Source organism: Solanum verrucosum, unplaced genomic scaffold (genome assembly GCF_900185275.1).
Source record: "Solanum verrucosum unplaced genomic scaffold, falcon-dt-bn FXZP01000790.1, whole genome shotgun sequence".
NCBI lineage: Eukaryota > Viridiplantae > Streptophyta > Magnoliopsida > Solanales > Solanaceae > Solanum > Solanum verrucosum.
Genome location: NW_026020307.1, coordinates 1 through 57,559, shown reverse-complemented (window position 1 = coordinate 57,559; position 57,559 = coordinate 1). Strand labels below are relative to the sequence as shown.

Sequence of the window (57,559 nt, the reverse complement as noted above, 5' to 3'; positions counted from 1 at the left end):
CTACCATGCAAAGCATAAAATCGATTGTTCCTTGGGGCACCACTTTGAGAAGCACCTCTACCCAAAGGAGTAGTGTTAGCACTTCGGACCTTGTTGCAGATCTTGGGACATTCAAACCTCTTATGACCCACTTCTCCACATTCAAAGCAAGCACCCGAACCCTTCATGCAAGGACCACCATGCTTCCTCCCACACTTAGGGCATAAATCCATAGAACCCACTTCACCTGCCCCTTGAGGTCTAGGAACATTGATAGCAAATCCCCGGTTGACATGAGGGTTTCCTCGGCCTTGATGAAATCTAGCACCCTTAGGGAACCTATTCTCCAATCGGGCCGTCTTGGCCTCGTGCCCCCTTTTCTTCCTCAATTTCTCCTCCTCCATTTGCTCGGCATAAGTCATCAACCGAGACAAATCCATATCTCCAATGAGCATAGCGGACCGACACTCCTCACTAACCAAGTCGGATACACCCATCACAAATTTGTTCATCCTCGACCTAGAGTCGGCCACCAAGTGAGGTGCATACTTGGAGAGTTGGACAAATTTGAGGGCATACTCCCTCACACTCATAGCTCCTTGCTTCAAGTTCATGAACTCCACCAACTTTTCCTCCCTAAGCTCAAGAGGGAAGAAACTATTAAGGAAAGCAAGTTTAAACTCCTCCCACACTACCACATAGCCATTACCTTTCTCACCCTTCCATTGATCAAACAAAATTTGAGCAACCCCCTTGAGTTGGTAGGCCGCCAATTCCGCCTTCTCACAAGCACCAACATCCATAATGGTCAAGATTTTGCATACCTCATCGATGAACTCTTGCGGGTCCTCATCCACCTTTGAACCATGAAAGACCGAAGGGTTCATCCTCATGAAATCTCTCACCCTTTCCCCCGGGGTGGTAGTTCGAGGAGCTTGGGCTCCTTGTTGCACTTGGTTAGCTACCACTTGTGCAAGCATGGTGAGTGCATCACGGAGCTCACCATTGGTGGGTGGCTCTTCCGGTGATCGGGCCCGTCTTCCCCTCATGTTTGGCATGATGATCTAGCAATCCAAAGAACAAGCGTTAGGGAGGAATCACCTTATCGCACTCTAAGCACGACATAGAACATGAAGAAGGGAAACATTTCCTAAAACATTTTGTAGCCTCCCATTCATAGTCGTGGCGCGCTTCACAACCATGATTAGGACTCTACTCAACGCGGTGTGTTGGACTCCGAGGATTTAACAACCTAGTGCTCTGATACCAAGCTTGTCACGACCCAAGACTAGGGCCTAGACGTGACATGGCGAATGAGGAACCCGAAGGAACCCCAAACAAGCCTCTCAAACTTGTCATCACACTTCATCGGTCGCGGAAGTACAATCAACATTAATTAACGAGAAATAGGGACTGAGGGCAAACCATTTCAAAAAGACATCATAGAACAAGAGTCAAGCTCATTTACAAAATACTTGTCCAACGCACACCTCTACATACATAGATAGGACGGGGGCCATGACATACTACCGACTCCCCTCATAGTCAAAATACAATTGCAAGTTAAAGTCTCAAAATATAGGAGTAGGAAACATAACATAGCCCTCGAATCATTGAGGACTCACCAACAAACTCGGATAAGCACCGTACTAGCCATGTGAATGGAGAGAAGGATCAAGAGTAGCTCCGGTCCCTACATGGTGACATCATGTAGGCAAAATATGTGTTAGTACTTGGAATGTACTAAGTATGCGGGGTGCAACACAACAATAGACAAGGACACAATCGAAATACAAGAAATAGTTTCATAGGCATTATGAATAACAATATGAGGATGCATGATCAAAGTGAAGTCAAAACATGTTTAAGTAAATCTATACTAATAGTAGATATCATATGTGTATGCATGATCCAACCAATCTATAACCCCAACTTAGGATGGGGGATGCCGTTCACACCCGGACACCCTGGTGGCAAGGTATAAACCCCTCACATGGTTGATGTTGGTCACACCCCAAGCATCCTAGGTGGTGAGATATAAACCTCTCACATGGTTGATGTTGGTCACACCCCAAGCATCCTAGGTGGTGAGATATAAACCTCTCACATGGTTGTCCGGTTCTTTTCCCCCGGACCGGGCATGGTCATGCAACACTTTATATAGGAAATTCCCATTAGGCTCTAATGCAATCTCACGTATGGAATGAACATATACACAAGCTTAGTTTGTCATCAACACATCTCTGGATTGCCATACATCTCATAACTCAAGCTTTAAAGCATCGATTCATCAATTCTCCATAGTTGGACATTTTGTCAAACACCTTGAAGGCATGTAATGGAATCAAAGAGCATGGAAAATATGGTAGTAATTATGCAGCCAAACCAGTGAACAACCTACAACAACACCTTTTAACACCCACAATACCACATAAAAATCTCCACATCCACTCCAAATTTAGATTCAAGTTCTAGAGTCACAACATGCTCAAAAACAATCACTTTTCATGTTTAAAATTCAATGTGCAGGAAATTATTACAAGAAACAAGACTAATTTATGAATCTTAACTTAAACCATGAATTAGTGAGTAGAATAGAGTTTAGGCACTATGGGTGGAAGGACCCATGAGTTCAACACCACATACCTTGAGTTCTTATGAAGGTCTTGAGAGTGTCTTCAATGGAAGCTTGGAACTTGGAGCAAGAGTCTCTTCAATCTTGAGGAAGGTTTTGGATTAGGGTTCCTGAGAGAACTTGAGAGAAAATGTGTCTAAGTATGGGAGAGGTGTTTTGGGAAAATGTTTTAGAGATGGAAATTGAACTAATGGTATATAGGAAATAACATATGCCCTTTGGAAAAATGGTCCAACACTTAGAAAAAAAATGAGGCGGGTGAACAGTAAAAACGCTCACTGGAAATTGCATTTCCTGCCGGACAGATTTTACGAAAATGGGCATAACTTCTTCGTCTGAACTCCGAATGAGGTGAAACGAAGTGCGTTAGGTAGCTAACTCCAAGGGCTTTCCATGGATATGTTATTGGCCACCCAATAATTTGTGTGCTAGGAGATATGACCCTCCAAAGTAGACCCTCGAAAAAGGCTTCAATTGGAAATTTCGGATTTTGATACGGTTGCTCTAAAATTTGGGTTAGACCCATTTCCCACTCAATTTGACCCCCTAAACAAGAATATGAAGTCGGATTTTCGAAAAATGAAACGGATTTTTTTTTATATAGCTAAACAAGTTTCCGGTAACTTCCGAAGCACATTTTTAAAAACTTTTTGGGTCATTTCAACAACAATACGAATTAACAATAATGAGACAGGTTCTTGGAATGTGATTGATTATAGGCTAATATAGACATATGGGTAATTGCAACTATTATAAAATAGCTAGATATTAGTGAGTAGTCTAGGCTAAAGTGGAGGTAAATTTTCTCTCGAACAATTTACCCCCAATCAAGTGATTTCTCTCGAACATCAACAAGCATATAAAATAAGAGCAGCCCACACCTTAATCCATTCACTCTCTCTAGCTGAATGTGTGGGATTGGGTTTAGGATTCACTCTCTCGAGCTAAACCCAGGTCAACCCAATACTCACAAATCATCAATCAAAAATTTTAGTTCTAAAACCTCTCTCTCGAGCAAGCCAAAAATACAAACAAAGAATTGTATTTGCAAATACAATTCTTAAATTAAAGCACAATTACTGATTAAATTCACTTCTAAATAGCCTTTAAACTAACAATTAGCAATACCCATAAACTAAATCAGCTTATAATCACACCCCAAGAATTGGGGTTTTAGCTAGACATTATAAAAAGATAAAAACCATTACCCAATTGATTATCCATCAACTTGGTAAGTGTAATTACGTCCTTACAATGCTCCAATTTGATGAACTTCAATGACCCACTTCCAATTTCTCAAAAGTGAATTTCTTCAATCCCTCAAAGCTAAGCAAAACTAGAAGAAACTGTCTCCAGGTGGTCAAAACATAACAATAATGTCTCAAGATAGATAAAAGATACTAAAATAAATGTTCAAAAATGTATTTATAGTCGCCGAAAAAAAGCTATGACAGCTCATTTGGAAAAGTAAGTCAAGCTCGGCGAGCCGCCCTTTGGTCTCTTCCATCGCCATTCTGCCTTGGCATTCAGTATCCTCAAGGTATGTAACTTTGGGCGATCTATCACTGCATCGCGAAACTACTCGATGATCTACCGACTACTCTTTTCTCTCGCTGATTTAGTTTCTTCCCTCAGTGCTTGGCACACTAGAACTTTAGGCGGTCAGATGAGCCACTCGGCGACATGCCGAGTGCTCTTGGCGATCCTCAGTCTCGCCCATCTTCATTTCTTCAGCCTGTTTTGTTCCTTTTTGCTTGTTAGTGTCCTTGATTTGTTCCTCAATCCATATTCCTGAAAATAAAGGGTTTTACATCAGTTATTGGCACAAAATAAGCATTTGAAGACATTAAATCTATATAAACAAAGCCCTAAATGAGTCCAAATCTCAGCGACTGCATCGTGGAACTACTCGGCGATCCACCGACTACTACTTTCTATCGCCGACTTGGTTTCTCCCCTCAAGGGTTGGCACACTGGAACTTTAGGCGGTCAGATGTGCCACTCAGCGACATGCCTAGTGCTCTTGGCGATCCTCTGGCTCACCCATCTTTATTTCTTCAGCCTGTTTTGTTCTTTTTTTCTTGTTAGTGTCCTTGCTTTCTTCCTCAATCCATATTCCTGAAAATAAAGGGTTTTACATTAGTTATTGGCACAAAATAAGCATTTGAGGACACTAAATCTATATAAACAAAGCCCTAAATGAGTCAAAATCTTAGACTCATCACCAACTCGTGTTGGATTCTCTTGGTCATGACATGATGTCCTTAGATTTAGGACATAGACTATTCTACTTATTTATTTTGATTTCTTTAATACTCTTAGACTTGGTATTTTTAGAGTAGATGACTTTTAGGTTTTTGTAAATGATACTTAATAAGATTTAATCTTTTTCATAATGTTTAGTACTTTGTAAGTTGAATAATGAGTATAAATTGGGGTTGGATTCATTGGTTCGTCCACCTAGGAGGTTAAGTTACTTGTTTTGGGTCGTGACAAACTTGGTATCAGAGCATTAGATTCAGTGATCTCATCACACAAGGACAAGTCTAGTAGAGTCTTGTAGAATGGTATGGGGACGCCTTTACTTTTCTTCGAGAGGCTATAGGACTTTAGGAAAACTCATTTCCTTCTTTGTTTTGTGCTATTACTTGAATCCAATTGGTATCGAGGTGATACAAATTGGTATCGAGGTGATACAAATTGGTATCTGACCTTCTTCACTCTATTTCGTAGATGGTTAGTACTAGAGTAGTAGAAGTGGAAACACCAACGCCAGCAAGAGAGGATGTGTCCTTAGGAATAGATATGTTTCCCTGATTGACTACAGAGCAGATAATGACTAGTGACCAGCATAATCTTTTTATTAAGTTCTTACAGTTGAAATTCCCATTCTTCATGGGTAATGAATATGAAGATGTTTAGGATTTCCTTATTGATTGTCATGTGCTACTTCATAAGATGAATATAGTGGAGAGGCTTGGTGTTGATTTTATGACATACTAGTTTTAGGGAGACGTCAATATGTGGTGGCGGTCTCATAATGAGTGCCAACAAGTAAAGGCACTACCTATGACTTGGGAAGCATTTTCTAGCTTCTTCATGGAGAAGTTTATATTCGGTACTTTGAGGGATAGGAGTAGATAGGGTGAAGCAAGATGACTTTGCCAAGGTGACAACATTAAAGAAGTTTTGTAAGGGACGGTTAGATAATGAACACCATTACATTATGAAATATAGTTAGTAAAGTTATCATAACATATATGGGTTTCTTAGCGAATGATGAAATTATGTTGAGGCAATTGAGGGAAGAATCTCTATTATGGTTTCATAGATTGAGTGTATATCAAAAAGGGTCATGATATGACTACTATAACAATATCGATGATTACTTGATTAAATTTATGAAGTGTGTTACTTTTGTTATCGACTTGATCTAAGAAAGAATGCAAATTTCTTAGGCTAGAGACATAACAGATTTGATAATGTTTTGCACCTATTCAATGGGTAGAAATGGGTGAGCTATTTGGGTATGATCTTTTCGATAGGTATGATGTGTTCTAATGATGGATCTATCAAACTTTCACGGCATTGTACTAGTGTTATGTGGAAACATATACGTCAATTGTCAATTGTGAATACTAACTACTTAAGGAGTTATTAGTTTTATGACATCTTTAGATAATGAGATTCGATGTTGCATTCACATTTGAGAAGCAAACTAGTTTGTTACTACGGGCGTTTGAGTTAAACATTGTTCTTAAGGAAGATTTTAGTGGAGGATCTTTTGTACGGAATTAATACATTTAGATTGTGAAGTGTATCTTGAGGATCCTAAAGGAGGACTGGTTATTTTATCTTAAACTCCAAAGGAGCTAGAGTCATAATGAAAAGAAAAAAAATTAGTGGAACGTGGCGTTCGAAAAGAGGTGAGAGTAATAATATTTTCTCTTATTGCAAGTGCTAAGGAGGTATCTTCAGAGGGGTTGAGAATTGAGTTGAGAGACGTGTGGTTTCATCAGTTTTGCTCTAGTCATGGTAGTAGTATCACGGGTTTATTGAATTGGTTAAAAACTATCAAATAAGACTTAAGAAAGGAGTGTACATACGTTCAACTCGAGTGTGATAATAAGTTCTCTTATGGTTTTGAGTTTGTTAATGACTATGGTTGGATTTTTAGCGAAGGATGTGATAAGATCGATGAAGAGGCGATCGATGATAAGTTAAGATATATGAATTCATAAAAATTCTCAATGTATGAGCTATGTTGATAGATAAGGGGATTGAGTTACACCGTTAGATTTACAATTCAAGTTTTTCATTGTATGTCTACATTCGTGGTGGTATGTATTATCAAGGTATGACTTGGTAAGGTAAGAAATGATTGATCGCATTGAGTATTGAGCATTTGGAAGGACTTGTGATAATTTGAGTCGACAATTTGGTTACTTTTGATTGTTAAAGGACCTAAGGGGGGTTTTCACGTAATGTTATGATTTAGAGGCTAAGGTAAAAAAGTCAAGGGTTTTTGGCCAACGAATAAGATTGGTAAGCGAGTCAGCATAAGGAACAAGAGTCAGGTGTATTAAAGAGTTCAAGATATTTTGAATTTTGTGTCATGGGAAAAATTTAAGAAAAGTAATGGAATAAGACCTCTCATATAAATCCTTGGTCTTTACTTGAAGGTTGTATTGATTTTTGCATAAGATTTTAGATATGACTATTAGAGGTGAATTAGTTTGGTACATACTTACTAGTGGTTTATCATCAACTTCTATAAAGATTGAGTTTTGGTTTTTGTGACAAGCAATGTTATGTGTAAGATTATGTGTTGTTATGTGGGGCTAAATTGTTGAAATAATGGTAGGTGACTGATGAATGCACAACAGTATGGACCTACAGTTATACATGGTTATTAAGGATTTCGAGGGGATTGAAACTACTATTTTCAATGGGACTACACACACTGATGTGATGTGTTACATAGACACTTGATAGTAAATAGAGGTTCTGTTCTCATAGTATATAAACTTATTGAGGTGACAAAGAATTTCTTAAGTGTTGGTATGAGTTATATAATTGTTTGAATGGTAGTTGAAACTAGGTATATGAAAGATTGTGTAGAGTCGACATTGTGTGTGATTCAATAGCTCTTTCTCGATGGGAGAGTAATATTAGATTTGGAATTAGTTCTATCAGCCTTGGGTGAGACCCGTATCTATCATGGGATGTTTAAATGGAAAGAGAGGGAGCCATAGTTTAAATTTTTTAGAGGCGACAATTTGTTGCTAAGAAGACATTTATACGAGTGACAGTTTGAGAGTAATGTAAATGGACAATGTAGTTATGATGTTTGTTAGTATTAAGAATGTTGGCTTCAATGGAGTACTGTGAGAAGTATGTAGGGTTTTGATAAATTGAATATATGTATGATTGTAATAAGAACCAGACTGGTTGATTGTTGATGACTAAGAATCAAGGAGATAGAGTCAGATGAATGGAAATGTTTGATATGAGCACCATGTAAGGAGTATCTTGAGTTATTCGACCTTTATTCTGGACATTCTTATGCGACCACCTATTTAGTCCTGGACATGATTTGGAGTATGATTCACTACCTATGCCCATGCATGTTTTCACTTCTATGGGTGGACCCCTAGTGGTGGATCGGGTGTACAAATCCTACGATGTCCTCTTAGTTGGGTCGGATGTTTGGACAAACTTGGTTATTTTAGATATGACATATTTAGTGTTGTCTTGGAGCTGTTGAAGTATTCCGGTGATTCTACATGTACCACCTTACTTATGAGAATTTATAGAAGTGTTACTATGAATATTTACAGTTGTCCAACATTATTAATATTCATCTAGTCATCAAGACCATATTTCTCTTATGTGTGGTTGAAATGTGGGGACCATTGGGTCTAGTTCTACCGTTCTTAAGGTTTATCTACAATTACAACTACTAATTTAGAGTTTCAACAGTGTTGTTAGAGGTTATGTATGCTTGGGTGTATCGCTCGATGGGTGGTTACTTGATCATTTTCTTCTTCGGGTTAGATAATTTTGATTTTCCCTTGATGATTACTTGGTGTCTAAAGATCAATTTTTTTATAACTTAAGCTTGTGGAAAGTTTATGTGGTGAGAAGGAAATATTGATAAGATCTATGATGGTTTGTGTATTCTGAGTGTGTGTTGGTTGGTTCAGGGTTACTTTTGATTGTAGCTAGTATTGATTTAGGATTTTATCATGGTTATGTGAGAAAAGATTCGTGCTAATGGTTGTGTCAAGGTCTTTGAGAACATGTTGCGGATGTGTGTACGGTTAACTTTGGTAGTTATTAGGAATAGTTTTTGTTGTTAGTTGTAGTTATCATTCGAGTATTGAGATGGCCTCATTTGAGGCATTGCATGGGAGGAGGTGTAGGTCTCCAGTTGGTTGGTCTGATGCATTTGAGGTGAGACCTTGGGTATTGATATTTTGAGGGAATAGTTAAAGAAGGTGAAAATCATCCAGGAGAAATTTCTAGTAGCTTAAAGCAAACAGAAGGAGTAAGCAGACAGGAAGGTTAGGAACAAAGTTTATAGAGGGAGAGCAAGTCTTGATGAAGGTTTCACCCATGAAGGGTGTGATGCGGTTTGGGAAGAGAGGTAAGTTTCGTCCGAGGTATATTGGGCCATTTGAAGTTTTTAAGCGCGTGGGGGAGGTGGCCTATGAATTGGTTTTGCCTCAAGGGTTGTCAGGAGTGCACCGGTATTTCATGTGTCCATGCTGGAAAAATACCATGGTGATGGAAACTACATTATTCGTTGGGATTCGGTCCTGCTTGATGAGAATCTGTCTTACGAGGAGGATCCTGTAGCTATTCTAGATAGGAGGTCCGCAAGTTGAGGTCAAAGGAGATTGCATCTATCAAGGTTTAGTGGAAGAATCAGCCTGAAAAGTCCATTTGGGAGAGTGGAGCTGATATGCATGAAAGATATCCACACCTTTTTACCGATTCAGGTACCCTCTTACCTCGCCTTCTTTTGATCGTTCAAGGACGAACAATGGGTAAATTGGTATCTAATGTAACGACTCATTTATAATATAATGACTAAATAATAATATAATGATGAACGATGGGTAAATTGGTATCTAATGTAACCTAAACTTGATTTCTGATAGATTCTAAATGGGTATTTTGGTCTATTCATAATTATAATTATGAAATTAGTGGGGTAGTGTAATAATTAATTTAGTTGGTGGTTAATGGGACAAGTCCATATATAACATAATTTAGGTTAATACCCTAAGCCACTTTAGATCTAATTTTTGTTAAATAAAATAAAATAAAGAGGTAACCTCTTATTGAAAATATCACAGCTTCCACCAAAGTAATAGCAAGATGCATCAGGTAAAAGTTAAATCTATTCTTTATGTATATACGTAGAGGTTACATTATTATTAGTACTATGTTGGCGTTGTGAAAGATCATAAATGAGAGGATTTTAACTACAATTTATTATATATGCAGTGATGTTTTTTCTTTACTTGGGAAAATAATGTTTGGGGGTTAATTATAGGCCAATGATTTGACATTAATTGTTTGAAAATCATTTATAGGAATAGGGGTGTCTCAATTGAATTAGTACTGCAGGTTCTTTTGTTTCTCCCGTGATTTGAGAGGGTACTCCGTAGATTGGGTTATAGTTGTTGCCAATGGTTTCGTAACCAGTGGCTTTAATCTTGAATAGTATTATTTAGTCATTATATTATAAATCAAGTTTTAATATATTAAGATAGGTAATCAAATAATAGGTGTATTGTATTACTTGAATACCATTAAAGTTATGATTAATTGGTTGGTATCAATGTTTAGGAATTTGACTATAGATTTGGGTGAGTTTTTGGGTCTAGGCTAGACATATAGTAATATGGGTGTCAATGAAATCGTTAACTTATGAATATTATATATTGGATAGATTGGAAACATTATGAGGCATTGAGGAAAGGAAAGACATTTGGGGACTAGCTTGCTTGACTTCGGTTCTTCGGTGGAGGTAGGTTATGGTTTATTCTATGTGATATATAGACTCTTAATAGCGATTGATATTCATTGTGTGATATTGTGAATTTCCCTATGTACTTGATTGTGTGGTTGTGTGGTTTGTGATTGGTCTGAAATCCTAACACCGTTAAATTTATAATCTTGAACTCTCTCTATCGAAGTGATGCCTTGAATAAAGAAGGCTCGAATGAAATATTGTTAAAGAAGTGAAAAGAGATGATAAGAATGACAAATAAATTAGTTATATGGTTGGATCGGATGCCACAAGCCGGCATGGTATTATTGGATCGGGGTGTCACGTTTCGACACGGTATTATTGGATCGGGGTGTCACATCCCGACACGGTATTATTGGATCGGGGTGTCACATTCCGACACGGTATTATTGGATCGAGTGTCACGTTCCGACACGGTAATATTAAAGGAAAACATATTGAATTAACTTAATGTACTCAATCTCAAAGAATCCATTTCCCAAATAAGTGTGGTGTGGAGGCATGAGTCTAGTGTGTGTGCTTGATATTGTGATTGATTGCGTACTTGTTTCCATTTTCACTTGTTCTTGTTGTTTGTTGCTTATCACCTTCTAAGTCCTATAGTTGATTTTATACTATTACTTTATGCATATTAGTTACTATTTTGAGTCGGCCGATGATATCTACTCAGTACATGTTGCCCTGTACCGAGCCCTACTTGTGTTTATCATTGTTTTCCTTTTGTGGAGTGGAGTGAGTGTACCGACGACTTTGACTTGCCTCAGCTCTAGGCAGTCAACAGTACATCAGATTTCAGGGTGAGCTTTTCCTTCTAGCTCGTGTTGGATTCTGTTGGTCATGACATGATTTCCTTAGATTTAGGACATACATTATTCTACTTATTTGTTTTGATTTCTTTAATACTCTTAGACTTGATATTTTTAGAGTAGATGTCCTTGATGTGATGACTTTCAGGTTTTGGCAAATGATATTTAATAAGATTTAAGCTTCCGCATAATGGTTAGTAGTTTGTAAGTTGAATAATGAGTATAAATTGGGGTTGGATTCATTGGTTCGCCCACCTAGGAGGTTAAGTGCCCACTCATGACTCGTTTTGGGTCATGACACATCCGCACACCGATTGGCAAGCGGAACGTACTATCAAAACTTTTAAAGATATGTTGAGAGCTTGTGTAATTGACTTCAAGGGTTGTAACGACCCTACCGAAGTCATATAAGCCAATAAATTACGAGATTTTTATGCATATATATATTGTCCTCACATTAAAATATATATATATATATCTAACTTCCGAGTACTCAAACTAGGTGGTTCATGCTTCATACCATCATTCAAAATTAGTGGTAAATTTAATATATTACAAGACTTGGGCTTTCACGCCCCAAAAGAACAAAACACATAGTCATACTTATATTACAACCCCTGGTGACATGATCAAATTCGTCCTCGAAACTTCATGTAATTATACAACACATAGATCATGTACAAGTCCCAAGGTTTATGCAAAATATAGATGTCTATATGCAATTGTGATCTTCCATCCCCAATGGCCAGCTTCATGCCTCCTCTCGATCATTCCCTACGATAGAAACAACTATCGCTAAGCATATAGCTTAGTGGTGCAAAACTATAGTTTTGGAGCCATCCGATTCACAAAACAACTTTCTCAAGTCACGAGCAACATAATTGAACATAATTAATAAATCAAGTAAACAATATATAAAGAGTATCAAGTTCGATATTTAAAGACCCAATTGTCAAGAACGTTCATAGCATCATTTTCCAAGAGATTCAACAACAAGGCTCGCTCAATATGTACATCATGTCCTCACACCAAGCACAAGCAAGTATCAAGAAGGGCTAACGCCCTGTATCAAGAAGGGTCAAAGTCCAATAATCAAGAGAACCAAGAACCATATTAAAAATGGCTTTCTAATTCGTACTTAAAATGGACAACATCCATTCTTAAGACGAACTAAAAATCCAAAGTCAAGATGGCAAATTATCCGAATCAAGAGGCATGCCAAGAGTGACAAAGTCACAGCCACAAGAAGGACAAGGTCCCAACAAGAGTGCTAGGTGATCAAACAATCCGTACAAGTGGGCGAGTTACACAAGCATCTTTAACGTCTCAAAGGATACCAACACAACAATGCAAAGTGACAAGAGGTAACCAAGGTACCAAGATCCAATTTCAAATATACTAGAGGTTAAAAGAGTGCAAGTACAAGTTTATACACAAACCTCGGTGCTTTAGCAAGGAAACAGTCCAACCAATGTATCAAGGTCCTCAACTTGTTCACGAGTATATACAACCTTTAAAATACAATTAAACAACTTCTTTAATCCCTAGAAGCTCAATAATATTGATGTAAAATAGGATCATCATCACAAGTAAAATTAGCCTGCACAAACACAACAATGCTCCCAAGACAGTGATTCTGGCCAGCCTAGTACCTCATGTCGCAACTTAGATTTGAAATGGAAAACAGCAAAACTAGACTTTATAACCTTCATGAAATATGTAGATACATCTCTTAGGGTTGCAAAAAAACAAGAATCACCGAAAAATGTATTGTGTACAACAAGATATAGTCAAAACACTAACAGCTGTTCATACAGAATTTCAAATTCCAGAATCTGGACAAAACTTGTCCTATGTTGCGTCCCATATTTCGAATCCATAACAGCTGAATCAGAGTTTGACATAAACATAAGAGTTGTAGGTCTACGAATTATATTTCCAAATCATATTTACTCACTGTAAACTAAGTTCTAGAACGAGAGATATGCATAAAACACCAAACACTACCCAGCTGAGAAACAGATTTCGTCACTTACCAAAAAGAAGTGTGTGTTCTTGAATTCCAGCCAAAAAGGGCCAAGTTTCTCTTGTGATTTTGAAGAACACTCTGTTTAGATATGTTTCTAAGGTTCTAAGGCTTGAGAAAAATGAAATTACTAAAGGAGGGGTGAAAATATATAGTCAACAAGTGATGTTTATCCCTTGGGCAGCTGTCCTTCAAAGGTGCTGCCCAAATATTTGTGTGCTGCCCAAAATGTATACATATATATCTATATGTATATCCCTTAACTTCCTTTTAAAGTTATACATAATTCTAATTAGGATATTACCTAAACACCCCATCACAAATCCTTAAATTACGATAAGAATTTATGCTAAGCAAGTTGGCAATTATCACAACACTTCAAGTTCCCAAAATGAGACTAAAACATATTCTAGTAATTAAGCAACGGTAAATCGACATGAGACTCTTGGTTAGTATTTAGGGGTGTTACAAGGGTAGTTGGGATGATCATTTGCGCTTTATTGAGTTTGCTTACAATAATAGCTATCATTTCGGCATTGGTTTGGCTCCATTTAAAGTTTTGTATGGTAGCAGGTGTAGATCTCATATTGGCTAGTTTGAAGTGGGTGGAGTTACTTTTATAGGTCCCGAGTTGCTACATGAGACTATGGAGAAAGTTTAATTTATTAGAGAATGGTTGAAAACAACTCAAAGTTGACAAAAGTCCTATGCCGATGTTCGAAGGAGAGACCTTGAGTTTGATGTTCATGATTGGGTCTACTTGAAAATCTCACCTATTAATGGAGTGATGAGGTTTGGCAAGAAAGGGAAACTTAGTCCCGATATATGGCCCCATATCAAATTTGAGGCGTTTTGCTAAAGTTGCTTATGAACTTGATTTGCCTAATGATTTGGAATCGATGCATCAAGTTTTATGTGCATCTCTATTGAAGAAACGGTTGGATATCCGACATCTATAGTTCCCTTGAAAAAAATTTGACTTGCACCAATGACCTTAGAATATTATGATGAATAAAAGAACCAAAATTTTACTTATTTTTGTAACTGTCCAAAAATAGCTGAATATTACGTAAATGCCCCCAAAATGTTTTTAAAATAAAAAAAATACATAAAAATACCAAAAACACATCAAAAAAATTTTACTTGCACCAATGATTTTAGAATATCGTAACGAATATAAGTCATTGGTGCAAGTCAAAAAAAAAAATTAGGCGGTTTTTGTATTCTTCTTGATTTTTTTACCATTTTGGGGCATTTAGGTAATATTCGGTCATTTTCGGACAGTTACGAAAAGAAGTAAAGTTTTTTTCTTTTATTCGTCACAATATTCTAAGGTCATTGGTGCAATTCAAAAAAAAAAGGCAATTTTTGTATTGTTTTATGTATTTTATTTGATTGTTCGGCCATTTTGGGGGATTTACGTAATATTTGGCCATTTTCGAACAGCTACGAAAAGAAGTAAAGTTTCGTTCTTTTATTCTTCACGATATTCTAAGGTCATTGGTGCAAGTCAAAAAAAATTGAGGGATTTTTTTATTGTTTATATATTTTTCTTGATTCCATTTTGAGTTATTTACGTAATCTTCGATCGATTTCTAACAGTTACAAAAAGAAGTAAAGTTTTTTCCTTTTATTCATCGCGATATTCTAAGGTCATTGCTGCAAGTGAAAAAAGTTTTTGAGGCGTTTTTTGTATTGTTTATGTATTTTTCTTGATTTTTTACCATTTTTGGACATTTACGTAATATTCGACCATTTTCGGACAGTTACGAAAAGAAGTAAAGTTTTGTTCTTTTATTCTTCACGAAATTCTAAAGTCTCATTGGTGCAAGTCAAAAAATTTTGAGGTTTTTTTTGTATTGTTTATGTAATTTTCTTGATTTTCAACCACTTTGGGGCATTTACGTAATATTCGGCCACTTTTCGAACAGTAACGAAAATGTGTTAACTTTTTTTATTTTATTCATCACGATATTCTAAGATCATTTGTGCAAGTTGAAATTTTTTTAAGGCATTTTTTTATTTTTTTAATGTATTTTTCTTGATTTTTTGGACATTTTGGCGCATTTATATAATATTCGACCATATTCGGACAGTTATGAAAAGAAGTAAAGTTTTGTCCTTTTATTCGTCACGATATTTTAAGGTCATTGGGTCAAGTCAAATTTTTTTGAGGCGTTGTTTTGTATTATTTATATATTTTTCTTGATTTTTCGGTCATTTTGGGGCATGTACGTAATATTCTGCCACTTTCGGACTGTGACAAAAAGAATTAAAGTTTTGATTTCTTAGTTGTCACGATATTCCAAGGTCGTTGGTGCAAGTTGAAATTTATTTTAGGCATTTTTTGTATTGTTTATGTATTTTTCTTGATTTTTCAGCCATTTTGGCGCATTTACGTATATTCGGCCATTTTCGGACAGTTACGAAAAGAAGCAAAGTTTTATCTTTTATTCGTCACGATATTCAAAGGTCATTGGGTCAAGTCAAATTTTTTTGAGGCGTTTTTTTTATTGGTTATATGATTTTCTTTATTTTTTGGCCATTTTGGGCATTTACGTAATATTCGGTCATTTTCGGACAGTTACGAAAATGAGTAAAGTTTTCCTCTTTTATTTGTCACGATACTCTAAGGTCATTGGTGCAAGTCGGAATTTTTTTGAGGCATTTTTTGTATTGTTTATATATTTTTCTTGATTTCATTTTGGAGCATTTACATAATATTCGACAATTTTCGGACAGTTACAAAAAGAAGTAAAGTTTTGTTCTTTTATTCGTCACGATATTCTAAGGTTATTGGTGCAAGTCAAAATTTTGTTGAGGCGTTTTTTGTATTGTTTATGTATTTTTCTTGATTTTTTGGCCATTTTGCGGCATTTACGTAATATTCTGTCATTTTCTGATAGTTACAAAAAGAAGTAAAGTTTTGTTCTTTTATTCGTCACGATATTCTAATGTCATTGGTTCAATTCAAAATTTATTTGAGGCGTTTTCTGGATTGTTTATGTATTTTTCGGTCATTTTGGAGCATTTATATAAAATTCGGCCATATTCAGACTGTTACAAAAAAGTGTAAAGTTTTGTTCTTTTATTCGTCACGATATTCTAAGGTGATTGGAGTAAGTTGAAATTATTTGAGGCGATTTTTGTATTGTTTATGTATTTTTCATGATTTCTCGGCCATTTTGAGGAATTTACATAATATTCGGCCATTTTAAGACAGTTAAGAAAAGAAATAAAGTTTTGTTCTTTTATTCGACAAGATATTCTAAGGTCATTGGTGTAAGTCGAATTTTTTCTTTAGGCATTTTTTTGTATTGTTTATGCATTTTTCCTTATTTTTCGGTCATTTTGGGGCTTTTACGTAATATTTGGCTACTTTCGGACAGTTACGAAATGAAGTAAAGTTTTGTTCTTTTATTCGTCACGATTTTTTAAGGTCATTGGTGCAAGTCAAAAAACAATTGAGGTGTTTTTTGTATTTTTTTTATGCATTTTTCTTGATTTTTCGGCCATTTTAGGGAATTTACCTAATAATCGGCCATTTTCGAACAATTACGAAAAGAAGGAAAGTTTTGTTCTTTTATTCGTCACGATATTCTAAGGTCATTAGTGCAAGTCAAAAAAAATTGAAGCATTTTTTGTATTTTTTATGTACTTTTCTTATTTTTCGTCCATTTCGGGGAATTTACGTAATATTCGTCCATTTTCGGACAGTTACGAAAAAAAGTAAAGTTTTATTCTTTAATTTGTCACGATATTCTTAGGTCATTGGTGTAAGTCGAAATTTTTTTAAGGCATTTTTTGTATTATTTAAGTATTTTTCTGCCAATTTGGGGTATTTACGTAATATTCTGCCATTTTCGGACAGTGACGAAAACAAGTAAAGTTTTGATCTTTTATTCCTCACGATATTCTAAGGTCATTGATGCAGGTCGAAATATTTTTGAGGCATTTTTTGTATTGTTTTTGTATTTTTCTTGATTTTTTGGACATTTTAGGCATTTATGTAATATTCGGACAATTACTCAATGAAGTAAAGTTTTTTCTTTTATTTGACACGATATTCTACGGTCATTGGTGCAAGTCAAAATTATTGAGGCATTTTTTGTATTGATTATTTTTTTTTATTTTTTTCGACCATTTCAGGGAATTTACGTAATATTTGGCCATTTTCGGACTGCTAAGAAACGAAGTAAAGTTTTGTTCTTTTATTCGTCACAATATTCTAAGGTCATTGGTGCAAGTCGAAATTTTTTTGAGGCATTTTTTGTATTGTTTATGTATTTTTTTTATTTTGGGACATTTCGGGGTATTTACGTAATATTCGGCCATTTTCGGATTGTTACAGAAAGAAGTCAATTTTCTTCTTTTATTCTTCACGGTATTCTAAGATCATTGGTGCAAAGTCGAAAAACTTTTGAGGTGTTTTTTTTATTGTTTATGTATTTTTTTGATTTTCGACAATTTTGGGGGTTTACGTAATATTCTGTCATTTTTGGATAGTTACGAAAAGAGTAAAGTTTTGTTCATTTATTCATCCAGATATTTTATGGTTATTGGTGCAAGTCAAAAAAAATGAGGCATTTTTTGTATTGTTTATGTATTTTTCTTAATTTTTTTTGCCATTTTGGGGCATTTACGTAATATTCTGCCATTTTCAGACAGTTACGAAAAGAAGCAAACTTTTGTTCTTTAATTAGTGATGATATTCTAAGGTCATTGGTGCAAGCCAAAAAAAATGAGGTGTTTTTTCGTATTGTTGATGTATTTTTCTGGATTTTTCGGCCATTTCGAGGCATTTATGTAATACTCGGCTATTTTCAGACAGTTACGAAAACAAGTAAAGTTTTGTTCTTTTATTCGTCACAATATTCTAATGTCATTGGTGCAAGTAGAAATTTTTTTGAGGCGTTTTTTGAATTGTTTATGTATTTTTCTTGTTTTTTTCGACCATTTTAGGGCATTTACGTATTATTCGGTCATTTTCGAACAGTTACGAAAAGAAGTAAAGTTTTGTTCCTTTATTCGTCACGATATTCTAAGGTCAGTGGTGAAAGTCACAAAAGATTTGAGGCATTTTTGTATTGTTTATGTATTTTTCTTAATTTTTCGACCATTTTAGGGCATTTACGTAATATTTGGTCATTTTCGGACAATTACGAAAAGAAGTGAAATTTTTTTCTTTTATTCGTCATGATATTCTAAGGTTATTGGTGCAAGTCAAAAAAAAATTGAGGCATTTTTTGTATTGTTTATGTATTTTTCTTGATATTCGGTCATTTTGGGGCATTTATGTTTGGCCATTTTCGGCATGTTACGAAAAGAAGTAAAGTTTTGTTCTTTTATTCGTCACAATGTTCTAGGTTCATAAGTGCAAGTCAAAAATAAATTAAGGCATTTTTTGTATTGTTTATGTATTTTTCTTGATTTTTCGGCCATTTTGGGGATTTACATAATATTCGGCTATTTTAGGACAGTTAGGAAAAGAAGTAAAGTTTAATTATTTTATTCGTCACGATATTCTAAGTCTTTGGTACAAGTCAAAAAAAATTGAGGCGTTTTTTGTATTGTTAATGTATTTTTCTTGATATTTCGGCCATTTTGGGGCATTTACGTAATATTCAGCCATTTTCGAACAATTACGTAAAGAAGTAAAGTTTTATTCTTTTATTCGTCACGATATTCTAAGGTCATTGGTTGATACACTCAAATTACACCTCCCTAGAGAAGTATAAGCGATCATTGTGAAATAAAACACCCAACTTGTAGGTTAGGGTCGATCCCACGAGGAATATGGTTTAGACTTAAACTTAACTCACTATTATATTCGTTTAGTCAACTTATTTCCGAGACAAGTAAGTAAAGGGGGTGGGGGTGAGGGGTTTTGTGAAACAAATAACTGATTGTTGTTTAAGTAACAAGTGAGCAAGATTCGAACTTTGTTGTTATCAATAAGAGACAGAAACTAGGGTGTATGAGTTCCTCATAAGCTCATAACGTAGTAATCCTAATAATAGTAATCCTTTCCTAGTGTTTTACAAGCAAAGTTGGTAAGATATGTATCCCTAAGTGATTGGTCCTCCAAATAGGGAATTTCACTTTGCACCTTGGTATTGCTATACATGTGTATAATTTATTAATCCTTACCTTTACCTCAAATTAGACATCACATCAATGTATGGCTTAGTTTTCACCCTCGCACCAATTGACATTAGACTATTAGATAGTATCACACCAATCTCTGTTGATAATTCTTTTCTTATTAACTACCTCTTTGGTCCGGCAAGTAGCAACAAGGCGAGTTCTAACGTTGGCCACTGTTAAAAAGACTTCTAAGCGAAAGAATTACCAATGCATGTATCAACACTATTCACGAATTACTTAGTTATTATTCATACGTTGCTAATCGCTCATGGTTCCCACAACCCTAGTTGTGGATTTAGCTACTCATGTTTGAAAGAACACAATTCATGTTTTTGGAAGAAGAATTCATGAACTTACGTATTGAGTAGAAGAAACCCATAATCTCAAATTGAATTGCAAAGAGAGAATCTTATAAACCGAAATCTGAAAATCAAATTGCTAAATTTTGCAAGTTAATTCCCAAGAAAATATCAAAAATTAAAAGTAAACAATAATGTCTAACCCCCAAAAACGAGGTTTACATACCCTACTTATACAAAAATATGTCCTAAACAAAACGGAAACAAAATAAGGAAATAAACTTTATGGACGCAGCTTAGATTGATGACTTCGACCTATGGACCGTGGGTCGACCTACGGTCCGTAGGTCCCCTCTGTTGGTCAACACTTAGACTTTTTCCTGCAGAGGCTGGAACCTTCACTCTCAGATACAATTGACGGACGTGCAGAACGGACCGTAGGTTGACCTACGGTCTGTGGGTCTTCTTTCGTGACTCCACACTTAGGAATTTCATTAGGTACTAGAACTTTAACTTCTCTAAATCATTCGACGGATGTGCAGGACGGCCTATGGGTCGACCTACGATCTGTCACTTGCATCAGTAGTTCCACACTTGGTCAGACTTCCCTGATGCACCATCTACACCACCCATCGACGGATCGTGACTGGACTTACGATCCGTAGGTCACCTACATGGGTGGCTCCTTCTGCAGATTTTCAGTTGTCATCTCACACTTCCATGTCCAAGCCTATTTCCTGCAAATATAACACAAAAGCATTAATTCCTAATACAATATGTCCCTAGACGCACACAACTCTTAAGTGAAATGTATCAAAAATATCGTAAACTCATGCTATATCAACACCCTCAACTTAAACTCGTTTTGTCCTCAAGCGACACACTAAACTCTAAACGACACTTGTGTAGAAGTAGACATATAAACTCAAGCAATCATGTGGCTATTTCAATCCATTCCATTTTCTCAGTGCAAATCTTTTCTCTTAGACTCAACAAGCTACTCATGCGGATCAAGATATGACAAAGATCGACCAATAGACACCATAACATACACTTTTCACAATCACCAAGGTACCAACTTTCCGACAATGTAACTAGTGCCCTCAGTTCAAACGAAGTCCTTTTTTCACACAGAAGATATTAATTTTGAATTTTAGGATTCATTCAACAGTCACGCTCGGAAGTGACTTCAAGTACACTTAGTGCTCAACACCATAGGCTTGTCCTTATTTTCACTGCTTGGACTCTCCAAACTAGTTGCTAGGATCACTATAGGACTTTATTAGCTTGTAACGTAGGCTCAGGGTTAGGTGTGGTACATTTGGGTACTTTTTAGTGACTTCCTACCCTCCTTGACATTACATTGTCTTTTTACCTCTTTTCTCAACCTAATTTTGTCATCCTTTCGTTTTACTTTCTTTCCCTTGACTCTTTTCAACATGGATGTTACTTTCGACTTTGTGACTCTTATTTTTCACTTTCTTCTTTTTCTTTCACTTTATTTTTTTCCACACTTTTATTTATCATCTTTTTTTTCTTTTGCACAAAGTCACATCCTCTTCTATCTTTTTCATTTTATCTTTTCAACATAAAACTCTTTTCATACCCTTTTTTTCTTTTGGGTTCCTCTTTCATAGCCACCCTCAACTTATTGATTTTGCATTAGTTGAGGCGCACATTATCCAATGTCGGACCAGGGCCAAGATCAAGGTAACTCTTTTGAATTAGCCACCCTCAACTTAGGTTTTTGTCCTAAGTCAAGGTGCACATGTCCAAAGAGGGATCGGGGCCAAAACAATGATTTTAAGGGAGGTGAGTTAGGTGTAGCAAAAGAAATGGTCTATTTTAAGGCTCAAACATTTGGATCAATGGGAACATTGATTTCATTTGGTTGGATCTTTTTAGGCATTAGTGGAGTTATTAGAATAAGGGTGTATGATCACTTCCTATATTCTAGCCTAGATTATCTTAGCAGGACCAACGGGGCAAGTTCTAGATTGGCACACAACTATCTGAACATTCAAACTTTCTCACTAACACTTGGCACATTGTTTCATTATCAAATTACCCAGCTCAAGTTTTAGCTTAAGTCATGAAGTCAAATCGGTACCTATCATGTCACATTGATATCCACTTATCAAGCCTAAGATCTAGCATATTTCATCATTTTTGGACAGGGATCATTTATTTCATGCTTTTTATGCCATCATGCTTTCATTTTTCTACTTACTCCTACACATACATTCCTAAACATGCCGGTTCAATAAAAATTAAAACAGTCTCTTGGGGGAAAATAACACAGGCAAGAAAACCCCAAGAGAGGATTATGAGTTGGGTTACTCAGACTTCACCCCATCACTCACAATCCATTTACCCCACCCCAACAAAAGAAAGTGCGATTGTCCCCAATGCGCACAAAAAATAAAGAAATAAAGTGTAGGGTGAAGGTGAAGCAAACCTGTGGCGCAAATGCGTCGAACACCTTTCAATAAGCGGGTGGATTCGGTTTCTCGGAGCCCATTGGATCAACACTCGGGTCACCATCAGTAGTGCCTGCATCCACGATCCCAACACCATCGTGGTGGTTTCAGTAACTCTAACAACATTATTACCCTCAGTAATGCTCACAGACTCTGAAGTACCAACACCAACCTCACTGGCTCGCTGCTGTCGGAACTCCTCATCCACTATAGACACCCGTCGAGCCTTCTCAGTCTGCTGACATTCTCTCTTCTTCTGTCTCTCGGCCTTAGCATCATCCGAAGTACGACCAGAGCGAGGGCTCTTCTCTGCGGTATGGGAAGAAGCATGTAGAGGCATAATGTCGTCGAATAAGGCATTCAACACCATTGTATCCTCTGGTGTCGTGGGGGCGGACACAGGCTCAGTCTCTGGTGGAGCTAGGAGGGCATTAAGGTCAGCCTGGGGACTAGCTAACTCACTCTGGAAAGTGGAAACATCAATGGTGGAGGTTGGCCTCTATAAAATATGCAACTCAAATGCATCCAGGCACTGGTGAACGACCTGAACCTTACACTCTATCATTTACTCCATCAGTACCTCGGACTCAGCTATCGACCGTTGCATCCATGGTTTCACATGCTGGAGCAGCGTGGCCATCTGGGCCTCCAGCTTCTGGACAGGGACTAGAGGCACGGCAACAGACCCTGAGGAGAGAGTGGCTTTGGAGGAGCTGGGGGCCAGACTGGCGGCCGGAGATGGGGAAGCCGGGGCATCCTCTGTAGTGGCAGGAAGGGCAGGATCATCACCCTGCATCTGCTCCACATCTGCTACAAGGTCAGCTCCCAATGGTGACACCTCAACCTGTGGCTCCCTGCGAGGTGCAGCTACATTGGCTTCATCCCGAATCAGGTAGATATCTAGGGTCTTGGCCACTTGAAGCAACCGATCACAATGCCAAACTGGTACTCCAACATCCCTACAAAGTTGGAAGATGAGGCATGGGAAAGGCAGGGTGGTGGTGGCCTTAAAGGACCTCTCATGTTTCTCCTTAATCAGCATGCGGGCAAAGTCGACCTCCAACCCACCAACGAAGGCTGCAACCATAACTGCTCGGTCGCAAGTGATCACATTATCTGCCTGAGTAAGAGACACACGGTTCCGCACCAGCAGCTAGAAGAATTTGGCAGCAAACGTCAGGGTGGCCTTCTTGATACCCAAGCTCGAGGTGTGGACCCACTCGACACACTCTCCGTCTATAGCAAGATGACGGGCTAACCAGTACAAAAGAGACTCCTTCTGATCGATATTCCTCTGAAATTTCCCATTCCGAACGATGTCCATTCGATAATCGAACTCGATCGTGTTGATAGGCAGAGTGTGGCCTGGACCGTAGAGGAACCTGCAGAGAGTGGTCTCGGATATGTCTACTAAAAACCCACGCACAAGTGTAGCTGTGAGTGGAGGTTAGGCGACGGGCTTGGCCCGTCTATCGATTGATCCTCCGAGGGTGGCGGCGTAGGAAGCATAACAATCTCCTCACTGAAGGACCCTGAGCTATGGGCCATCCATTCACACCTATGCCTCTGGAAGAGATCGTGGATGGCGGGCGCAGTGTGAAGGCTGCCTGTGAGAACCCAGCAATCCTCTGTGATCAATCTGGCCATCTTTTCCTTTTCGTTTAGCACACAAACATCCATGTAGATATGGTACTGGCCATCTACACACCACCTATTAGGCTCATCAGGATTTGCTGGAGGCTTTGAACTAGGAGGTACGGGGACATTGCCTGTACTGTCGGCCTCAGAAGACGAGGCAGTGCTGCCGCTGGGACTGGAGCAGGAGCCAGCCGATGAACCAATCGGTGTGGCCCCCTCCTCAGACTAGGGGGCAGTGACCACGTCGGGAATCACCGGTTGTGCTCGGTTCCTCGTGGTGGGAGGATCAGTAGGGGAAGTCCTTGTGGTGGGAGAAATATAGTCAATGTCCTCCGCGTCCTCCTCAGTGATCAGGCGTCGCGAATGAGCGACATATTTTGATTTCCCCTTGGTGTCATAGATCGGAGCTTTATTGGGAGCCATGGTACTTGTGGAAGCTTAGTTAGTGCCAAAACAAGCAAATAACACACTCGAAAAAAATTTAGAACAAGAAGCGAACCAAAACAAAAACTAAAATATTTTTGGATAGTAACAGAACTATCCACCTACTGTGGGTACCTACGGTCTGTGGATGGACCTACTGTCCATAGGTGCCCTCCGTAGGTCAGGGTTTCCAGAAGTTGGGTCTCTGATGTGAACCATGGATGTGCAGAACGTTCTATCGATGGAACGACGGACCGTAGTCCACCTCTATGGTTCCACACTTGGTGACTATTTCATGTTTAACAAACCCATGGATCCAACCTACAGTTCATAGGTTGACCTATGGTCCATGGATGGCGTCTCGTGGGTCAAGTCTATGTCAGGTTTCAGACATGCCTTATTTTGTACTCATTATTTTAACCAATCAATTAATCAACATAGATCGAATCATGCACTTCAACACAATATATGGTAGTTTGTCATCCTTAGGGTTCCGATTACTCACAATTTGACTTTTAACATACCGAACTAGGAGCCCTAAGTCAAAACTTCCATTTAGACCATTTACACTGATTCAATTAGTTTTAATAAACTACACACTCACATACCATCATACCAAGGGCTATTCTAGCATATAATTCAACATTTAACTCTAAAATTAACAACCCTAATAGCCCATGGTCAAGTTCCAACTTCGTGACTTCTTAATATAACAATGAACAGTGAATTCAAAGTTATGGTGAAGGCGTTTACCTTTTAAGCAATCAAAGTGGGTGAGTGTGATGATGCAATAGGCTCCTTAGAACTTTTGTTATCCTTTGACACTAATCCCGGACAATGGAATCGTTGGGGAATGAGATGGGGAATTTAGGGAGAGAAAGAGATGATTTGGGAGCTTAGGGAAAGGAATGGGGATTGATATGGGAGTTATAGGAGTGATTAGGGGGATTTAAAGGGTTTAAAAATGGTTGGGGGGATGTAGATGGACATGGGAAATGATTTGAATATGAATGGTTTTGTTTAAAGGGAGTCTGGGCTGGGTCGGTAGAACACTAGGTTTGAACCCACGAGACCCCGTATATGGTCTGTCGGTAGACCTACGGACCATAGGTCAGGTCCGTAGGTCACTCAACTCTTAAAAAAATAGGACACATACCTGGGGTCTACGGACGCCATTCACGGTCCGTGTATGGAACCACGGACCGTCGATGGGGTCCGTAGACCTATGCACAGCCTTTTTCTGCAGATTCAGCTTTTCATCCCTGCACATGTAGCAACCATTAGGACTTTCTTCTTACATTTTTTGGACACTTTTTAGACACGAACCCTATTCTATATCTACCTAACACTAATACAAAAATAAAACACCTATCTAAAGAGTTACAGAAATTAAAATAAAAGAAAAGAAAAGAAAAACTCCTAAATCAAGAAGAAAAACCTATAGTTGCCTAGATTGTACATCTTAGGTTGCCTCCCAAGCAGCACTTGATTTAATGCCACGGCACAACGCAGGCCCCTTGATTACTCAGACTTCATCAAGGTAATATGCCTCAATCACTTCTTGCACACTCTCCAACTGCCCCATGTAGACTATGATCCTTTGCCTTTTCACCTTGAACCTTGTTCTCGAGCTCGACCGCTCCATGTGGAAACACTTGGGTGATTTTGAATGGCCCGGTCCACTTGGACTTGAGCTTGCCAGGAAACAAACGCAACCTTGAGTTGAATAGAAGCACCAAATCACCCACATCAAATTCACGCTTTTCAATCTTTTGATCATCATACTTCTTCATATTCTCCTTGTACAAGGCTGAACTTTCATAAGCTTTTAGGCGAAACTCGTCAAGCTTATTCATGTCATTCACTCTTTGACTCGATGCGGCGCCCCAATCCAAATTCAACTTCTTTAGCACCCGCATAGCCTTATGCTCTAGATCTACCGGAAAATGGCACGACTTCCCATATACAAGTTGGTAGGGGGACATACCTATGTTAGTCTTGAATGCGGTGCGATAAGCCCATAGAGCCTCATCAAGCCTCCTTGACCAATCAGTTCTATTTGCATTCACAGTCTTTACAAGGATTTGCTTTTTCTCTCTATTTGACATTTCAACTTGCCCACTACACTGCGGATGGTAAGGAGTAGCTACATTGTGACGGACTCCATATTTCTCTAGCAACGCCTTGAACAACTTATTACAAAAGTGGGAACCTCCATCGCTGATAATCGCCCTAGGTGTACCAACTCTGGAAAAGATACTCTTTTTCAAGAATGCGGTGACACTTTTCCCTTCATTGTTTGAAAGCGCAATTGCTTTCACCCATTTCGACACATAGTCAACCGCAATAAGAATATACTTCATCCCATGTTAACTCACAAATGGACCCATAAAATCAAGTCCCCATACTTCAAACAACTCAATCACCAATATCGGATTCATAGGTAGCTCTTGCCTCTTTGATATTCCTCCTTCCCTTTGGCAATGATCACAAGACTTGGCGAAATCATGAGCATCTTGGTGTATGGTAGGCCAGTAATACCTGCACTGCAAAATTTTATGAGTAGTCTGAATACCACTATGATGCCCACCAACAGACGATGAATGACACGACTCTAGTATACTCATCATCTCAACCTGAGGCACACAGTGACAAATAATCCCATCAGCACAAATACGGAACAAGTAAGCCTCATCCCAAAAAAAAACTTCTTCACATCATGCATAAACTTTTTCCTTTGGTGAAAAGACAAATCCGATGGAACCAGATCACTTGCCAAGTAGTTAGCAAAGTCTGCGAACCAAGGAATAAGATCATGAGAAGCAGCCAATGCATGTTTGTCTAGAAAAGCATCATTAATTTCAGCCTCATCTCCTAGCTTGAGCATAGCTTCCTCCTCTAATCTAAACAAATGATCGACAACTTGATTTTTTGTCCCCTTTCTATCTTTCACCTCAAAATTGAACTCTTGTAGCAACAACACCCATCTAATTAAACTCGGCTTTGCATATTTTTTAGCCATCAGATACCTCAATGCAGAATGGTCAGTATGCACTATGACCTTAGTACCAAGCAAGTAGGATCGAAATTTCCCGAATGCGAAAAACACAGCAAGAAGTTCCTGCTCAGTCACTGTATAGTTCTTTTGAGCCACATTTAGAGCTTTGCTGGCATAGTAAATAGGATGAGGAGTCTTCTCTCCCCTTTGTCCCAATACCACACAAGGCGCCACTCCACTTGCATCGCACATCACTTCAAACGGTTGTCCCCAATCCGGTGAAATAATAATAAGTGCCGAAACTAGCTTTGCTTTCAACTCTCCAAATGCTCTCAGACAAGCATCATCAAAATCAAACTTATCCTCCTTTTCGAGCAATTTGCACAATGGGTGTGCAATTTTGGAGAAATCCTTGATAAACCTCCTATAAAAGCATGTATGCCAAAGAAAACTTCTAACACCTTTAACAGAGATAGGTGGTGGAAGCTTTTCTATTACCTCGAATTTAGCTCTATCAACCTCAATACCCTTCTCAGGAATCTGATGACCCAGAACTATCCCCCTCTTTCACCATGAAGTGGCACTTTTCCCAATTGAGCACAAGATTGCACTCTTCACACTGTTTCAGTACATCGGCCAAATGCATCAGACAACCATCAAACGAGTCACCTACCACAGAGAAATCATCCATAAATACCTCAAAAGTGTCCTCCACCATATCTGAAAATATCGACATCATGCAATGCTGGAAGGTTGCTAGAGCATTACGCAACCCAAAAGGCATCTGTTTGAAGGTGAAAGTCCCATAATGGCAAGTGAAGATGGTCTTCCGGAGCAATGGAGATCTTATTGTAGCTCGAATAACCATCAAGAGAGCAATACCAACCCTTACCAACAAGGCAATCCAGCATCTAATCTATGAACGGCATAGGGAAGTGGTTTTTTTCTGTCCAAGCATTCAATTTATGGTAGTCCATGCATACTCTCCATCCATTCACTGGCTGCATCAGAACAAGCTCATTTTTCGCATTAGGAACCTTAGTAATCCCACCTTTCTTGGGTACACACTGAACAAGACAAACCCAACTACTATCTGCAATGGGATAAATGAATCCAGCATCCAACCACTTGATGATTTCCTTTTTCACTACCTCTTGCATAAGAGAATTTAGTCTCCTTTGGTGCTCAATACTAGGCTTGTGATCCGGCATGAGTTGGATTTTATGAGACCAAATACCAGGAGGAATCCCAGTATTGTCCGCAATAGTCCATCCAATAGCCCTCTTGAACCTTTTCGACACAGAATTCAATGCCTCAACTTGTACCTCATTCAAATCTGCCGCAATAATAACCGGTAAACTACCATCTCTCCCCAAGAATACATACCTCAAATGCGATAGTAGAGCCTTGAGCTCCAATTTTGGAGCCTCATCAACAGACGGGTTTGCGGGTGGAGAGTCATCATTCTTCATATCTAACTTCAATTTGAACTTATCAAGTGTCGAAACTAACTCATCATAGTCTTTAATACCATCACCCTCAAAATTCATCATTACCGCTACAAGTGCATCAACACCCAACCTCTCTTCAATAGACACATCAGAACCTCGCTCCTCAATATGATTCACCACTGACACTGACTTGACATCGCTTTCCTGCTTCATGGACCTACAGATATTAAAAGTTACCTCTTCACTATTTAATAGGAACTTCATCTTTCCTCTCTCCATATCCACCAAGGTGCGCCCAGTAGCAAGGAATGGTCTCTCTAAGGTGACTGGAACCTCAAAATCGACCTCACAATCAAGTATCACAAAATTCGACAAAAAAATAAATGACTCCACTTTCACAAGTACATCTTGGAGAACACCAATGGGCTTCTTCATAGCTCTATCAGTCATGAGTAATCGCATCACAATAGGTTTTGGAGCCCCTAAACCCAACTTCTTGTAAAGAGACAATGGCATCACATTATTACTAGCACCCAAATCACACAACGCCTTCGCAAAATGCAACAACCCGATGGTACAAGGAATAGTGAAAGCACCAGGATCCTTTTTCTTCTGCACAAGTGACCTAGTAGCAATAGCATTGCAATGTTGCAACCTATCATCATCTTAAAAACTGACGGCCCTCTTCTTAGTCACCAAATCTTTCATAAATTTTGCATACCCAGGCATTTGCTCCAAAGCTTCTATCAACGGAACATTGATGGAGAGCTGTTTCAACATAGTAATAAACCCGCAGTATTTTCCTTCTTCATTCTTCTTTACCAACCTCTGTAGGAATGGAGGTGGAGGTCTAGGCATGGGAACAACTTTTTGGATTATCTCTGCATACTTATCTGTAACATTCTTGGACTCTCCAGTAACCTCAATCTCATCATCATCTTTTTCAACCACAATTTCAACCTCAGACGGCATAGATGGATCAATGGTTTGTTTACCCCCTCGAGTAGTGACTGCCATACTATGCCCATCATTCTTCAAATTCTGGATGGTGTTGCTAGGATGTGTGCCAGGTTGATGTGGGTTTATTGTAGTGGACAACTGATTCATTTGCTGCTCAAGTTACTTGATCGACACTGCATGGGCATCAACTTTTTGACCAATTCTAGACAAGTCATTTCGCATCTCCTTCACATTCTCATCAGTCATATCAAACCTTTTTATCATTTTCTGCATCATATCCTCAATACCTAACATGCTACCCCCAGCTTCCCTATTGCCAGATTCCTGATTTGCAAGAGGAACATAAGGCCCAACCCTATCATTTTTGTTGCCATAGTTGTTTCGATTGTAGTTGTCATAATTGTAGTTCTGATTGTAGTTATTGTCGCAATTATAGTTCCCATGCCGGACATAGTTACCTTCTCGGTTGTAGCTGCCATAGTTCCGAACTTGGTTTCCTTGCCCTTGGCTCCAATTATCTAAGTTGGAACCTTGGGCGTTGGCTCGGAAACCCCCCATCTGATCATTCACCAAGTAAGCATCCTCCTCATAGTAGCATTCCTCAATCGGTGGTGGTAGAGTCCTAGTCAAGTAATTTACCGCATTTACCTTTTCTGGACCTCTGCTTACATGCTTAAATACCAACCCAAGTTCTATCCTTATCTGAGCCATCTCCTTACGAATGTCATCGGTAGATTGACTAGGTGCAGCTTGAACTGCAAATGTGCTTTCTCCAGTGTCTGACTTTCGAGTGCTCCATTCTTTATTGTTTCGGGAAATCTTCTCCAGTTTCTCAGCGATCTCTTAAAAAGTGCACTCACCATATGATCCTCCAGTGATAGTATCAAGCACAGCCTCACCATTGTCATCCTGACCTCTGTAGAAGTACTCCTTCAGTTACTCATCATCGATGCAGTGATTCAGAACACTTCTTATGAATGCAGTGAACCTATCCCACGAACTACTCACAAACTCTCCAGGTAGTGCCATGAAGTTGTTAAGTTTGTCTTTGTGGTTCAGCTTCTTAGACAATGGGAAGTACTTGGCCATGAACACCTCGTGCAATTGGTCCCATGTATGAATTGAGTTGTATGGAAGCTCAGAAAACCAGATCGCAGCATCTCCGTTCAATGATAGAGGGAAGACTCTCAATCCTATGACGTTCATATCCAACTCCGGTCGTGCTACACAACTCTTACAGACACTTCTCAAGTTGTCCATATGCCCATGTGGATCTTTCGAAGCCATACCAGAAAACAACCCCCTCGCAATAAGCATCTGCATCAGACTGCTCGTCACCATAAATGTATGCTCCGGAGGTAGTGGAGGGAGAACAATGGGTCCTTCTGATTCAGTAGTATTGAACTCGACCCTGTAGTTATCTTGCAGCCTTGGTTCTGGCCGTACACATTAACAACCCCAGAAGGCTGCACCTCAACTCCAGCACCTAGATTCCCTCCAATTAGATTGACTTGGACCCCTTGATTATTCATCTTACTCAAAGTTTTGCTCAACTCTGGATCGTATGGGGTCAATGGTTCACCTCAACTCCGTGTACTTGGCATACACTAGAGTAGAAACCTGTAGAAAACAAAAACAAAAGTAAATGTAAGATTAGGAAATAATTGACTAAAGTTCAATAATATAGTTAAACATAATCTAAGAGCCTTATTCCCCGGCAGCGGCTCCAAAATTTGATATGCTCAAATTACACCTCCCTAAAGAAATATAAGCGATCATTGTCAAATAAAGAACCCAACGTGTAGGTTGGGGTCTATCCCACGAGGAATATGGTTTATACTTAAACTTAACTCACTATTATATTCGTTTAGTCAACTTATTTCTGAGACAAGTAAGTAAACGGGAGGTTTTGTGAAACAAATGATTGATTGTTGTTTAAGTAACAAGTGAGCAAAATTCAAACTTTGTTGTTATCAATGAGAGAGAGAAACTAGGGTGTATGTGTTCCCCATAGGCTCGTAACGCAGTAATCCTAATAATAGTAATATGTTCCTAATGTTTTACATGCAAAGATGGTAAGATATGTATCTCTAAGTGATTGGTCCTCCAAATAGGGAATTTCACTCCGCACCTTGGTCCAGCTACGTGTGTATAATTTATTAATCCTTACATTTACCTCAAATTAGACATCACATCAATGTATGGTTTAGTTTTCACCCTCGTACCAATTGACATTAGACTATTAGATAGTATCACACCAAATCTCTGTTGATAATTCTTTTTTTATTAACTACCTCCTTAGTCCGGCAAGTAGCAACAAGGCGAATTCTAACGTTGGCCACCGTTAAAAAGACTTCTAAGCGAAAGAATTACCAATTCATGCATCAACACTATTCACAAATTACTCAATTATTATTCATACATTGGTAATCACTCATGGTTCCACATCCCTAGTTGTGGATTTAGTTACTCATGTTTGAAAGAACACAATTCATGTTTTTAGAAGAAGAATTCATGAACTTACGTATTGATTATAAGAAACCTATAATCTCAAATTGAATTGCAAAATAAGAATCTTATAAACCGAAATCCGAAAATCAAATTGTTAAAGTTTGCAAGTTAATTCCCAAGAAAATATCAAAAACTAAAAGTAAACAATAATGTCTAACCCCCAAAAACGAGGTTTGCATACCCTATTTATAGAAAAACATGTCCTAAACAAAAAGGAGACAAAATAAGGAAATAAACTTTCTGGACGCGGCTTTGATCGACGACTTCGACCTATGGACCATGGGTCGACCCACGGTCCGTAGGTCCCCTCCGTTGGTCAACACTTAGACTTTTTCCTGTAGAGGCTGGAACCTTCACTCTCAGATACAATCGACGGACGTGCATAATGGACTGTAGGTTGACCTACGGTCCGTGGGTCCTCTTCTTTGGCTCCACACTTAGGAATTTCATCAGGCACTTGAACTTCAACTTCTCTGAATCATTCGACGGATGTGCAGGACGGCCCATGGGTCAACCTACGATCGTGTCACTGGCATCTGTAGTTCCACACTTGGTCAGAGGGGGTTCATCTGAACCCCCTCGGTAAAAAAATTACACTATATATATAAGATCGATTTTTTTATGTACGTGTATATATTTAAAATTGAACCACCTGAATATATATCAAAGGAGTAGCCCAACGGTTGATGGGGTTCAAGATTTCGCTTAAGTGAGCTTTTGGTCGCTGGATCGATTCCAGGCAACAACATTTTTTTTTTGTAATTTTTAGCGATTTTGCAGGCTTCAGGCTTCAATTTTTAGTGTTTTTTTATTAAATATATATAGACCAAACGACCTTGTTTTTAAAGTCATAACTAATTTAAAAAATTATATTTTAAATCTCTAATTGAAAAGTCAACAAATAAAAAAATCCCTCTTTTCTAGGGATTGCAATATTATATTTTTCCTAGTCTTTCTCGTTCAACTTCACATTTTGTTGCTTCTCGCTGGCTGCTGCTGCAGTCCTGACGTTGTTGCCACCTGTTGTTGTTGCTGCTTGCTGCCGCTGGCCGTTGGTGGAGGAGTGGTGGTCCTTCGTGGATTAATTTCATTCTCTCTTTCAGGCTCCATTTGTGATGGCAACCTCTGTAAGTTTTCTATTTTTTTTATTTTTTTTTAGAATTCTATGCTTGATTCTGGTATTTGTTGATATGCTATTTTATTTAGCTGATTGAACTCGGATATTTACTTCTCTTAACAATTTTTTATTTTTCATATGACAATTTCAATTCTATTCACTGATTATGAAATTTATAATTTTATTTGTTTGGGCTTATTTGTTGATTTTATATGTTTATTATGGACATCAACATTTGTTCAGTGGATATTAACTTTTATTTATGAGATTCAAACTTTTGTTCATTGTCTATAAAAAAATTTTGGTCCTTATTGCATATTAATTTTTGTAAGTTCTGACTAAATTTTTATTTTATGATTTAGTCTCAATATTCAGCGAAGAAGTATTTTACACAAGTACCGAAATCAACTTTAGCCTCTCAAAGTCATAGTTAATCTAATAAAAAAGAAAATACTAATCATTTAGAAGTGTCATTAGATTCTTCTCAAGATTTTGATTTGAGTTCTTTAAAGTTTGATCCTGGTGAAAGAACATCAATATTGAACTATTATCCAAACCACCGTGATGTTATTAGAAGAGCATACCTTTTGAATGATCCTTGTCAACCTCGTTTGACTGTGCAAGAGTATCCTCAAACATATATTTCTGGATCAATGCATCATTTTAATCATGAATGATTTGATGATATATATCATGATTGGTTGGAGTATAGTGTTAGTTAAGATGCAGTCTATTGTTTGTATTGCTATCTTTTTAAAGATCATAACACTAATCAAGGAGGAGGGGAGACATTTTCAACTATAGAATTTAAGAGTTGGAACAAAAAGGGTGGTCTTGACAAACATATTGTTCTACCGAATAGCATACATAATCAGTCAAAAAAGAAATGTCAAGATTTACTACGACAACAACGGTCTATTCAATTTGCATTTGAGAGGCAATCTAATCAACTCAAGCATGGATATTATATGCGCTTAAGTGCGTCGGTTGATGTAGTAAGACTTCTCATAAGTTGGGGATTTGCATTTCGAGGTCATGATGAATCTAAATCATCACTTAGTAGGGGTAACTTTCTTGAAATTCTCTCATGGTATGCAAAAAATGTGATAAAAATTGTGATTATGTTTTGTAACATGCTTCTTTAAATGATCAAATGACTTCTCCAATGATTCAAAAAGAAATTGTGAGTGCATGTAAGATAGATACCGTTAAAGCTATTCTTGAGGAATTAAATGGTGACTACTTTGCTTTACTAGTTAATGAATCCTTTGATGTGTCACGCAAGGAGAAAATGGCTATCATATTTCTATATATTGATAGAATGGGATTTGTAACAGAGCGACTAATTGGCATTGTTCATGTTGAAGATACTAGTGCTTCATCTTTAAAGGAGGCAATTTTTAATTTACTTGCTCATCATTCTTTGAGTCCATCAAGTGTGCGTGGACAATGTTACGATGGGGAAAGTAATATGCAAGGTGAGATCAATGGCCTTAAAATGTTGATTAGATGAGAAAGTAAATCGGTTCATTCAATCCATTGTTTTGCTCATCAACTTCAACTAACTCTTGTTAGGGTCTCTAAAAAGTGTGTTGAAGTGGGAAAACTTGTAGTATTGATCTCAAATATTTTTAATGTATTGGGATCTTCTTTTAAGCGTATGGATAATTTACGAGATTCTCAAAAATCAACAATTCAAGTGGCATTAGGGTGAACTTACAACCGGTAGGGGCTTGAATCAACAACTTGGTATTTCAAGAGCTTCTGATACTCGTTGAGGATCTCATTATAAATCCTTTAACAATTTTATTATTATGTTTGGCTCTATTCTTGAGGTTCTTGAATCACTTGCTCTTGATACAAGGAGTATGGATGAAAGAGCCAAGGCAATGGGACATCTTGAAGCTTGTCAAACATTTGAGATTCCGTTTATGTTGCATTTGATGAGAGATGTCTTATCACAAATGAACTTAATAAACGCTTACAAAAAAAGAGCAAGATATTGCAAATGTCATGCTACTTGTTGAAGTAGCAAAGAGAAGGTTGCAAGTCTTAAGAGATGATGAATGGGATTCTCTTATTGCCAAGGTATCTACATTTTGTATCAAACATGATGTTTTGATACCTAACTATGAGGAGTCATATGTTAGCTCTTTAAGATCACGGCGGAAACTTGCTAACTATACAATCTTACATCATTATCGTGTTGAAGTGTTTTGCAATATCATTGATTGGCAACTTCAAGAACTTAATGATCGTTTTGATGAGGTGACTGCCGATTTGCTCCATGGAATTGCTTGCTTGAATCTAATTAACTCATTTTCAACTTTTGACATAAGAAAAGTAATGAGAATGGCTGAATAACATCCACATGACTTTGATGAATCCAATATGAGTATTCTTGAGAATCAACTTGCAAGTTACATTGTTGAAGTTCGTGATGTTTATGAAAGGTTCTCTGATCTACATGGGCTTTGTGATCTTTCCAAAAGATTAGTTTAGACAAAGAAACATTCAAATTATGCTCTTGCATTTCGCTTAGTGAAACTTTGTAACACCCTTGAAAATGAAGTAGGATAAAGTAGAGCCTCACATGGGTTTTATGCATTAATAACTTGTTAAAATAATTAAGAATAGCCTTTTTAGTCAGTTTTAAAGAGTTTGGAAGTCAAACATCAAGGGACGACCAAGACGTTCGGAAACTAGTCTTTTACGTGTTGGTGTGTTCTAATATGTTGTTCATGTTTTTATGTGTTGTTTGGAGTCTAAAATCAGTAGAGGTGACCCTAGTGTCTTAATAAATGTTTTTAGGATCAAAACGTTCGAGTACGACTCCCCGGGACCACCCTAAGGGTCCCCGAGGAGGACCCCAACCTTTGGCCAAGCAAGCTACCAAGGCAGCTTGAAGTTGCTCATGGAGGGAGCATGTCTGCATCGCGAACGTGTCACAGACTCCTCTGCCTCGAAATTTAATTTCCAGAAACTTGTGGGAACACCTCCACATCACGGACTTGTTTCCCGATGAAATCTACGAAAATAAAAGTCAAGTTTGACTTGTTTAAAAGGTCCAACTAAGTGAGGGGTAGTTTGGGTACTTTGGGGAATTATTATAAACAGTTATTCTACCTATTTTAGGGTATTTTAAGTGGTTAAAACCCCAAAACCTAGAATTAGACCTCATTATCCAAATTGAACCTTCCCTCTCAAATAAATTCTCTCTCTCGAACTCCATGGAAGACATTGATGAAGCTTCAAGCTAGGGGATGGGTTCCTATTGATTTCTCCTTCAAATTCCTAGGAAATTAATCATAAAGGTATGGGGATTTTATCTTTGATTCTCCTTTCAATCAAAGTGATTTCAATGTTTTTCAAAAACACTAAAAACCCCAATTTCAATTCTAAGCTTGGGTTCTTGCATGAAAGTATTTCAAATGATGGTTTATGTTAATATTGATGGTTTTAAGATCAAAAACTCCATGAACCCTTGCATATCTTGAAATCCTAATTTTGGGTCTAAAGTGGGTCTATTGATTATGAGCTAATAATGTAATATTAATGTGTAGATTGTTATGGGCTATTGAGTTATGTATTGTTCTATATTGAATTATGAGGAATTGATGGTCACTTGTGTTATATTGGATGATGGCCTTGAATAGGCAATTGTGACCTAAGGTTTATGATGATGATGAAGTTGTGAATAGATTATTGATTATAGTATTTTATATATATGTATATATGTTGTAGATGTTAGAATTGTGAGGTTTGATCCCTTTGAAAGTGGGGAGGTGTTTACTTTATAAGCATGTTGTGATCATGACCTTGTAGGCAAAGTTGGATGATTGTTGTTTTGAGTAATGTTGGTTATATGAAGGTAATGTGATATGATGTGAATTTGTGTATGGTCTAAGAGCATGAAAGGTGACCTTGTGTAGAGACTTTATGTGTTATGTTTGGTTGTTGTCTTCTTTGAATGACTTATAATGAAGGTAAGGTTAGGATAGACTAGGTTTACCTACTCTCACACCTAGTGAAGAATGAATGAAAGAATGTGTGAATGAATGAAAAGAATGGGAGTTAATGCTAATGAATGAAAGTTGGGTCTATTGTAAGGATAGTCTCATAAAGTACTCATTTAAATGAATGAGGTTCCTAGATGAAAGGTTCTCTCATCTTTGAATCCAAGAGCTTTCTAAATGAATGAATGTTGGGCTATGATGGGTACTCCTTCGTGAATTGAGATGAGAGTACTTAGTAGCAATCCTTATCCCTTAATGAATGAATGTTGGGCTAGGATGGGTACTCCTTCGTGAGCTGAGATGAGGGTACTTAGTAGCAATCTTTATCCCTAAATGAATGAATGAAATGAATGTCCAAACTCCATGGGGGAGTAATGTCTAGCACCGAGAGGATATGAAGATGGGTGGATACTCCTTCGTTAGTTGAGATGTGAGTATTTAGTAGCAACCCTTAAGATGGGTGCCCCTTTGTTAGTTGAGATGTGGGTACTTAGAAGCAATCTTTATATCCCTTAACTATGTGCCCACATAGGACTAGCTAGTGGTCTCTACCACGTAAAGGCTAAAAGAATGACCCTACCTTAGGCAAGTGGGGATCCCTCATCCGGTAAGGGTACTACTGGGATTCCATGTCAAGCTCCATGGTCTATGTCGATTAAGACTTTTCCCTCACATTAATGAATGAATGAACTAGGGTCTCTTAAGCGTGTACTACTTAGAATAGGTGGTGGAATGGTACATCACCTAGACATTGCACAAGTAGACATTTAAGGGAGATCTTAGAGTGTCTTAGTAATGATAATGAATGAATGAGTCTTATTGGGCTAATTAATGAAAGTGTTGGTCGTTGAGCATGCTAATGTGAAAGTGAGTCATAATGAATTGAATGTAAGTGCTTATGTTGAATTGAATGTATGTGATGATCTTATGTCATTAGTGAATGAAGTTGTCTACATGCGCTAAGTTGAATGAACGATTTATGTTGAGATGTGAATGGAGCTTGTCTTGTGTAGCCTTAAGGATCACTTGGGTGTGGTATGGGGAGAGGTAGTATGGGCTGCCTCACCATGTCTTACTTAGGTGAGTCTTGGGATGACATTTTATGAGTGTTCTAGCTTTATGAAGTGACTTGTTGGCTTATGTGCTTATATGTCTTATGTGATTAATTGGTGGAGGTTGAGGTATGCATGGTAAGTGCACTTTGTGTGACCATAAGGGGGTGCCTTAGTGTGTGTGATGGTATGGGACGTTGCCCATGCATTGCACAAAGGTATTGCTTAAGGGTTACTTAAGGTGGAGGTCCAAGGCAAGAAGGTAAAGGTAAATGGTTTATGTATGTTTATGAGGTATTGTGAAGCATATGACTTTGTATTGTTGGTTGTGACTTGTAAGGTGCCTATTATGTTGATGTTCATGAGCCTTTATCAAAATGACATGAAAGCATAATTTCCTCACAAATGTCCTTTTTAGCATGTTTTGCATATCCTCATACTTAGTACGTGTGTTGTACTAACCTTTTTCTTCTATTTTACTACAAGTGTAGGTTGTGGTAACTAGGAGGAGATTGTGCTTTGGAGTTGCTTGGATTGCTTCACTCTTCCAAGTCTTTGGTATGTCCTCAAGATTGGAGGACTATGTTTAGATGTTTCTTAGTCATTGTAATAGACACTTAAGTTTCATTTCATTTGTAAAGGGTTGTGTCCCTTAGTACGTTTTAAGTTCTTGTCTAAGATTGGCTAAGGAGATTTAGTAGTTCCGCTTGCGTATTGATGTTTTCAAATGTTGATGACTCTTGAAGTCTTATGTTTTAAATTCTTAGTGATTTTTATGATTTATGCAATGAATGAATGCTAAGGCTTGTATAAGACCTCCGAGAGGTCGAATACGCATGTAACAGCTAGGGGGTGCTCTCGGGTCGTTATAAACTTGCTCTACTTTTACCAGTTGACACTGCCTTCGTTGAAAGAGCTTTTTCGGCAATGAAGTTTATCAAGAATGACTTGCGGAGTCAAATGAGTGATGATTTTTTTAATGGTTGTTTGGTGCCTTATTTAGAAAAAGTTGTATTTGATAAGATTTCTAATGATGTTATTATTAAGACATTTCAAGATATGAAACCTCGTAGAATACAATTGTAAAAATGTATGTAGTTGTATTTTCAAATGTAAAACTATGTTTTGATAGGTTTATCCACATGTTTGGTTTCTTAACCTCCCTTCAAGGTTGTGTAGTTTTGTAATGTAATGAAGTCATTTTATGCCAAAAAGAATTTTTGTGAAGAAATAGTATTTTCACTTTGATTTGTGTTTTTTGTTAGTGTTTCTAATGTTAAATTTGTGCTTGCTCTCCATTTGCACTTTCAGGAGCCGAAGAGAATTCTAAAGGAATTGAAAAACTTGTAGAACTTTTTGAATGAGTTACTTTATTATCATTTTATAGATATGTACTTTAAATTTGTTTCTTAGGATAAGTTGTAATTGTAAGAAATTATTTGAACTAAGGATTTTTTTTGTCAACCCATTTGTTAATCAATCCGTTTATATATGACCCGACCCGTTTATTTATGGATAATATTAGCGTGTTTAATTTTTTTTTAACCCCCTTGATAGAATTCCTGACTCTACCACTGCTTGGTCAAACTTCCCTGATGCTCCATCTACGCCATCCATCGACGAACCGTAGAAATTTTTATTCGTCACAATATTCTACGGTCAATGGTGCAAGTAGAAAAATTTTTGAGGCGTTTTTAATATGGTTTATGTACTTTTCTTGATTTTTCAGCCATTTTGGGGAATTTACATAATATTCAACCATTTTCGGACAGTTACGAAAAGAAGTACAGTTTTGTTCTTTTATTCGTCACGATATTCTAATATCATTAGTGCAAGTCGAAAAAAATTTAAGCATTTTTTATGTTTTTTACGGCCATATTTGGCATTTACGTAATATTCGGCCATTTTCGGGCAGTTACGAAAAGAAGTAAAGTTTTGTTCTTTTATTCATCACGATATTTTAAGGTCATTGGTGCAAGTCAGAATTTTTTTGAGGCATTTTTAGTATTATTAATGTATTTTTTAATTTTGAGGTATTTACGTTAGGCCATTTTCGGTGAGTTACAAAAAGAAGTAAAGTTTTGTTCTTTTATTCCTCATGATATTCTAAGTTCATTGGTGCAAGTAGAAATTTTTTTGAGGCATTTTTTGTATTGTTTATGTATTTTTCTTGATTTTTCGACCATTTTGGGGATTTACGTAATATTCGGTCATTTTTGGACAGTTAAGAAACGAAGTAAAGTTTTATTCTTTTATTCTTCACGATATTCTAAGGTCATTGGTGCAACTCAAAATTCTTTTTGAGACGGTTTTTGTATTTTTTATGTATTTTTCTCAGTTTTTTGACCATTTTGGGGAATTTACATAATATTTGGCCATTTCCGGATAGTTACGCAAAGAAGTAAGTTTTGTTCTTTTATTCATTACGATATTCTAATGTCATTGGTGCAACTCGAAATTTTTTGGGGTATTTTTTGTATTGTTCATGTATTTTTCTTGATTTTTCGGCCAATTTGGGGCATTTACAATCGGCCATTTTCGGCCAGTTACGAAAAAAAAAGTAAAGTTTGTTCTTTTATTCGTAACGATATTCTAAAGTCATTAGTGCAAGTCAAAAAAAAATTGAGGGGTTTTTTGTATTGTTTATGTATTTTTCTTGATTTTTCGGCCATTTTGGGGAATTTACGTAATATTCGGCCATCTACGAACAGTTACGCAAAGAAGTAAAGTTTTATTCTTTTATTTATCACGATCTTCTAAGGTCATTAGTGCAACTCGAAATTTTTTGAGGCATTTTTTGTATTGTTTAAGTATTTCTCTTGATTTTTCGGCCAATTTGGGGCTTACGTTCGGCCATTTTCGGCGCCAGTTACGAAAAAAAGTAAAGTTTTGTTATTTTATTCATTGCGATATTCTAAGGTCATTAGTTCAAGTCGAAATATTTTAGAGACATTTTTTATATTGTTTATATATTTTTCTTGATTTTTCGACCATTTTGGGGCATTTACTTAATATTCGGCCATTTTCAGAAATAACGAAAAGAAGTAAAGTTTTGTTCTTTTATTCGTCATGATATTCAAAGGTCATTGGTTGAAAATTTTTTTGACGCGTGTTTTGTATTGTTTATGTATTTCTTGATTTTTTGGCCATTTTGGGGCATTTACGTAATATTCGTCCATATTCGGACAGTTACAAAAAGAAGTAAAGTTTTTTTCTTTTATTTGTCATGATATTTTAAGGTCATTGGTGCAAGTGGAAATTATTTTTAGGCGTTTGTGTATTTTTCTTGATTTTTCGTCCATTTTGGGGCATTTATGTAATATTCGGCTATTTTCAGAGAGTTACAAAAATAAGTAAAGTTATGTTCTTCTATTCGTCACGATATTCTTAGGTCATTGGTGAAAGTAAAAAAAATTGATGCATTTTTTGTATTGTATATGTATTTTTCTTGATTTTTCGACCATTTTGAGGTATTTATGTAATATTCGGCCATTTTTGGACAGTTACGAAAAGAAGAAAAGTTTTGGTTTTTTATTCGTCACGATATTCTATGGTCATTGGTGCAAGTCAAAAAAAATTTGAGGCGTCTCTTGTATTGGTTATGTATTTTTCTTGATTTTTCTGTCATTTTGGGTATTTACGTAATATTCGGTAATTTTCGGACAGTTACATAAAGAAGTAAAGTTTTGTACTTTTATTCATCACGATATTCTAAGGTCTTTGTGGCAAGTCAAAAAAAATTGAGGCGTTTTTTTTTATGCTTTTTAATGATTTTATGACCATTTTGGGGCATTTACGTAATATTCGGCCATTTTCGAACAGTTACGAAAAGAAGTAGAGTTTTGTTCTTTTATTCGTCACTATATTCTATGGTCATTGGTGCAAGTTAGATTTTTTTGAGGCATTTTTTGTATTGTTTATGTATTTTTCTTGATTTTTCGGCCATTTTGGGGAATTTACGTTTCATTCGGCCATTTCCGGATAGTTACGAAGATGAGTAGAGTTTTGGTTTTTTATTCGTCACAAAATTCTAGGGTCATTGGTGGAAGTCGAAATTATTTTGAGGCGTATTTTGTATTGTCTATGTATTTTTCTTGATTTTTCAGCCATTTTGGGGATTTACGTAATATTCGATCATTTTCTAACAGTTACAAAAAGATGTAAAGTTTTGTTCTTTTATTCGTCACAATATTCTAAGGTTTCATTTGTGCAAGTCAAAAAAATTTCGAGGCATTTTTTTCTGTTGTTTATGTATTTTTGTTGATTTTTCGGTCATTTTGGGGCATTTACGTAATATTCGACCATTTTAGGGCAATTACAAAAAGAAGAAAAGTTTTTTCTTTTAATCGTCACGATATTCTAAGGTTATTGGTGCAAGTCAAAAAAAATTTGTTGCGTTTTTGTAAAATTTATGTGTTTTTCTTGATTTTTTGGTCATTTTTTGGGCAGTTACGTGATATTTTTCCATTTTAGGATAGTTACAAAAAGAAGTAATGTTTTTTTCTTTTATTCGTCATGATTTTCTAAGGTCATCAGTGCAAGTGAAAAAAAATTGAGAATTTTTTGTATTGTTTATGTATTTTTCTTGATTTTCGGCCATTTTGGGGAATTTACCCAATATTTGGCTATATTCGTGCAATTATGAAAAGAAGTAAAGTTTTGATCGGTTATTTTTCATGATATTCTAAAGTCATTGGTGCAGGTCAAAAAAAATTGAGGCATTTTTTGTTTTGTTTATGTATTTTTCTTGATTTTTCGGCCAATTTGGGGAATTTACATAATATTCAACCATTTTCGGGCAGTTACGAAAAGAAGTCAAGTTTTTTTCTTTCACTCGTCTCGATATTCTAAGGTCATTGGTGCGAATTGAAATATTTTTGAGTCATTTTTTGTATTGTTTATTTGTTTTTCTTGATTTTTCGGTCATTTTGGGAAATTTACATAATATTCGGTCATTTTTGGGGCAGTTATGAAAAGAAGTAATGTTTTGTTCTTTTATTCGTCAGGATATTCTAAGGTCATTGGTGCAAGTCAAAAAATTTTTTTGCGTTTTTTGTATTGTTTATGTGTTTTTCTTGATTTTTCTGCCATTTTTGGGCATTTACATAATATTCAGCCATTTCAGGCAGTTACGAAAGGAGTAAAGTTTTGTTCTTTTATTCATCACGATATTCTAAGGTTTGGTGCAAGTCCATATTCTTTTTTGAGACATTTTTTGTATTGTTTATTTGTTTTTCTTGATTTTTCGGTCATTTTGGCCATTTACGTAATATTCGGCCATTTTCGGGCAGTTACGAAAAGAAGTAAAGTTTTGTTTTTTATTTGTCATGATATAAGCCATTACTGCAATTCGAAATTTTTTTCATGTGTTTTTTGTATTCTTTATGTGTTTTTCTTGATTCTTCTGCCATTTTGGGGCATTTACGTAATATTCGATCATTTTCGGGACGTTACGAAAAGAAGTATAGTTTTGTTCTTTTATTCGTCACGATATTCTAAAGTCATTGGTGCAAGTCAATATATTTTTTTGAGGCATATTTTGTACTATTTATGTATTTTTCTTGATTTTTCGGGCATTATGGAGCATTTACGTAATATTCAGCCATTTTTGGACATTTAGGACAATATAGTAAAGTTTTGTTCATTTATTCGTCACGATATTCTAAGGTCATTGGTGCAAATTAAAATTTCTTTGAGGCATTTTTTGTCTTGTTTATGCATTTTTCGACCATTTTTGGGCATTTACGTAATCATTTTCGGACAGTTACGAAAAGAAGTAAAGTTTTGTTCTTTTATTTGGCACAATATTCTAAAGTCATTGGTGCAAGTCAAAAAAAATTGAGGCGTTTTTTGTATTGTTTATGTATTTTTCTTGATTTTTCGACCATTTTGAATATTTACCTAATCATTTTTGGACATTTACGAAAAGAAGTAAAGTTTTGTTCTTTTATTCGTTACGATATTCTAAGATCATTGGTGCAAGTCGAAATTTTATTGAGGCGTTTTTTGTATTGTTTATGTATTTTTCTTGATTTTTGGGCCATTTTGGGGCATTTATGTAATATTCGGCCATTTTTTAACCGTTACGAAAAGAAGCAAAATTTTGTTCTTTCATTCGTGATGATATTCTAAGGTCATTGGTCAAGTCGATATTTTTTTGTGGCGTTTTTTGTATTGTTTATGTATTTTTTCTTGATTATTCGGCTATTTCGGTGAATTTACGTAATATTCGATCATTTTGGGAAAGTTAGGAAAAGAAGTAAAGTTTTGTTCATTTATTCGTCACGATTTTTTAAGGACATTAGTGCAAATTAAAAAAAAATTGAGGCATTTTTTGTATTGTTTATGTATTTTTCTAGATTTTTTGGCCATCTCGGGGTATTTACGTAATCATTTTTGGACAGTTACGATAAGAAATAAAGGTTTGTTCTTTTATTTGTTACGTAAAGTCATTGGTGCAAATCGAAATTTTTTTGAAGCATTTTTTGTATCATTCATGTATTTTTCTTGAATTTTCGACCATTTTGGGTCATTTACGTAATCATTTTTGGACAGTTACGAAAAAAAGTAAAGCTTTGTTCTTTTCTTCGTCAAGATATTCTAAGGTCATTAGTGGAAGTTGAAATTTTATTGAGACATTTTTTGTATTGTTCATGTATTTTTCTTGATTTTTATGGCCATTGTGGAGCATTTACGTAATATTCGGCCAGTTTCTGACAATTACGAAAAGAAGCAAAGTTTTGTTCTATTATACATGACAATATTCTAAGGTCATTGATTAGAGTCGAAATTTTTTTAAGGCATTTTTTGTATTGTTTATGTATTTTTCTTGATTTTTCGGTCATTTCGAGGTATTAATGTAATATTCGGCCATTTTTGAACAATTACGAAAAGAAGTAAAGTTTTGTTCTCTTATTCACCACGATATTCTAAGTTCACTAGTGCAAGTCAGGTATTTTTTGTGTTGTTTATGTATATTTCTTTACTTTTTGGCCATTTGGTGACATTTACGTAATATTCGGCCATTTTCGGACAATTATGAAAAGAAATAAAGTTTTGTTATTTTAGTCGTCACGATAATCTAAGTTCATTGGTGCAAGTCAAAAAAATTTTAAGGAGTTTTTTGTATTATTTATGTATTTTTCTTGATTTTTCGGCCGTTTTGAGGGATTTACGCAACATTCGCCCATCTTCGGTCAGTTACGAAAAGAAGTAGAGTTTTGTTCTTTTATTCATCACGATATTCTAAGGTCATTGATGCAAGTTGAAATTTTTTTGAGGCGATTCTTGTATTTTTCTTGATTTTTCGGCAATTTCGTGGATTTTACGTAATATTCGGCGATTTTCGAACAATTACGAAAAAAAGTATAGTTTTATTCTTTTATTCGTCACGATATTCTAAGGTCATTGGTACAAATCGAAAAAAAATTTAGGCATTTTTTGTATTGTTAATGTATTTTTCTTAATTCCACTTTGGGCATCTAAGTAATATTCGGCTATTTTCGGACAGTTACAAAAAGCAGTAAAGTTTTGTTCTTTTATTTGTCACGATATTCTAAAGTCATTGGTGCAAGTCCAATTTTATTTGAGGAGTTTTTTATTGTTTATGTATTTTTCCGCCATTTTGGGGCATTTACGTAATATTCTCCCCTTTTCGGACAGTTACAAAAGAGTAAAGTTTTGTTCTTTTATTCGTCACAATATACTAAGATCATTGGTGCAATTCAAAAAAAAATTGAGGCGTTTTTTGTATTGTTTATGTATTTTTCTTGATTATTTGGCTATTTCGGTGAATTTACGTAATATTCGATCATTTTTGGACAGTTACAAAAGAAGTATAAATTGTTATTTTATTCGTCACGATATTCTAAGGTCGTCATTGGTGCAAGTCAAACAAATTTTGACGCATTTTTTGTATTGTTTATGTATTTTTCTTGATTTTTCTGCCATTTTGGCATTGACGTAATATTCGGCCATTTTCGAACAATTACGCAAAGAAGTTAAGTTTTGTTCTTTTATTCATCACAATATTCTGAGGTCACTGGCGCAAGTCAAAATTGTTTTGAGGTGTTTTTTGTAATGTTTATGTATTTTTCTTGATTTTTCGGCAATTTCAGGGAATTTACGTAATATTCGTCCATTTTCGGATAGTTACGATAAGGAATAAAGTTTTGTTCTTTCATTCGTCACAATGTTATAAAGTCATTGGTGCAAGTCGAATTTTTTTTGAGGCGTTTTTTGTAATGTTTATGTATTTTTCTTGATTTTCGGCCATTTCTGTAATATTCGGTCATATTCGGCTAGTTACAAAAAAAACTAAAAGTTTTGTTCTTTTATTCGTCGCGATATTCTAAGATCTCATTGGTGCATGTCGAAATTTTTTTGAGACGTTTTTTCTATTGTTTATGTATTTTTCTTGACTTTCGGCCATTTTGGGTCATTTACGTAATATTTGGCAATTTTTGGATAGTTAAGAAAAGAAGTAAAGTTTTGTTCTTTTATTTCTCACGATATTCTAAGGACATTGGTGCAAGTAAAAAAAAATTAAGGCGTTTTTTGTATTGTTTATGCATTTTTCTTTATTTTTCGACCATTTTGGGACATTTATGTAATATTTTGCCATTTTCGGAAAGTTACGAAAAGAAGTAAAGTTTCGTTCTTTTATTCGTCACGATATTCTAAGGTCATTGGTGCAAATCAAAAAATTTTGAGGCATTTTTTGTATTGTTTATGTATTTTTCTTAATTTTTTGGCCATTTCGAGTAGTTTACATAATATATTTCCATTTTCAGACAGTTACGAAAAGAAGTAAACTTTTGTTCTTTTAATTGTCATGATATTCTAAGGTCAATGGTGTAAGTTGAAATTTTTTTGAGGCGTTTTTTGTATAGTCAATGTATCTTTCTTGATTCCATTTTGGGGGATTTATTCGGCCATTTTCGTACAGTTACAAAAAGAAGTAAAGGTTTCTTCTTTTATTCGTCACGATATTCTAAGGTCATTGGTGCAAATCAAATTTTATTTGTGGAGTTTTTTGTATTGTTATATATTTTTCTTGATTTTTTGGCCATTTCGGGAATTTACGTAATATTCGTCCAATTTCGGACAGTTACAAAAAGGAATAAAGTTTTGTTCTTTTATTCGTCACGATATTCTAAGGTCATTGGTGCAATTCGAAATTTTTTTGAGACGTTTTTTGTATTGTTTATGTATTTTTCTTGATTCCATTTTGAGACATTTACATAATATTCGGCCATTTTCGAATAGTTACAAAAACAAATAACGTTTTGTTCTCTTATTCCTCAAGATATTCTAAGGTCATTGCTGCAAGTCGAAATTTATTTGAGGAGTTTTTTGTATTGTTTATGTATTTTTCTTGATTTTTCGGCCATTTTGGGCATTTACGTAATATTCGGCCATTTTTGGACAGTCACGAAAAGAAATAAAGTTTTGTTCTTTTATTCGTTACGATATTATAAGGTCAATGGTGCAAGTCAAAATTTTTGAGGCATTTTATGTATTGTTTATGTATTTTTCTTGATTTTTCGGCCATTTTGGGGCCTTTACGCAATATTCGGCCATTTTCGGATAGTTACGATAGAAGTAAAGTTTTGTTCTTTTATTCGTCACAATGTTCTAAGGTCATCGGTGCAAGTAAAAAATTTTTGAGGCGGTTTTTGTATTGTTTAGGTATTTTTCTTGATTTTTGGCCATTTACGTAATATTTTTCCATTTTCGATAGTTACGAAAAGAACTAAAGTTTTGTTCCTTTATTCATCACGATATTCTAAGGTAATTGATGCAAGTAGAAAATGTTTTGAGGCGTTTTTGTATTCTTTATGTATTTTTCTTGATTTTTCTGCCATTTTGGAGCATTTACGTAATATCATCCATTTCCGGACAGTTACGAAAAGAAGTAAAGTTTTGTTCTTTTATTTGTCACGATATTCTAAGGTCATTAGTGAAAGTCAAAAAAAAATTGAGCCGTTTTTTCTATTTTCTATGTATTTTTCTTGATTTTTTCGGCTAATTTGAGGCATTTACGTAATATTCGGCCATTTTCTGAAAGTTAAGAAAAGAAGTAATGTTTTCTTCTTTTATTCGTCACGATATTCGAAGGTCATTGGTGCAAATCAAAAAAATTTAGAGGCATTTTTTGTTGATTTTTCGTCCATTTTGGGGAATTTACCTAATATTCGGCCATTTTCATATAGTTTCAATAAGAAGTAAAGTATTGTTCTTTTTTCCGTCGCGATATTCTAATCCCTCATTGGTGCAAGTCAAAAAAAATTTAGGCATTTTTTCTGTTGTTTATGTATTTTCCTTGATTTTCGGCCATTTTGGAACATTTACGTAATATTCGACAATTTTCGAATACCTACGAAAACAAGTGAAGTTTAGCTCTTTTATACCTCACGATATTCTAAGGTCATTGCTGCAAGTCGAAATTTTTTTGAGGCGTTTTTTGTATTGTTTATGTATTTTTCTTTTTTTTGGCCATTTTGGGCATTTACGTAATATTTGGCCATTTTCAAAAAGTTACGAAAAGAAGTAAAGTTTCTCTCTTTTATTCGTCACGATATTTTAAGGTCATTGGTGCAAGTAAAAAATTTTTGATTCATTTTTTGTATTCTTTATGTATTTTTCTTGATTTTTTGGCCATTTCAAGGTATTTACGTAATATTCGGCCATTTTCAGACAATTACGAAAAGAAGTAAAATTTTCTTGTTTTAATCGTCATGATATTCTAAGGTCATTGGTGCAAGTAGAAATTTTTTTGAGGCGATTTTTGTATTGTGAATGTATTTTTCTTGATTCCATTTCGTGGCACTACATAATATTCGACCATTTTTGGACAGTTACAAAAAGAAATAAAGTTTTGTTATCTTATTCGTCCCGATATTTTAAGGTCATTGGTGCAAATCAAAATTTATTTGAGGAGTTTTTTGTATTGTTTATGTATTTTTCTTGATTTTTCAGCCATTTTGGGAATTTACGTAATATTCCGCCATTTTCGGACAGTTACGAAAAGAAGTAAAGTTTTGTTCTTTCATTGGTCACGATATTCTAAGGTCATTGGTGCAAGTCAAAAATTTTGAGGCATTTTTTGTATCGTTTATGTATTTTTTTGATTTTTTGGCCATTTTGGGGAATTTACGTAATATTCGTCCATTTTCAGACAGTTACGAAAATAAGTAATGTTTTTGTTATTTTATTCTTCACGATATTCTAAGGTCATTGGTGCAAGTCGAAATTTTTTTGAGGCGTTTTTTGTATTGTTAATGTATTTTTTTATTCCATTTTGGTGCATTTACGTAATATTCGGCTATTTTCGTATAGTTACAAAAAGAAATAAAGTTTTGTTCTCCTATTCCTCACGATATTCTAAGATTATTGGTGCAAGTCTAAATTTATTTGAGGAATTTATTCGTATTATTTGTGTATTTTTCTTGATTTTTCGGCCATTTTTTGCATTTACGTAGTATTCGACAATTGTCGGACAATTACGAAAAAAGTACAGTTTTGTTCTTTTATTCTTCATGATATTCTAAAGTTATTGGCACAATTCGAAATTTTTGAGGCATTTTTTTATTGTATAGGTATTTTTCTTGATTTTTCGACTATTTTGGGGCATTTACGTAATATTCTGCCACTTTTGGACTTTTACGAAAGAAATAAGTTTTTTTCTTTTATTCGTCACAATGTTCTAAGGTCATTGGTGTAAGTCGAAATTTTTTTGAGGCGTTTTTTATATTGTTTATGTATTTTTCTTGATTTTTGGCCATTTAGGTAATATTCGGCCATTTTCGGATAGTTACGAAAAGAACTAATGTTTTGTTCTTTTATTCATCACGATATTCTAAGGCCATAGTGCAAGTAGAAATTCTTTTGAGGCGTTTTTGTATTTTTTTTTGTATTCTTCTTGATTTTTCGCCATTTTGGGGTATTTACGTAAAATTCGCCCATTTTCCGACAGTTACGAAAAGAAGTAAAATTTTATTCTTTTATTCGTCACAATATTTTAAGGTCAATAGTGCAAGTTAAAATATTTTTGAGGCGTTTTTTGTATTGTTTATATATTTTTCTTGATTTTTTTTGGCCATTTTGTTGCATTTACGTCATATTCGGACATTTTCGGATAGTGAAGAAAAGAAGTAATATTTTGTTATTTTATTTGTCACGATATTCTAAGGTAATTGGTGTAAGTCGAGATTTTTTTAGAGGTGTTTTTTGCATTGTTTATGTATTTTTCTTGATTTTTCCGCTATTTTGGGCATTTACTTAATATTCAATCATTTTTGGAAAGTTATGAAAACAAGTAAAGTTTTGTTCTTTTTTTGTCGCGATATTCTAAGCTCTCATTGATGCAAGTTGAAATTTTTTGAGGCGTTTTTTCTATTGTTTATGCATTTTTCTTGATTTTCGGCCATTTTTGGACATTTACGTACTATTCGGCAATTTTCGAACAGTTACGAAAAGAAATAAAGTTTTTTTCTTTTATTCATCACGATATTCAAAGGGCATAAATGCAAGCTGAAATTTTTTTTAGAGGCGTTTTTTGTATTGGTTATGTATTTTTCTTGATTTTTTCGGCCATTTTGGGGAATTTATGTAATTTTCGGCCATTTTTGGACAGTTGCAAAAAGAAATAAAGTTTTGTTCTTTTATTCGTCACGATATTCTAACGTCATTGATGCATGTTGAAATTTTTTGAGGTGTTTTTTGTATTGTTTATGTAATTTTTTTTTATTATTCTGCCATTTTAGTATTTACATAATATTCGGCAATTTTCAGATAGTTACAAAAATTAGTAAAGATTGGTTATTTTTTTCATCACGATATTTAAAGGTCATTGGTGCAATTCGAAATTTATTTGAGGCAATTTTTGTATTGTTTAAGTATGTTTGTTGATTTTTCTTCCATTTTTTGGCATTTACGTAATATTCGGCCACTTTTGGACAGTTACGAAAAGAAGTAAAATTTAGTTCTTTTATTCATCACGATATTCTAAGGTCATTGGTATAAGTCAAAAAAAAATTGAGGCATTTTTTGTATTGTTTATGTATTTTTCTTGATTTTTCGGCCAATTTGGAGCATTTACGTAATATTTAGCCATTTTCAAACAATTACGAAAATAAATCAAGTTTTGTCCTTTTATTCGTCACGATATTCTAAAGTCATTGCCGCAAATTGATTTTTTTAGGCGTTTTTTGTATTGTTTATGTATTTTTCTTGATTTTTTGGATATTTTGGGGACTTTACGTAATATTTGGCCATTTTCGGACAGTTACGAAAAGAAGTATAGTCTTGTTCTTTTATTAGTCACGATATTCTAAGTTCATTGATGCAATTCAAAATTTTGTTGAGGCATTTTTTGTATTGTTTAGGTATTTTTCTGTCATTTTGGGGAATTTCGTAATATTTGGTCATTTTCGGACAGTTACGAAGAGAAGTTAAGTTTTGTTCTTTTATTCGTCACGATATTCTAAGGTCATTGGTGCAACTCAAAATTTTATTGAGGCATTTTTCGTATTGTTTATGTATTTTTCTTGATTTTTTGACCATTTTCGGGCATTTACGTAATATTCGGCCATTTTTGAACAGTTACGAAAAAAAGTAAAGTTTTGTTCTTTTATTCTCACGGTATTCTAAGGTTATTGGTGCAAGACGAAATTTATTTGAGGCATTTTTTTGTATTGTTTATGTATTTTTCATGATTTTTCAGCAATTTTGGGGCATTTACATAATATATGGCCATTTTCGAACAGTTATGAAAAGAAGTAAATTTTAATTCTTTTATTCGTCATGATATTTTAAGGTCATTGGTGTAAGTTGAATTTTTTTATTGTTTATGTATTTTTCTTGATTTTTCGGCCATTTTGGGGCATTTACATAATATTCGGTCATTTTCACACAGTTACGAAAAAAGTAAAGTTTTGTTCTTTTATTCGTCACGATATTCTAAGGTTATTGGTGCAAGTCAAAAAAAATTAGATGGGTTTTTTGTATTGTTTATGCTTTTTTCTAAATTTTTCGTCTATTTTGGGGTAATTACGTAATATTCGTGCATTTTCGGACAGTTACAAAAAGAAGTATAGTTTTGTTCTTTTATTTGTCATGATATTCTAAGGTAATAAGAGCAAGTCGAAATCCTTTCGAGGCGTTTTTTGTATTGTTTATGTATTTTTCTTGATTTTCGGCCATTTTGGGGATTTACGTAATATTCGTCCATTTTCGGACATTTACGAAAAGAAGTGAAGTTTTGTTCTTTTATTCGTCATGATATTCTAATGTTATTCGTCATGATATTCTAATGTCATTGGTGCAAGTCGAAATTTTTTGAGGCGTTTTTTGTATTCTATGTATTTTTCTAGATTTTTCGCCCATTTTGGGGAGATTACGTAATATTCGGCCATTTTGGACAGTTACAAAAATAAGTAAAGTTTTGCTCTTTTATTCGTCGAGATATTCTAAGATCATTGGTGCGTGTCGAAATATTTTTGAGGCGTTTTTTGTATTTTTATGTAATCTTCTTGATTTTTCGGCCATTTTAGGGAATTAACGTAATATTCCTCCATTTTTGGATAGTTATGAAAAGAAGTAAAGTTTTGTTCTTTTATTTGTCACGATAATCTAAAGTCATTGGTGACAGTCAAAACTTTTTTGAGGCGTTTTTCTGTAATTTTCTTCAATTTTTGACCATTTTGGTGCATTAACGTTATATTCGGCCATTTTCGGACAGTTACGAAAAGAAGTAAAGTTTTGCTCTTTTATTCGTCACAATATTCTAAGGTCATTGGTGCCAGTCAAAATGATTTTGAGTCCTTTTTTATATTATTTATGTAGTTTTCTTGATATTTTGGCCATTTTGGGGCATACACATAATATTCGGCCATTTTCGAACAGTTACAAAAAGAAGTAAACTTTTGTACTTTTATTTTTCATGATAATCGAAGTTCATTGGTGCAAGTCAAATCTTTTTTGAGGCGTTTATTGTATTGTTTATGCATTTTCCTTGAATTTTTGGCCATTTTGGAGTATTTACGTAATATTCAGCCATTTTCTGACTGCTAAGAAAGGAAGTAAGGTTTGGTTATTTTATTCGTCACAATATTATTAGGTCATTGAAGCAAGTCAAAAATTTTATGAGGCTTTTTTTGTATTATTTATGTAATTTTCTTGATTTTTTGGTCATTTTGGAGCATTAACGTAATATTCGGCCATTTTCGGATAGATACGAAAAGAAGTAAAGTTTTGTTCTTTTATTCGTCACGATATTCTAAGGTCATTGGTGAAAGTCGAAATTTTTTTGAGGCGTTTTTTGTTTTGTATTTGTATTTTTCTTGATTTTTGGGCCATTTTTGGGAATTGACGTAATATTCGGCCATTTTCGGACAGTTATGAAAAGAAGTAAAGTTTTGTTCTTTTATTCGTCACAATATTCTAAGGTCATTGGTGCAAGTAAAAAATTTTGAGGCATTTTTTGTATTGTTTATGTATTTTGTCATGATTTTTCGCCCATGTTGGACGATTACGTAATATTCGGCTATTTTCGGACAATTACGAAAAGAAGTAAAGTTTTGTTCTTTTATTCCTCACTATATTCTAAGGTCATTGGTGCAAGTTGAATTTTTTTTAAGGCGTTTTTTGTATTGTTTATGTATTTTTCTTGATTTTTTCGATCATTTTGGGGCATTAACGTAATATTCGGCCATTTCGGATAGTTACAAAAAGAAGTAAAATTTTGTTCTTTTAATCGTCACGGTATTCTAAGGTCATTGGTGAAAGTCGAAATTTTTTTGAGGCGTTTTTTGTATTGTATTTGTATTTTTTCTTGAATTTTGGGCCATATTTGTGAATTTACGTAATATTCGGCCATTTTCGAACAATTATGAAAAGAAGTGAAGTTTTGTTCTTTTATTCGTCACGATGTTCTAAGGTCATTGCTGCAAGTAAAAAATTTTGAGGCTTTTTTTGTATTGTTTAAGTATTTTTCATGATTTTTTGCCCATTTTGGACGATTACGTAATATTCTGCCATTTTCAGACAGTTACGAAAAGAAGTAAAGTTTTGTTCTTTTTTTCGTCACGATATTCTAAGGTCATTGGTGCAAGTCGAATTTTTTTTGATGAGTTTTTGGTATTGTTTATGTATTTTTCTTGATTTTTCGATCATTTTGGGGCATTTACGTAATATTCGGCCATTTTAGGACAGTTACTAAAAGAAGTAATGTTTTGTTTATTTTATTCTTCACGATATTCTAAGGTCATTGGTGCAAGTCAAAAAAATTTTGAGGTGTTTTTTGTATTATTTATGTATTTTTCTTTATTTTTCAGCTATTTTGGGGGATTTACATAATATTCGGCCATTTTCGAACAATTACAAAAAGAAGTAAAGTTTTGTTATTTTATTCGTCACGATATACTAATGTCATTGGTGCAAGTCAAAAAATTTTAGTAGTGTTTTTTGTATTGTTTATGTATTTTTCTTGATTTTTCAACAGTTTTGGGGCATTTATGTAATATTCGGCCATTTTCGGACAGTTACGAATAGAAGTAATGTTTTGTTTTTTTTATTCGTCACGATATTATAAGGTTATTGGTGCAAGTCGAAAAGTTTTTGAGGCGTTTTTTGTATTTTATATGTATTTTTCTGAATTTTTCGGCCATTTTGGGCAATTTACGTAATATTCGATCATTTTCGAACAGTTATGGAAAGAGGTAAAGTTTAGTTTGGAATTTTTAGACCTAGTCCAAGTTACTAATGATGAATTCTATCACATGAGTAGGTAGCTAAGACGTTAGGGAACCCGTACTACTTTACATAATTGAATTCAGGCAAGTAGAACCCCAAAATTGATCTTACTGTGAACGGGTAGTTTTTGAGTGTAGTTGGTTGATGGTGTGTTGTGAAATAGGGGTTTGAAATTCTTAAAATTGCTCACTGTTTCCGTGCAAGCCGCTGAGGCGAGATTTCTGCTGCCAGGGCGGGGCCGCTGTAGCGGGGTGGGTGCCGCCATGGCGGCAAACGCAACCTAAAGTCAAAAAAATAAACCCCCAAAATGTTTTATTCTGCAATTTTCAAACTTGAAAGCTAAGAAATGAACCTAGGGGTTTTCTTGTCAGTTTTTCACCATTCTTGAGGCTAAAGGTAAGATTTAACACCTTGAATCCATTTTTCGATTCGTAGAACATAATCTAATGGGTAATTATCGACGGGGAAGGGTTTTGATCTGGAAATTATGGTGGAGAAATCCCTAATCTGGGTATGGAGATCGTGGGTATGATCTAGGGTTGATAGAATTGTTAGTAATTCGGGTAATTAGTTATTGTTTATTAATTCCCGCATTAAATTAATTGTTTGTAGACCAAGAACAAGCGGAACGAATCTGGAAAAGGAAGAATCAAGTTTCTTAGGGAATTCAAGCTTGTTTCGAGGTAGGTGATTGTTGTGATTTCATGATTGTGTAATATATGTTTGTTCTTGCTTCATTGTAATACGTGTATGTATGTGAATGTTACATTATTAATCACACTTGTTGTAAATGAGGTAGATGAATGATGAATGCCATGAATCATGACTTAATTGTATGATCTTGAGAATATACTTGTGATTGTGATTCTGGCTTGTTGAATGGATCGGGTGTTGCGTTCCGACACACTAACTTGGATCAATTGCCACATTTCGGCATTAATATGGGATTGGTTGCCACGTTCCAGCATAAACATTGGATCGGGTACCAGGTTCCGGTATGCTAACAGTTTGAGTTTGGGTTCCATGAGAGGACTAATGACTTGATGTAATTGTGAATCTTGAGATATGTGATATTGTATGTTTCTTCGAAAATAATGATGATATTGTATATGTTCGGTGTATGCATGTTATTATTATGTTGTATGACTTATATATGTTGCACTTAATGGGATAGCCGCGTGATCCTACCAGTACACTGTGGTTATGTACTGATACTACATTTGCTCTTTCTTTGTTAAGTACAAGGCATCTTCAAGCGGCTATTAACAAACCTCGTTTAGAAGATCAGTGATCATCGATCGAATTCAAGGGTGAGCCAGTTCTTCCAGGCTGCCATGAGTTCTCTTTCTGTCTATGTCCACATTTCGAACTTGGACTGCTAGTTAGTTAATTAGTTTGGGGTTGTATCCCTTCTTGTTTAGACTTATGGTTGATCTTTAGATGTTTTGGTACATTGACTTTCAGGTTCTAGGCATTACTTCCGCACTGTTAGTTTGTTGTTAGACTTAAATGCCTTAGTATTTTTTATTAAGTTGGTTAGCTAATTAGTATAAATGTTCTCCAACTTGAGGGTTAGTGTGGGTGCTAATCACGATGGTCTAGGTCGTGACAAAAGTTGGTATCAGAGCCTAGGTTCGTTGATCTCGATGCATCAAAACGAGTCTAGTAGAGTCTTGCGAAACGATACGGAGACGTCTGTACTTTTCTTCAAGAGGCTATAGGACTTAAGGAAATCTCTCTATTTTCTTTTGTCTCCTTCGTGCTATAACTTGATTCCAATTGGTATCTGTCGATTCGAATTGGTATCTAACCTCTTTCACTCTTATGTCCGCAAATGGTTAACACTAGATTTAACAACATTAGGCACGTACCTCCCGTCAATGCTCCAGCTGAGGAATCTGTAGTGAGAGGTCGAGGTTGAGGCAAGGGTAGAGGAAGAGCTAGGGGTAGAGGCCGAAGAAGAGTGGAGCCTACTAGAGTTGGGGTACCAGTAGAAAATGCTCTCCAAAATGAGGCCCCTCCCGTACATCAAGAAGAGATAGAGGAGAATGTTGAGGTTGAAAATGCTGAGGAGGTTGGACAAGAGGAAGAGGTGTAGGCTGAGACTACATGTATTTCTCCCATAGACCCAGTATTAGCTCAACATATCATGTCATTCTTGAAAGGGTTGATTGGTCTTGGAGTGCTTCCTTCTGTTCAAGCAACTCAAGCTCCCGTCAATC

The 57,559-nt window shown here is 35.7% G+C and overlaps 1 protein-coding gene across 1 annotated transcript; it reads left to right on the top strand.

The window, feature by feature from the left end:
* The first annotated feature begins 34,667 nt into the window (after positions 1-34,667).
* LOC125835037 (uncharacterized) lies at positions 34,668-35,878 on the top strand. The gene is made up of 2 exons (XM_049514173.1): positions 34,668-34,992; positions 35,508-35,878. The coding sequence occupies exons 1-2, from the start codon at positions 34,668-34,670 to the stop codon at positions 35,876-35,878; spliced, it is 696 nt and encodes a 231-aa protein (XP_049370130.1).
* Positions 35,879-57,559: the final 21,681 nt, after the last annotated feature.

Coding starts and splice junctions, on each gene's coding strand:
- LOC125835037 (XM_049514173.1), top strand. CDS start 34,668: ATGACTTCTCCAATGATTCAAAAAGAAATTGTGAGTGCATGTAAGATA. Junction 34,993..35,507: donor TGGGGAAAGTAATATGCAAG/GTGAGATCAATG, acceptor TTACAAAAAAAG/AGCAAGATATTGCAAATGTC.